Below are 72,089 nucleotides of genomic sequence, written 5' to 3' on the forward strand. Positions count from 1 at the left end.
AAACATTAGAGCAAGAGTAATGGGAAATTAAATGTCTATCCACAACAGTGGAGAGGCTTTAATTTTGTCGGGGTCCTTTGAGATATCTTTCAATGAAATCTTATCAGTGGCTATCTGATTAGTTTACAACTGAGACCTAACCCCAGTTTATTCCCAAGGTCCTAATCCCTTCGTATTTTCCCTTACCTTGGGTGGCAGATAGCAGAAGAAAGCAACATTCTATCCTGCCAGAAAGCAGGAAGAAACCCTGGCTGGATGAGCCCCTAGCTAAGAAATACAAAGCTCATCCAGCTATTTCCTCAGTGAAACTGCCAGAATCACACTCTCATCTTAGTTCCTGGTTCCCATCAAGCCTTCCTTATTGCTTCATGAGTGCTGGGGTTTCTATTCCTCACCACCACCCATAAATGAGAATTTTCTTTCAGATCCCAAGTCTTAAGGGTATTACTCTCAGCTAGCTTTCACATAGGAATAATTTGCTTTCCTAATCTGTTCTAAGGTGTTATCAGTTTTATATGTTAACTTTTCCAAGAATATTTGTATTTTACAGAGTATGCCCAGAAACCTGCTGTCTTAACGCAAATCCTAAGAAATTCTAAGAGGTGAATTTTGGCCATGAAACAGGAGCTGATTTGGGTTATCTTTACAGAAGATATTTCTTCATTCCTAAATCAATCAACTTAAGAGGGAGGCCAATCTAAACTAGACTTCTACTCCTGGAATGCAGCTTTATGGGTTGGAAAGTTTAAACATCCTATAAATATATAAATAAAGATAAAATAATATGCTTTTATATCTTACTAGAGATACATTTTAAAAGACAATAACAATATAAGAAAAATAGTCTGTAGCTTTATTATGGTAGAGTGTAAATCAATGTAAGGTGAATTTATTTTTATTATGCTAATTGCCTAGAATCCATAGTTGAAGCCAAGAAACAGTCTGTTTTTCATTTGCTAACTGACAAAATTTGACGAATAAAAGTTTGGTTGTAGATCAGAAGGGAGTTAGAAATAAAATAGCAATGACTATTATAAGATACTTTTGGGGGGATGTTTGCCATGACTATTACTTAATAACATGTGCTATTTTCTTAATTTGTAAGAAAAGCCTATTTCTGAACTGAAAAAAAATGGTTGTAAGCTTATTATTAAAATTGTCCTTACATACATTTCCTAATATAGTCATGCAGACTCATAAGCATCTCACAGTAGTGTTTTACCATCAAGTATTAGAACTTTTTGGACTGGACTGTGGCTTTGTTTCTGAGAAATGTTCTCTTTTTCTTGATGTTTATGGTATCAGGTAGACTAAAGTAGTTTTAGAGGACTGACACCTGAAGGTCATGAAAGGGAAAGACAAGAACTGACCTCCTTAGAGTGGAGTTTTTATCACCAGTTTCTCCTTTTCATCTACTTGGCAGAATCCTTTGACTTCTAGAGTACAAATGTGGGAAAATTAGCTATCTTAAAACTCCTTTGAGGCTTCATGGATGGTTTCGCCAAAATTTTACTTAGCATTCTAGGCACTCATTCTAAGCTCTAATGGGAGAAAAACAGTTCTCTTTCTTTCAGAATGTCTCCTGAAATCTGTGTAGCCTCTATAAAAGAAGACATAAAAGGCAAGGTGTTGAAATGTATGCACTATGGATAATAAATGAGGGCCGATGACAGCATAAGAAGGCACACATTTTCTGATGAGAAATCTCTGCTTTTCAGAGGAATGGTTTCTGTGTATGCATGCACACACATGCATTTGAAATTCCAGAAAGGAAGCCGAACATCTGGTCACTTCATTCTAGTATTTCTTAATTTATAAGGATATGAAAATTTGAACATCCCATATCAGAAAGTCGTCATTCTGTGATAAGTTTCTCGTTTTCTTGGACTGAATGGTTTTCTTGTGAATATGACATGGAATTATTATTATATAAGTTTCATTTGTGACTCAAAAAAACATACCTCTGAAGTGAATATGTAGTCCATTTATGACATTCAGCCTGGCATCTGGCTCACAAAATCCATTGCTGTTGTTGCCACTTAGTTCAAGATTCTGTGAACTATGTATGTTTCACATGACCTACAAAGAAGCTTTTCTGAAAATAACAAATATAAAGTTTGAAGAGTTTTCAGGATCTTTACTAACCTTTTGGTTTTAATATTCCAACATATCTTCCTTGAGTTAACATTGGCCTACTTGTTCTTTTTTGAATAGAGAGAAGTTTATATGCTAAACTGCATTAGAAGTATGATATAAATGAAGACTCCTCCATCACTGTACAAATATCTTAATTAGTTACTTTGCTGTGCATGTTTTACTCATGTTCAGGCAGTATATGGAGAGAAGAAAGTGTACTGAGAGTAAGGAGACTAATTCATAGATATTAACCAATACATTTCATATCGCAAATCTGTTTGATCAGCTACAATTCAAAATGATAGAACTGCTGACAAATCCATTCCCTTGCAGTTCTAAATTTTAAAATCTATCCGAAGCATTTAATTCAAGATAATAAATACTGAAAAAAATTAGACAATATGGAAAGCATATAGAAGCTATTAAAGGAAACACTTTAAATTCTACCATATATAAGAAAGCATAGTCAATATTTTATAAATGTTATTCTAGACTTCGCTTTATAATTGAACACATAACTTTATATACATAGGAGTATACTATCCATATTAGCTCTTTCTCCCAATACTAGAAAAAAATACCTGAGACTAGGTGATTTATAAAGAAAAGAGATTTAATTGGCTCATGGTTCTTCAGGTTGTACAGGAAGTACAGTGGCTTCTGCTTCTGGGGAGTCCTCAGGGAACTTCCAAGCATGACAGAAGACAAAGCAGGAGCAGGCATCTTAGAAGGTAGGAGCAGGACGGAGAGAGAAGGGGGAAGGTGCCACACACTTTTAAACACCAGACTTTGTGAGAACTCACTATAGAGTACCACATAGAGGATGGTGCTAAACCATTCATGAGAACTCCACCCCCATGATCCAGTCACCTCCCACCAGGCCCCACCTCCAATATTGGGGATTACAATTGAACGTTAAGATTTGACTGGAGACACAGATCCAGACCACATCACTATATGGTAAATGTTCTTCTCAAACCTTCTTTTTTATTGTATATATTTAAGATGTACAGCATGATATTTTGATACACATACAATAAAATTTCTCAAGCTTTCTTTTCCTACTTAAAATAAGTCAAAAATAACTTTCCATATTAGTGAATCTACATGTACAATATCTTTTTTAAAAAGATACAGATAATTCTAATGTATAGATGTACTAAGATTACTTAACAATTCCACTTGCTAGATAATTAGATTCTTCTCAGTTTTCCTTCTCATAAACCCCATCGTGATGAATTTTTTGTGCTCCTGCTTTTCCACATATGTGCATGATTTATTGTTCCCTTGGAATAAATACCAAAAGAGAGATCACTGGGCCAAAGTATATGTATACTTTTAATATATATTGCCAAATGCCCACCACGAGATTTAGTAAATTAACTTTCCCACAAGCAATGTAGGAGAGTGTGATTTTTTTCAGCTTTACCAACAATCAGTATTTTATTGAGAATTGAGAACCTGTCATTCAAAAGGTGTTAATTCATTGTTGTTTTTTATTTGCACTTTCCTTATTATTAGTAAAGATGAACATCTCCTCAAATGTTTTGATCTATCATTTTCCTCACTTCTTAATTGCCTACTTTTATGCTTGGCCCACTTTTTTTTCTTTTGGGATTTTGGTCTTTATTCACACTGATTTACAAATCAGATATTAGTTTTTGATAAATCTATTACAAATATTTCCCCCAAGTCTTTTGTCTTTCAACATTGTTTATAGAGTGTTTTTGTTTATTATTGCTTGGGTTTTTTATTTGTTTGTTTGTTTGGATGCAAAAAAAAAAAAAAGAAAGAAAAAGGGCCAGGTCCATAACATCCCATGTAAACAATCTATTGTGAATAGATTTGATGTCCTATATTAAGATGATAATAGAGTGATTTGCTTGAAGCACCTTCCTTGCAATCTATACTCCTTGGGAATATGGTAGTGATATGTTGAATGTCAAGGATTTAGAATTTGGGAATTAAATTGAGTTCCTAGTCATGTGAGATGCTCAAAGTCAGGAGAAAAAATTCTCCTGAAATAGGCATGGCTCACTTCACAGATTTGCCTGAAAAATGTTCACTGTTTGGTTTTTATCATCTATGATTTAGTTCTCATCCAAAAAGTTCGGATTGGATAGCATTCAATGCTTTAAAAAAATGAATACAAAGGGATGAGAGGTTAGTAGATCTTTATTATTTACATTTGCAAGTAACCATCTGGTAAAAATTTTGGTCCTTAGAAACAAATTATTTACTCCCTTAAACAATATAAACAAGCTAGTTAAGCTTCTGTAAACTAGGTGTTAGAGATCCTTCTCACATTTTTAAATAATAGAGTTTTTCAAAAGTTATTTCATTTAACATATACCTAAATACCTATGCTATATGAGAGCAGCAGAGTGTAGCAGAAATAGAATTGAATTGATATCTGGCTCATACTTCCAATTTTTTCCAATGACATGCTGTAATTTTGGAAAAAGGCCAGAATTTTTGTATTGGTCAATCTGTTTACTTGTAAAAATTCTTCTTCTTCTTTTATACACTGAAGACCTTGCCATTTGGTGCCATTCAGATTATTCTAAAGTCCTTTGGGGATTTCTAAGAGCCAAATAATTGTAATGTTATTTGACCAGAAGGAAGATACCTTATAAGCAGCTAGGTTTATATAGATGATTTTATGGAAGGAGTATTTCCATCGTTCTCAATTCAGCTGCAACAGACTTAGATTCTTTCCCAGCCTTCAGTACTTTCTTGCCTGCTCCTTTTTTCAGCTGATGAGCTCACCTTGTTCTTAAAAATATCAGGACTATCCCTGATTGATTCTCATATTCATCTTACCCTATTTTCTTCTACTTCTACAGACATCTCTCCAAATTTTCCATCTCAGTCGACTCTCAGAAGTGCTAGCTTTACCCTTGATCATTTGATGGATCATTTTACCCCTTACTTGTTCTTTTCTTCTCCATTCCGTTTCTTTCTCCTTTAGTTTCAGTGATGTGCATCTCCTACTTTGACAAAAGGCTTTACTTGACCTTAGTACCATTCTCCCTTCCAGTCAACTTCTATCTGCTTTATTTTTGTGGCAGACCTCTACCTACGTTGCCTCCCCATCATCACCCCTGTCATTACCTCTGCAGCATGGTTTTCAACCCACTCACTTAAGTTTTTCAAAAAATCAATGTCTTTTTTGTCAGTTATTATGACAAATGCAGTCTGCTTGACCATTGACCATTTTGTAGGTTTGTTTTTGTTTTTGTTTGAGATGGAGCCTCACTCTGTCACCCAGGTTGGCGCACAGTGGCACGATCTTGGCTCACTGCAGCCTCCGCCTCCCAGGTTCAAGCGATTCTCCTACCTCAGCCTCCTGAGTAGCTGGGATTACAGGCCTGCACCATCAATGCCCTGCTAACTTTTGTATTTTTAGTAGAGGTGGGGTTTCACCATGTTGGACAGGCTGGTCTAGAACTCCTGGCCTCAAGTGATCCACTTGCCTTAGCCTCCCGAAGTGCTGGAATCACAGGCATGAGCCACTGCGCCTGGCCATTTCGTAGTTTTTGACACTTTTCATTCTAATTCCTTCTTGAAACTCTCTAGTTCTTTGTCCCTAGTGAAATAACTCTGCTAGTTATTTTTCATCTACTTACTCATGCCCTTTCCTTTATGGGTTGATTTTTAATTATTTCTCTGTTTCTTTCTAAATATTCTGTCAGTTATCTTACAGAATTATAAAAGAACCTGAGTTCGAAACCAGACATAACATTAATTTTTGGTGTTACTATGGGAAAGTAACTGTGTAGCATGAGAATGAGACAATGAAGATTAAAAGAGAATCTGTGTAAAGGCATCCAGCACAGTACCTGGTCAGAGCTAATACCAACTGGTATAAGTGATCCATGTTTGATCTTCTCCTTGACATCTTTATTTTTGATAATTCTGGCTAAAAACCTTTTCTTCTTTTCTAGCCACCTATAGTTTAGGAAAGCATATACCACCCAATTTAATATTTAATAATATACCATCTTTTACCAGTAGCTGATGTTTTATGTTAGCTGTGTCTTTCTAACTACAAAGCAGGGATCATCCCTAACAATTCCACTGTGTGTCATTCAGTGTTCAACAGACAATAGATATTATTGAATTAACTAATCTAACACTTTCACCTTGCTCTGCTCCAGACTTCTAACGAGTGGTCCAAGAAATTATGAATATTGAAAGGAATTTAATATCACTTTCCTTGTCGTCTCTCTGGCTTCCTTGGACTTCCATAAATATGATTCTACTTTAAAATAAAGATCTTAAGCATTGGTGCTAATTTATTAAAAATTTCCCTTATTCTCTGAATTTTTGGGGTCGGGTTATATACCCCATATTTTTCACTGTTTCAACAAATTCTTTTAGAGTACAATAAAATGTCATATACTAACATAATGATAACTAAAAGAAGGATTCTTTCCTTGAAGAGTTCACAGTTTAAGTAGAGTAGACAAATATGCATGCAATTCTATTAGAGTGTGGTAAATAATACCACATGAGAAAAGACTGAGTATTATAAATATATTGCCCCCGCCTCCAAAGAAAACCCTTAAATCATTCTTTGGTAGTAGTGGGTGATGTGAAAGTGCTTTCAGAGAAAATAATTTCTAAGATAAAAATCTGATGATTCATTTCAGAAAATAAAAATACAATTACAATTATTTATAAAATTGCCTTTAAAAGAGATGTACATCATTTTCTTTTAAGTTAATTTTTAATGTCTTCACTCTCCTGCTTCCTCCTTTAAAAAAAAAAATACTCCCATATTCTGGACCTGTGATGTTGTAAACTAGGTTTCTAGTTATGAGATTTAGTAAAGAATAATAATTTTAGCAATCAAATATACAAAATATTTTAAAAAGTAAATGGTCAAGTAAAATTAACTTCCTCTTACTCATAGAAAGTGGACAAAAATTTTCAACCTCGATATTAGAAGCTAAGAAACTCAATTTTAAAAATGGCATATAATGTACAGAAAAATATCAGAATGAAAATTTCAGTGATGCATTATTACAACTGACATTCAAAGACTGTCAGATCTAAAGTTATGCATATGTACTCATGATTAATGTGAGGCAGAGGAAATATTTTATGACTGGGAAAAGGTCACACCAAAGGGCATTTATCCTTTTTGGCTTCGTTGTATTTAGAAAGGCTTATGGTTACTTTCTTCACAAATGAGTTTATTCAAAGCGAAGATAACATCTCTACCTCTAAGGGTATAAGGAAGAGAATAAAGACTTTTTCTTGGGGAAAAAAATTGTTGTATATTTCTCGTTAGTAACAGAGTGTCTCCCAAAGGGAAAAGAACCAAATCAATGAATTTGTGTTATGCCCAATTTTCTGTTTAGAGAGAAAAGAAAATATTCTCTTGCATTTCCCTACTTACTCTATAATAAAATTACAGCAAATAGAAAAGAGAATCCAGCTTATCAAAAATCTCCATTGGGAAACCATAGGCTCCCAGTTTACATACTATTTGTAATTAGCTTTAGGGTCTCTCACCTAATTCTTTCCTTTGAATTAATTAAAGTGTGTTTGAATGTGACAGACATTTCAAAATTCCCTGTAATCTTGCAGGAAGAGAGCTTTTTTTCGTTCTTCTTTCCCTCCATAGCTATAGAAGCTCCAAGCTCTGAAGATATTACCACAATGCTGCAAGGTTGTTTACCTTCACTCCTTCACAAAAGATAATCCAACAAATTACATTAATTATAAACCAATATGTTCCGTTCAATTCCCATATGAGCCAAACCTGGGGATGAGCATCTGCTCTTATTTTCTGAGCTTGGTTTTGAGGACAAGATTCACAACAATGCTCAATCCATAATTAACAGAAAAATTAAAGATGCAACATCCCGACATCCTGCTTTGTGAAGCAGTATGCTTAAAAATATACATGCCTACTCCTGGCAGGCTTTTTTCTCCCCAACTCAGAAATAGTTTATTGTTACCCCTGGCATGTTTTTGTTTGTTTAAAATATTTACATGTATGCTGTACTTAAACATGCAAATATTTTCTACAAAAAGAATGAATAATAATTTGCCATTGTGATTTTTAAAAAATTGGGGTTTCGTCTTTCCATAGATAATTTCCTCTCTTTCTTTTCTCTTAAAAATCACATTTAATGTTTACTAAACATATTGTTTCATGGTATGGGAAATGGAAATGGACAAAATTTGTTTAGAATACTTGGTTTTCTTTTTTCCTGCTTGGTCCATAAAAAAAAAAATAGTAAATTATGCCAGATACCCATATACAACTACATATATATTTAGCACATACATTTTTTATTCTATTCATGGAAATCCCAGTTAAACAGTTGGTGGTAAACAAATATTTAAAATATCTGCATTATAGATACCTAATTCATATATAGCGTCCATATGTGATTGAATATAAATAGGCACACTGTTTGAGTACACCCACACACCACACACAAAGTGAGTGGAGAGCAGGGCAGCGAATGAGCTTCTCTTTTCCTTCAGATGTATAGTACCTTAGTATAATGTGAACATAAGCATTCTTTACATAATTGCTCTGAGATCCTAAGAAGAAAGGAGCCATAAAATGAGCATAATTCTACGTACCTCTGAAGTGGTATTTTATCTTTACTGCATATTCAATCAAGAAGGAAAAATTATTCTGCTTTTATTGAACTTCCCTTGCCTCGAATTATTCTCAACACCAACTACGTGCACTTAAAAAATCTTACCATATACTGAAATGGACTTTTATCATAGAATTCATATTGTTGGAGAGAGGCGAATATGGTACAAGATTCTTGGTTCTTTCGGTGACTGGAGGTCCAGGTGACCCTTATGATGGTCCCATGGGATGCTGTGTCACAGAACACTAGCCTGGAGTCCGGATGCTAAGAACCACTGGCCTGATTTCTATGGAGAGAGAAAGTTTGTCAGTGGGTGGACAGGGAGGGCAGCTGACTCTGGCTTCATATTCACAAGAGACCTGCAATTTGTATGTTGACATTCTCTCCAAAAGAAGTTTTACATAAAATTATGAACAACATTGAAAGACAGACGTAATACTTAAGATGCTTCTAACTACAAACAAGAAAAATCCCAACTAAGGTGTTTCTTAAGTTTTTAGAAGTTATTGTTTTATTTAACAAAATGGTCACAAGCTGGCAGCCTAAGTCATCGAGGACAGACCCAGGATTTCCGATGTTTTCACTCTGATATCATTAATGCTTGGATTTTTTATCAGTATTGTCACTTCCACAGCTCCAGACATCGTATCTTCACACAGCATCTTCCAAAGTAGGAAGAGCCAGAAGGGGAGAAAAATCTTCACCTCCTTTAAGGCCCTCTAGGAAGGAAAATATTTCCCAGGAGCCCCTGTTAATTTCCCTTAAGGTCTTTTTGGCCAGAATTGGATCCCATGACGAAGAACATAATACTATTAGGTTAGTGCAAAAGTAATTGCTGTTTTGGATCGTGAATTTAAAATCATTGCAACTAGGCTCAAACACATCCTTAATACCAAAATAGAAGCCATTACAATCAATACATTTTTGCCAACAAGAAATAAGTTTTATTCCTGTAGTGTAAAAATCCATGCTTTGGGATTTGATGAACTATTAGAAAACATTTTCTGCATCCTGTTGGTTGTGGAACCGTTTTCCCTGCAATAAATTGTCAAGATGCTTGAAGAAGTGGTAGTCACTTGGTGAAGGGTCAGGTGAACGTGACAGATGAGGCAAAACTTTGTAGCCCAATTTAGTCAACTATTGAAGCATTTGTTGTGCAATGTGTGGTTGAGAGTTGTTATGGAGAATTGGGGCCTTTCTGTTGACCAGTGCCGGCTGTGGGCATTGCAGTTTTTGGTGCATCTCATCAAATTGCTGAGCATACTTCTCAGATGTAATGATTTTACTGGGATTCAGAAAGCTGTAGCGGATCACACTTGCTGCAGACTACCAAACAGTGACCATGACCTTTTTTGGTGCAAGTTTTGCTTTGGGAAGTGCCTTGGAGTTTCCTCTCAGTCCAACCACTGAGCTGGTCATCACCAGTTGTTGTATAAAATCCACTTATCATTGCATGGCACAATGCGATTAAGAAATCGTTCATTGTTGTTGCACAGACTTAAGACAACACTTCAAAAAGACACTTTTTTAATTTTTGGTCAGCTCCTGAGACATCCACTTATCCATCTATTTCACCTTTCCAATTTGCTTCAAATGTCAAATGACTCTAGAATGGCCAACGCTGAGTTCTTTGGCAACTTCTTGTGTAGTTCTGAAAGGCTCAGCTCAGATGATTACTCTCAATTGGTTGTTGTCCATTTCTGGTGGCCAGCCACTAGGCTCCTCATTTTCAAGGCTATTGTCTCCTTTGCAAAACTTCTTAAACCACCACTGCACTGTACGTTCATTAACAGTTCCTGGGCCAAATACATTGTTGATGTTGCGGGTTGTCTCTGCTGCTTTACGACCCATTTGATCTCGAATAAGAAAATCACTCGAATTTGCTTTTTGTCTTAACGTTATTTCCATAGTATAAAATAAATATAAAATAAACAGTAAGTAATAAGTCAATAACAACAGCAACAGCAACAAAAAACCCAGAAAGCAGTAAATGTACATTAAAATAATATGTAATGGGCCAGGTGCAGTGACTCATGCCTGTAATCCCAGCACTTTGGGAGGCCGAGGAGGGCAGATCACAATGTCAAGAGAGCAAGACCATCCTGGCCAACATGGTGAAACCCCATCTCTATATAAAATACAAAAATTAGTTGGGCATGGTGGTACATGCCTGAGGTCCAGATACTTAGGAGGCTGAGGAAGGAGAATCTCTTGAACCTGGGAAGCAAATGTTGCAGTGAGCCGAGAGTGTACCACTGCACTCCAGCCTGGTGACAGAGCAAAACTCTATCTCAAAAAATAAATAAATAAAAATAATACATAATATTTCCACATTTATTTAAGAATGTATTCCAATATCAAATGGCAAATTTAACAAGGCAAAAACTGCAATTACTTTTGCACTAACCTAGTATGATTAGACTAGGTCAATAATAATTTATTTTCATCATTTTCTAAGACTAGAAACATTGTTGCCCATGAGAATATTGCTGTTGCATAGATAAATAAGAATTTGCTTGCCATCGTATGTCTGTTATACAGCATTGCACATGTGACCTTTACCAGGCTATATCATCTGGAGTGTACTGTAATATAAACACACAAACAGGTACACACACAGATACATATATTATACATATATTTCTATACTTATAATGCCACAAAATTATATATATGTATATATTCCTATACTTTATAATGCCACATTTTTTTGCATTGGGCATTCTCTACAGTATTAATAATGTTTATTGGTTACATAAAAACAGTTTTAAAATATTACATAATGTTTGTCAATATGTTTTGGAATTTCTTCTTATACATTTTTTAGAAGTATGGAATGGCATAGGCCTCTCTCAACCTCTACAAGATACTGGTGGTAGAATTTGCCAGCTGTGTGTTTATAAACATTTGTTCTTAAAATCTCTATACCTCATTTTTTCCATGGATAAAACTGGAATAAAATTCCTGGGCTGCCTAATTGGATCCTGCTCCATGGGAAGGATCCAATGATCCAGAGCATGAATTACATAAGACTGCCTTGGGAACAGCATCCTCTATTAATCTGCATTTTATCCTTTTAGTGTTTCATACTGAGCTGCAGTGCAAAGATGGATGGGGAAGCTTGCTGTGAGTCCCAGGCCACAGTGCTGGTTAGCACGGGAGTTTCCAGTGAAGGAGCTGGAGGCTGACTGGTTCCACTTGCCCTCCTTCCCTGCCCGTCAACCACAACATGCCTCCAAAGGCAGAAAGTCTAACCACTGGCCCAATTATCTTCTGGGGTATTTTGGCCCCATCAGGAAACACTTTCCAAACACCACATTATTCAGGGTATTATTGTACAACACTTGTAAGCATTGAGTTGTCCCCATAGAGTTTAACATAACATTTGGAAAGACTCAGAAATTAAGGCTTTGTAAATCCCAAGTTTCTGAGGTTTATCTACTCTATCCCCTATTCAATGAGCTTCCAAAAATGCTAGGAAAATCCCTTTTGGTATTTCCACTGACACCAGTAAACAAGCTTCTTGCACCCCTTTTGGTCTAGATGTTTTCACACACAGAATATGACTGGGTTCAAACCTCTGATGCGATTTTGGACATGTTACATTTAGTTGAGGGCTCCGCATCTCCTTTCTTCAGTTTACAATATTATCAATTGCTGTCTCTGGCCTGAGTGTTCTTCAAAGGGTAGACACATAGTTAAGAAGTTCAAAACTAGATGAGGAGACAAAACCCACAGGTATAATGTATATCAGAAAATTATTTTTACAGTAATTATCATACTATAATTCTGGTGTTTTTTTGTTCCTGTTTTTTTTTTTTTTTTTTTTTTTTTTTTTTGTATCTTCACAAGTCCTTGTAAATTATTTAAGAATAAGGATGTGTCTTTTGTTTCTCTTTTAGTCTCTACTGACTTGTATGGTACCTAATATGTCGCAGTTGCTCAATACATATTTACTGAATATGTAAGATTACTAAGATATAAACAAAGAATTAAGTAAAACCAAATGTGTAAGACACTGGGCAGGTTTATGTGAGTAATTCATGAAGGATTTCTGGAAGGATATGGAAGGTGAGGAGAATTTGGAATCAGATTTGGATGCATGTGGGTAAAAATAAGAGTGGGGTAGAAATGAGGGAGTGGAAAGAGCTATGCGGCAGCATTTTAAGAAATAGAAATGACATTTGGAAAGACCCAGAAATGAGAAGTATTATCTGAAAAATACCATCAAGCCTACATTGAAGAGAAAGGTTTTTTCCCCTAATACTATAACCTTATTTCCCACCTTTTATTTTTGCTGTGTTAAAGGAGAGGCAACTAATACGTGCTTATAGCTTATTTACATGTGTATAGTGTAAAAAGGATTCTCTCCTTAGATCTGTAAGGGGGATTATGCAAAGGTATGGAGACTTAGAAATTAGGAGCCTCAATAATTCTCCCTTCATTAAGAGACAATTTGAAGTTTTGGTGTAGGTTATTTGGCAGAGAAGAGATTGTGAGAGATCCTAAAAGCCAAATAATTTTCCCCCCTAAAACTTCTTCCTAGAGAAATGGATTTCCGCTGTATCTCACGGGTTTCTTGGCATTTTATTAGGAATGCATTATCCCAGTCATAGTTTCAGACACTACAACTTCTGCTAAAATTATCTGCTTAGAGAACTATATTCTATTGGGGCTTTATTATACCCTTGTTCTTAAAAATCCCTGGAAAGCCAGTAGACAATCCAGTGAGTCAAAGTTCTTGTACTGCATGCCCTTTTCCAATTCACCTGATATTAAGATGATAAGCAGAAAACCTGACTGTAGTTTCAGTCAAGTAATAGGAAGGAAGAGGCTCCATCTTTGTTCCCATTTTGGGATAATTATCTTCTGGACAACAGCAGGACCGGATCAGGAGGGGAGGGTAAGATGGGAAAATCCTAAAAAACTTCTGATTGGTTCTCGTGACATCAATAAGTCATTACTATGGACGTAGCAGTTAAAAGCCACCTTTTCCTATGAGGTAGCTTTTCTTTTTCTTTTTCTTCTGTTTTATTTTTCTTTTCTTTCAACACCTTCCCTATGTCCATTTAAACAGTAAAGAAATAGGAAAGTTCATTTCACGGCCAAATGTTTTAGTGTGATTTTGGAAAGTGTTCACTAAATCTTAGATTAAACAAGCTGAATCTTTCTTATTTTATTTTTTTATTTTTAGTCTTGTTCCTGTCTGCCCATAGCTTTATTTTTTAAATTTTAATTTTCGTAGGTACATAATAGGTGTGTATATTTATGGGGTACATGAGATATTTTGATACAGGCATGCAATTCATAATAATCACGTGAAAAAAAGGGGTATTCATCCCCTCAAGCATTTATTCTTTGTGTTACAAACAATCCAATTATACTCTTTTAGTTATTCTAAATGCACAATTAAATTATTTTGACTATAGTCACCCTGTTGTGCTAGCAAATATAAGGTCTTAATAATTTTTTTCTATTTTCTTGTACCCCTTAACCGTCCCCATCTTCCCTTTCCAACCCTCCCACTACCCTTCCCAGCTTCTGGTAACCATCTGTCTACTCTCTATCTCCATGAGTTCAATTTCAGTTTGATTTTTAGATCCTACAAATAAATGAGAACTGTGATGTTTGTCTCTCTATGCCTGGCCTATTTCACCTAACATAATGACCTTCAGTTCTATCCATGTTATTGCAAATGACAGAATCTCATTCTTTTTTATGGCTAACTAGTTATCCATTGTTTATAAGTATCACATTTTCCTTGTCTATTCATCTGTTGATGGACACTTAGGTTGCTTCCAAACCTTGGCTATTATGAACAGTGTTGCAACAAACATGAGAGTGTAGATACCTGTTAGATACTCTGATTTCCTTTCTTTTGGGTATATACCAGCCATGGGATTGCTGGATCATATGATAGTTCGTTTTTTCATTTTTTGAGGAACCTATAAACTTCTCCATACTGATTGTTCTAATTTACATTCCCACCAACAGTATATGAGGGTTCCTTTTTCTCCACAGCCTTATCTGCATTTGTTATTGTCTGCATTTTGGATATAAGCCATTTTAACTGGGGTGAAATGATGTCTCATAGTAGTTTTGATTTGCATTTCTCTGATCATCAGTGATGTTAAGCACCTTTTCATATGCCTGTTTGCCATATGTATGTCTTCAAATTGAGAAATGTCTCTTCAAATCTTTTGCCCATTTAAAAAAATTAGATTAGTAGATTTTTTTCCTATAGAGTTGTTTGAGCTCCTTATATATCCTGATTACTAATCCTTTGTCAGATGGGTAGTTTGAAGATATTTTCTCCTATTCTATGGTTGTTACTTTATTTTGTTGATTATTTTCTTTGCTGTACAGAAGTATTTTTTAACTTCATGTGATAGCATTTGTCCATTTTTTGCTTTGATTGCCTTTGTTTGTGGGGTGTTACTCAAGAGACTTTTCCCCAGACCACTGTCCTGGAGTTTCCCCAATATTTTCTTGTGGTAGTTTTATAGTTTGAAGTGTAATATTTAAGTCTTTAGTTCATTTTGGTTTGATTTTTAAATATAATGAGAGGGGGCTAGTTTTATTCCTCTTTACATGGATATTCAGTTTTTCTAGCACCACTTTTTAAAGAGATTGTCTTTTCCCCAGTGTATGTCTTAGCATTTTTATAAAAAGTTCACTATAAGTGTGTAGATTTGTTTTTGGGTTCTCTATTCTATTCCATTGGTTTATGTGTCTATTTTTGTGCCAGTGCCATGCTATTTTTGGTTATTATAACTCTGTAGTATAATTTGAAATCAGGTAATGTGGTTCCTCTAGTTTTGTTGTTTTTACTCAGGATAGCTTTGGCTATTCTGTGTCTTTTGTAGTTCCATATAAATTTTAGGATTGTTTTTTCTATTTTGTAAAGATTGATATATTTATAGGGATTATATTGAATTTGTAGATTGTTTTCGGTAGTATGCACATTTTAACAATATTGATTCTTCCAATCCATAAACATGGAATAGCTTTCCATTTATTTTGTATCCTCTTCAATTTCATTTATCAGTGTTTTTTTTATTTTCGTTGTAGAAATCTTTGGTTAATTCCTAGGTATTTAATTTTGTTTATGGCTATTGTAAATGGAACTACGTTTCAATTTCTTTTTTGAATTGTTTACTGTTGCTACTGATTTTTGTATGTTAATTTTGTATCCTGCAACTTTACTGAATTTATTTATCAGCTCTAACAGTTTTTTGGTGGAGTCTTTAGGTTTTTTCAAATATAAGATCATATCATGTGCAAACAAGGATAATTTGACTTCTTCCTTTCCAATTTGGATACCCTTTATTTCTTTCTCTTGTCTAATTGCTCTAGCTAGGACTTCCTGTACTATGTTGAATAATAATTGTCAAAGCAGGCATCCTTTTCATGTTCCAGATCTTAGAGGAAAGGCTTTCAGGTTTTCCCCATTCAGTGTGATACTAGTTGTGGGTCTGTCATATATGGCTTTTATTATGTTGAGGTGTGTTCCTTCTCTATTCCCAGTTTTTTGAGGACTTTGATCATGAAGGTGTGTTGAATTTTATCAAATGCTTTTCAGCATCAATTGAAATAATCATAAAGTTTTGCCTTTTATTCTGTTGATATAATGTATCACATTGATTGATTTGTATATGAGGAACCATACTTGCATATTTATGATAAATCCCACTTGGTCATAATGAATGATATTTTTAATATATTCAAGAAGCTGAATAGTTCTACAGACACCACACCCAATCACTTATAAAAGGCTCTTTAAAGTTGTTAAGTGTCTCATTTAACAAATGAGCTAACAATGAACTAACCATGTTAACAACTTTAAATCTGGAGGAGGAATGAAGGGGAATGTAAAGATGCCCCACTGAGTGAAAATGTCCAGTCAAAAAATAGGTGGATAATTTCTTTACAAACAATACTTTGTCTCAGAGCATCAAACATACAATTCAATATTTAAAGAACTCTGATTTCATCCACATTTATAGGACTCTGCTTGGGTAATATATTTATAACTTTATATAGATTTTTTTGCATGGGGCCATTTACATTAATCAAATAGGAAAGTTTCCTTCCACACAGAGACTCAACTAAAAGGAGGAACCTGGGACTGCCATGGCAGAAGCATACATTTTACCTTGCAAAATTGTGGGCATATTACTAGAGCAGGGTTTCATAATCTGAGAACTACAAAGATCATAAAAAAATTGTTCTCAAACTTTGTGGCCTCAAGACCACTAAATGCACTTAAAAATAAAGACTCAGAGCTTTTCTGGGCCATCAATATAGATATTTTCTGTATTTGAAATTGAAATGAAGATATTTTTAAAAAATCATTAATTTATTTAAAATCAAATTAATAAACCCATTCTATATTTATATAAATAGCATTTTCATTTAAAAGTTATATTTTTTCAAAGCATGAAAAAAACAGAAGAATGGTATTGTTTCACATTTTTGCCTATCTCTTTATTTCTTTATCCAGTTTAAGAAAAGTCAACTGGTTTCTCATATCTGCTTCTGTATTCAAAATGTTGCAATATATGGTTTTGGTTGAAGACAACATGGCCTCATACAGTTATGTAGTTGTGAAATAAAGGAGTATTTGACTAGCCTTTTCAGATAATTGTGAATATTCTGTTTTCGTAGTACAGCAAAACTGGACAAATAGTAGTTTTATTAAAGATAGTTGCAATATGTGATTTAACCATTGTGAATGAACCATTTGAATTCTGTTACGTTAAAACCCATTGGCTTATCTCATTTGCTTTTTTCTTTCTTAGTGGTATCTCATCGTACTTTTAATTTCTATTTTCTTTTTTTAAAAATAATTTCAACAATATTTCAAGCTCAGGGTTACATGTGTAGGCTTTTTACAAAGGTATATTGCATGATTCTGAGGTTTGGGGTATGATGGATCCTGTCTCCTAGGTGCTGAACATAGTACTCAATAGTTAGTTTTTCAACTTTTTACTCTCTGCTTCTCTCCCAACTCTAGTAGTCCCCAGTGTCCTTTATGTCTGTGAATTCCAAATGTTTAATTCCAACTTATATGTGAGAACATGTGATATTTGGTTTTCTGTTTCCATTTTAATTTGCTTAGCACAATGACCTTCAGCTGCGTCCATGTTGCTACAAAGGACATTTCTTTCTTTTTTATGGATACATAGTATTTAATAGTATATATGTACCACATTTTCTTTATCCAGTTCACCATTGATGGGCACTTAGATTGATTCTATGTTTTTGGTATTGTGAATAGTACTATAAGGAACATATACATGCATGTGTTTTTTTGATAGAATGATTTATTTTCTTTTGGATATATACCTAGTAATGGGATTGCTGGGTTGAATGGTAGTTCTGTTTTAAGTTCTTTGAGAAATCTCTAAACCATTTTTCTTTTCTTTTCTTTTTTATATTATACTTTAAGTTCGTGCAGGTTTGTTACATAGGTATACATGTGCCATGGCGGTTTGCTGCACCCATTAACCCATTAGGTTTTAAGCACTGGATGCATTAGGTATTTGTCCTAATAGTATCCTCACTCTTGCCTCCTAGGCCCTGACAGGCCCTTATGTGTGATGGTCCCCTCCCTATGTCCATGTGTTCTCATTTTCTAAACTACTTTTCGCAGTGGCTGAACTAATTTACATTCCCACCAACAGTGTATAAGTTGTCCCTTTTCTCCGTGGCCTTACTAGCATCTCTTGTTTTTTGACCTTTTAGTAACAGCCATTCTGACTTGTGTGAAATGTCATTTCATTGTGATTTTGATTTACATTTCTCTGATCATTAGCCACATAGAGTATTTTCTCATATGTTAGCCACTTGTATGTCTTCTTTTGATAACTGTTTGTTCATGTCTTTTGCTCATTTTTAATGGGGTTATTTGTTTTTGCTTGTTCATTTGTTTAAGTTCCTTATAGCTGCTGAATATCAGACCTTTGTCAGATGCATAATTTGTGAACATTTTCTCCCATTCTATAGGTTGTCTGTTTACTCTATTGATATTATCTGTAAGTTGCTTTTTCTGTGCAGAAGTTCTTTAGTTTAATTAGGTCCCACTTGTCAATTTTTTTATTGCAGTTGCTTTTAAGGACTTAGTCATAAATTCTTTACCAAAGCCAATGTCCAGAATGGCATTTCCTAGGTTTTCTTCTATAATTCTTATTGAGGTCTTACGTTAAAATCTTTAATCCATCTTGGGTTGATTTTTGTATCAACTCAAGGTAGAAATCCAGTTTCATTTTTCTACATATTGCTAGCCAGCTATCTCAGCACCTTTTATTGAATAGGAAGTCCTTTCCCCATTGCTTTGTTGACTTTGTAAAAGATCAGAGGGCTGTAAGTGTGTGGTTTTATTTCTGAGTTCTCCATTCTGTTCCATTGGTCTATGGGTTTGTTTTTGTACTAGTACCACACTGTTTTGGTTATTGTAGCCTTGTAGTATGGTTTTAAGTCAGGTAATGTGATGCATTGGGCTTATTTTATATGGGCATTAATCCCATTCAAAAAGGTTCCACTTTAATGAACCAATCATCCCCCAAAGGTCTCACCTCCTAATGCCATCACCTTGGGGATTAGGAATCCAACATATTGATTGTGAGAGGACATAAACATCCAGGCAATAGCAATAGCAACTCTGAAAGAGATCTGGAGAAAAATTATAGTTCTAATTCTTGCTAGTTTTGATACAAATTTTACTATATTTACTAGACATTCTTAGTATTATGTATGTGTTTGGGGCAGAGGGGTTATAACAATTTTTAGGTTCTTTTGGAAGATTGGTTATTTTCCATTCTTATTTTATTATTTATTTGGTTTCATAAAGATGAGTGGAATAAAAATATCTTGATTCTGAAATCATTTATTGAACATTCTCAATGTCTTCATATTTATCATCTTTGTCAGTTTTTATTGTGTAAAAGTTAAAAATATATGTACATATTTAACTTATTTATTCTTAATTATGACTTCTAGTTTGTCAACAATCATGCAATTATATCTCTATTTATGGTTAAGGTAAATGTACTATGCCAGTGTGGCAAATTGAAACATATAAAGATTTAGATCTGCTTCAAATTCCAAAACTTTCATTAACTTGCTTTTTTTAACCTTTATTTTAAGTTCAGGGGTACATGTACAAGTTCATTATATAGACAAGCTCAATGGTCATACAATTACATCTTTAATTTGTCAATAGTCATGCAATTATATGTCTATTTTTAGTTAAGGTAAATGTACTATGCCAGTGTGGCATATTGAAACATATAAAGATTAAGATCAGCTTCAAATTCCAAAACTTCCATTAACTTGCTTTGTTTCTTTTTTTAACATTTATTAAGTTCAAGGGTACATGTACAAGTTTGTTACATAGGTAAACTCATGTCATGAAGGTTTGCTGTACAGATTATTTTGTCACCCAGGTAGTACACATGAGTGATTTTTCCTGATCCTCTCCCCTCTACTATCTTCCATCTTCCAGTAGGCCCCAGTACCTGTTGTTCCCCTCTATGTGTCCATGTGTTTCCATCATTTAGCTCCTACTTATAAGTGAAAACAGGCAGTATTTGGTTTTCTGTTCCTGTGTTAGTTTGCTAAGAATAATAGCCTCCAGCTCCATCTATGTTACTGCAAAGGACACAATCTCATTTTCTTTTATGACTGCATAGTATTCTATGGTGTATATCTACCACATTTTTTAAATCCAATCTACCACTAATGGGCATTTAGGTTGATTTCATGTCTTTGTTATTGTGAATAATGTTGTGATGAACATACGTGTGCATGTGTCTTTATAACAGAATGATTTATACTCCTTTGGGTATATACTCAGTAATGAGATTGCTGGGTTGAATGGTAGTTCTGATCTTAGGTTTTTGAGGAATTGCCACACCATTCACTAATGGTTGAACTAATTTACACTCCCATCAACAATGTATAAGCATTCCATTTTTTCCACAGCCTCACTAGCATTATTGTTGTTATTATTTTTACATTTTATTAATAGCCGTTCTGACTGGTATTAGATGGTATCTCATTGTGGTTTTGATTTGCATTTCTCTAATGATCAGTGATGTTGAGCTTTTCTTCATTTGCTTCTTGGCTGCATGTATGTCTTCTTTTGAAAATTGTTGGTTCATATCCTTTGCCCACATTTTAATGTGGTTGTTTTGTTTGTTTTCTGGGAAATTTGTTTAAGTTCCAAATAGATGCTAGATAGTAGGCCTTTGTCAGATGCATAGGTTGCAAAAATTTTCTCCCATTCTATGGGTTGCCTGTCTACTCTATTGATAGTTTATTTTGCTGTGCAGAAGCTATTTAGTTTAATTAGATCTTATTTGTCAATTTTTGTTTTTGTCGCAATTGCTTTTGGGGTCTTCGTCATAAAATCTTTCCCAGTTTCTATGTCCACAATGGCATTGCCTAGGAATGTCTTTAATTCATCTTGAGTTAATTTTTGTGTTTGATATAAGGAAAGGATCCAGTTTCATTCTTCTGCATATGGCTAGCCAATTATTCCAGCACTGTTTAGTAAATGGGGAATCCTTTCCTTGTTGCTTGTTTTTGTCAGCTTTATCAAAGATCAGATGGTTGTAGGTGTGCATCCTTATTTCTGGACTCTCTATTGTGTTACATTTGTCTATGTATCTGTTCTTATACCAGTACCATGCTGTTTTAGTTACTGTAGCCCTGTAGTATAGTTTGAAGTCAAGTAGTGTAAGGGCTCCAGCTTTGTAATTTTGCTTAGGATTGCCTTGGCTCTTTGGGCTTTTTTTTTTTGGTTCCATATTGATTTCAAAATACATTTTTTCTAGTTCTGACTCACTTGCATTGAATGGATCTTTACCCATACATGGTTTTATCTCACTATGCACTGGCCATTTGGAAAATACTGGTTTACAGAGTTATACAGATCTTCCAAATGTTGCCATATACAACATATTTTTAAAATAATATTTGTTAATATCATCTTTGCTCAAATAAAAAAATGTCTTAGGGAAGCTCTCAGACTCACAGTGGTATTTGTGTTTTCTAAAGTTATTTTACCTTTGGGAACAAATACTTTTAGGTTTTTTTTTCCCTTGAAGTTACAGTCTCTTTATTTGTGAGAAAATCTCTACCAAATACACAAACTGTCATCTGAACAACATTAGTTTGTTGGTCAGTCATTTTATCAAGTAAATAGTGTTCTAATGACAGAGAAATGATAAGTTCAGCTCACAGCTTAACTACCAGTACCTTTCCTCAAGACGATCTTATACTTCAGGACGTAGCAGAAGCATTACATATAAACTTCCTGTTCCACATACAGAATGTCACTCAAGGTTTGACATCCAATAAAGTTAACAGTTTTATTGTATCATCAAAGAGTTTCTTAAGTGAAACTGATTTTTTGATTTGTATATCTTATTTTTATTGTAAATTCATGGCATTGAAGAATACTATGATTAATAGACGATACAGTGAATACAATGTTCATTTGCTCCTACTGCCTTGATTCATGCTAAGGGGCCAGTGGTTTTATCCATTATTACTTTTGTATTATAAGTGCAAATGTCAACACAAAGATAAAGGGAAATATTGTGTAAGCATAATTATGAAAATAGGTTCAGCCTCCTGTATGTCTGAAATGAGGCTTGGGAACCCATAAGAGTACACAGACCACAATTCAAGATCCTCTGCTCTTGAACACCAGTGAATAGATGTAAGGTTTATCACTGGATGTGTATATGTGTGTATACTTTTCTCTTAGGGCAATGTCCAGAGCCTTCATTCTATTTTTTAGAAATGTCATACAGCCCAAAACAATTTAAGAAGTGTTGGATATTGAGGTGCAGCCAAGCAGTAGGTTGGGTGCCTTGCTATTTTTCAAATGAAGAAATGTGGCTTTAAAAAGTTTAGCCATTTGACCAAAGTTACACAGCCTGGACAAAGAAGAATCAGGGCACCATTCCATTTTTTTGGCCTTAAAGTTTATGTTCTCAACCCCTATGCCAAGCCTTAGGATAAGTCATCATGAAAAATGGTACAGAAATACAAGAATAATGAGATGCAATGAGTCTTATTATTATTGTATTTCTGTACTAAGGAGGCTTCAAGAAAATTGCAATATAGAACGCAAGATGAGGCATATAAAGATATTTAAAACAAAAATAACGTGAAAAGGATCATTAGCCTAGAGTACATTGGGGGTTTACAGACAAGGACGCCCGAACAAATTTCAGAGACAAAGAAAGATGTGATGACCTTGGAAGAAAGATGGCCTTCAGAGTGATCTAATGGGTTTTATGGAATAGGGGAGATTGTTACAGGTAGAAGCCATGTCATAAACAAAGGCAGAAAACCAGGAAATTGTGGTTCGGAAACCATGGGTAATCTAGTTCAGCTGGAGAGACTGGGAATCATATACAAGTGAATTTAGTAAAGTGTATTGAAATCAGTGAGCTATATGCTGAGTTGAAGAATTATAAAAGACAGGATTCCATAGAGCCATTGAAAGATTTTTGAATAGGGTTTGAAATTATTGTGCTCTTTTGCCTTGCTGCATTCTTGGGAAACTATTATTCATTGAGCAGTGTTTATTTAATGCCAGGACACTTTAAATGTAAAGAGTTTATAAAAGATTGTTTATTATTGTTGTTAAGAAAAAGTGACCAAAACAATAATTTTCTTTCTCTGGTATAAAGATATATGAATAATATTTAAAGTGTGGCTTTCCATTGGTCCTTGAAAAATATATTCACTTGCACAGACATTTTCTGCTTATCATTGGATCTATAATGGAATAATTATTAATATTTCTCAAAATGGTTTTTATTCATGCAATTTGCTCAATACCGAGGATGTGACCTGATACAACTAAAAAAATCAAAAAGGGCATCAACCAAGTGTTCCCATTAGTCTGCTTGAACTTGTACTTGAACTATTAAAAAATATTTAGATCCCTTTGGGAAGAAGAAAGGAAGTCTCAGTGCAAACCATAATGCAGAAAACAGTGAAATAGTTAATGAAAACAGGAATCCTACATTCCTACTCTGAAGAAAGACCTCCATAACTACAGGACTTCCTGGGTGTCTGCTGCTGGATGGAGGCTCTGAGTCTGTTACTACCACATTGAGGGTTGGAAGAGTTGTTTGTTTGCTTTCTTTTGGGGCCTATACAGGGCCATTAGCTGTGCAAATAATTTCTACTTCAGTTGAAAGAGGCTTATAAATATACAACTCTCTTGTAAATTCCAGGCTGTAAAGATCCACATAAATGACACCTTTCTCCTGTAAATCAGTATTCCACTGGCTAAGTACCACTGCCACCACTACCAGCACCACCATCACTGCCACTGCCATTACTGGTGGCCACATATTGTGCACTAAGTACTATTTCTGTGCCAAACACTTTACAGGCAATCCTCTAAGGTTCATATATTTCCTTCATTTTATACACATAAAAATTGAGGATTAGAAGAGTTAAAAAAATTATTAAAGGTACAAAGCTAGTGAAGAGACAATCTGTCCCTAAACCCCTTTGCCTAGCTAATGCCTACTTATCCAGAAGCCTCCATTTTTTTTATGTTTTTAAATTTTGTTTTCATAAGTTATTGGCGTACAGGTGGCATTTGATTACATAAGTTCTTTAGTGGTGATTTGTGAGATCTTGGTGTACCAAGCAGAATACACTGCACTGTATTTTTTGTCTTTTATCCCTCGCTCTTCTCCCACTCTTTCCCCCCAAGTCCCCAAAGTTCATTGTATCATTGTCATGCCTTTGCATCCTCATAGCTTAGCTCCCACATATCAGTGAGTACGTATGATGTTTGCTTTTCCATTCCTGAGTTACTTCAGTTGGAATAATATTCTCCAATCTTATCAAGGTCATTGCAAATGGTGTTAATTCATTCCTTTTTATGTCTGAGTAGTATTCCATCATACATATATATAGATAGATAGATACGTATATATACACACACACATATACATATATACATATATACATATGTATGTACATATGTATATATGTGTGTGTATATATACATATATGTACATATATACATATATAGAGAGATATATACATATAAAGAGATGTATATATAGAGATATATATCTATATATGTATCTATATGTGTATATATATCTATATATTTATATATATGTGTGTGTATATATATGTATATATTTATACTGTGTTTTGATTCTTTGATTATGGCCATTCTTGCAGAAGTAAGGTGGTATCACACTGTGGTTTTGATTTGTATTTCCTTGATCATTAGTGATGTTGAGCATTTTTTCATGTTTGTTGGCCATTTGTATATCTTCTTTTGAGAATTGTCTATTCATGTTAGCCCACTTTTTGATGATGAGATTGTTTTTTTCTTACTGGTTTGTTTGAGTTTGTTGTATATTCTGGATATTAGTCCTTTGTCAGATGTATAGATTGTGAAGATTTTCTCCCACTCTGTGGGTTGCCTGTTTATTCTACTGACTGTTCCTTTTGCTTTGCAAAAGCTCTTTACTTTAATTAGGTCCCAGCTATTTATCTTTGTTTTTATTGCATTCGCTTTTGGGTTTTTTGGTCATGAAATTCTTGCCTAAGCCAATCTCTAGAAGGGTTGTTCAAATATTATCTTCTAGAATTTTTATAGTTTCAAGTCTTAGGTTTAAGTCCTTACTTTATATTGAGCTGTTTTTTGTATAAGATGAGAGATGAGGATCCAGTTTCATTCTTCTACATGTGACTAGTCAATTATTCCAGGACCATTTGTTGAAAAGGCTGTCCTTTCTCCACTTTATGTTTTTTGCTTGAAGCACCTCAATTTAAATATCATTGTTTCAGAAGTCTTGCCTGACTCCATAGATCTGATTAAATTATCTTGTTATAAATTCTCATAGCTCATTTTTAGTGCTAATCTCATATTACACTTATAATTTAATGTCTATCTTTGCTGCTAGACTCAAAGTTCAATTAGGGCAGGGACAGTGTCTATCTAGCCTACTTCAGTATTTCTTCAGTTAAAATAATGAAGTGATTTAGCCTAAACTATTTACAGTACTCATGCTATTGGGATGCTCCTGTCAGAATGATGTTGCTATCTGCAAAGATAAATTCAGACACTATTACCATTAATGTCTCATCCCTCTTATTTCTGAAACCAAGGATATGGCATGTAGAGCAGGTATGTTTTAATGAATCAGAAGAGGAAATCACTGTCTCCAGAGCTCTGATCTTGGATGAGCATCAGATCTGTGGACCCCAATCAATAGAGATACATAATAAAAGTAATGAGCATCCAAGGTCAAGCATCCCAAAACATAGCAAGAAAAGTAGTGATAAGACAGCAACACATGTGTTTTTCCAATTATATTTATCTTTCCCCAGATCTTTGCTCATATTTCTACCTCAATAGATAAAGCTAAGACTGGCATGACCAGTGGACAGAGAAGAAATTTGAAGATTTTGTGCCTAAATCTGTCTAAGAACAGGAAACTCTCATTTTCCCTTCTTGTTAGCAAGATAACTGGAACACAGTCTTTATTCATACATATTTGTTTCCTGAATGATTAAAACTTCCTGGAACCAATTGAACGGCAAAAGTGTATTCCAAAAGTTTTTATGGGCATTGTGACTTAATTTAATTTCTTTAGATTTAATAAACTCTTATGAGCTTATGCCTTTTAGAAATTAGTGTACGCTACTGAACACAAAACAATACTTACTTCTAATGTGTAAAATAAAAACTAACTTTTTATATTCTTTTTGTTAAAAAATTGCTAGCTTTAAAAAAAAAAAGACACATGCAGAATTTATTTCATGACCCACTAATGGATTGTAAAACTTTCCCTTGTAAATTTAGTTTCAAGTACTCACATACACACACACACACACACACACACACACACACTTCTGTATATGATGGGTCATTATGTAAAATACATGTATTACCATGCTAGGTGAACACATTTGAAAGGTGCTCTTCTAAATCAGTGCGGAGTTCTGTTTCCCAGTTTTTTCTTGGAAACATCTGGTATGTCCTGTGCTGCAAACCATCTTAGCCAGGTCCCCAAGCCCTTCTGTAGCCTGGAGGCTGATCTCCCTTTTACAGAAATTACAGGATTTCTGTATTTATTATTAATGGGAAGTCTGTTTGCTAAGAGGCATCCAAAAAATTAGAAGATATTTTGTTTTTCTGGAAAAAATACTCAAGAGTGAAGAGCAGCAGAGGACTATTTAACTGATTTAGACAGCAATTTTTTTTTTAAAGCATGGCTCATAAACGTTATTATTCTGGTATTTCTCAAGTGTCATGGTGCAGAAGTTAATAAAGCTTCATTTTGTTAGCCAATTTCCCCTCTTCTTGTTCTTTTTAAAAAATTGTACATTCATAGCCATTAAAAATGAGCATGTAAGAGCATCTTTCTCAGCTGGGCCAAAAGACAACAACAAAATAGGTACTTCCATCATTTGGCACAACACCGTCAATATCCTTTCAGATCAGTTACATGGAGTAAAGAAACATGCAAAAGGAGATTATGCAAGTTGTTACAAAAGCATAATTTAGGCAATGCCAAGACGAGAATGTTAGTGAGGCTAGTTACAAGAGAATTGATTAGAACAGCATCCTGCAAACTGCTTCTAACAGATTATAACTGTTTATTTTTCTAGGGCCACATTTCAAACCCCAGACAATGAACAAACATTTTCTTTGATTTTTTGTTTAGCTTAGTTTTTATTTGTTTTGTTTGTTTGTTTGCTTCAATTTTGTAAAGCTTAGTCTTCTGAATTTTGACATTAACTTTGTTCCTCAAGAACAAAGTTTGAATTTGATTATTTTTCTGGATAGGGCGTATAATGGAACTATTATATAACTTTTCATTCACAGGTTTTTGCATGCTGGCTATGTCCAAAGTACAAAGAGATTTTCGATTTGAAGATGACCCTGACTTTAAGGAACATCTGAAGAAGGCAAATATGTGCCTAAGACCATCTGGCTGGTCATTATAATCACTGAGAAACTTTTACAAAATACAGAAAGCCAGATCCTCTTCAAAGAATGTGAATTTCTGAATAGAGCTCAGGCGGCATTATTAGAAGTTTTCCCTATGATTTTAATCTCCAGCTCTGGACTATTGAGGCACATTGGGAAATGGCATGTGAAAACAGTAGAACAAGATTTGAGGGCACAGTATGGGCCTTCGAGAACTCTCTCTGTCCCTCACTAGCTTACTGATGATTCTGGGTGGTTTATTTGAAAATGCTTAGCTGTGGTATTCACATATGTAAAATCTACATGAAAATATATCTCAAAGAGTAGAATAAAGATTAAATTAGGCAATGAGTATGAAAATACTTTTAAAAATGTAATGAGCTCTATATATGTTATCATTGCAATAACTAACTTTTTAAAAATTTTATTGTTGAAGAATGGTAAGCAAAGAACTGAAGGAAGGCAGACATAGCTGGTGGAAGACATGTGTTGCCCTTTTATGACCACCTTTCTTGTTGTATTTTATGGTCTCTGACACTAGATGCCCAGTTACCTCATTAAGAATTCCCATGAACATGTTACACGGAGACTAGCACTTTGGGTTCTATCTTAAAAGCAATGAAAACTCATGGAAATGATTTTAAGATAGAGAGTTATATGGTCAGAGCTGTATGTTGGAAGCATCACTCTGGAAGCGTTACATAGACTGAAGTGTGAAAGTGTGAGACAAGACTGGAGGGAAAAAGACTAGTTAGGAAGTTGCAGTAGTAATCTAGACAAGCTTGCATTGACAGGTTATATTACTTTTACAGAATAATAGATTGAGGAGACCATTAGATACTTCTGGCCTGGATGACTACATAGGGGATTATACCATCCATCCAGGTAGAGAATAAGGAGAAGGAATATATTTGGTTCAGTAGTGGTTGGAGATGGGGGAAATGAACACATTAAATGAATTTTTGATGGGGTTGAGTTGGAGATGCCAAGTGGTAATTGCCAAGAGCAAGTGGATTTATGATTCTAGTGTCCAGGGAAGAGTTCTAAGCTGAAATGTAGATTTGGGAGTCATTAGTAAAAGGATGGAAGTTCAAGCTGTGAAAGTAAATGAAATTACCTAGAGAGAGCATGAAGAGAAGAAGGTAGAGAACATAACCATTGTGAAGAGAGATATAAAGGAAGAGCCCTCAAGAGACTAGGTAGAAATGATTGGAGGAGTAGGAGGAAACCTCTGAGAGACAAGTGTCACCTAGAGCAAGGGAAGGGAGAGTTTCTGTCAGGATAAACTGGTTTCACATGCTGCAAAGATGTAAATTGAAATAAGGACCAATAACCTCTCATTGGATCTAACAACTAGAAAGTTATCAGAAACCATGGAAATAGTGCTTTTAGTGTAGTAATAATGGGAGTAGATACAATATTGAGTTGAAGTCAATAGTGAATATGAGACAGGAAAATAGAGGCAATGAATGCAAACTGCTTTTCTCAAATATTAGCTCTGTAAAGAAGGAAAATCTAAAATGATTGCTAGAGGAGACTTCAGGTCAGGAAAGGGTTGATTTTTTTAGAAGATGGATAGTAAGAAAGTAGATGTAAGGAGTTGCCCTTTTTAAAAAATTATACTGAAAAGATGGAGGGCAATGGGTGAGTAGCTTAAAGAAGTAATGAGATGCAACATCTGAATATGTTTTAAAAGAAAAAAGTAACAAAAGTGATTAAATATGGAGGGCTACTGAAGGGCATGTAAGCAAACTTATAGCGATATATTGGATATATTCATGTGTAAGAGCAAGTAGGAGAAGTTGAGATTAAGAGCATATGAAAACAAAGAATGATAAAAGGGTCAGAACTTAAGGAATACTTTATATAAAAGTAGAGGCAAAGAGGTTATCTATACTATACCTCATTGAAACAAAGCTGTACAGTTTTCATACTTTAATGCTGCTGAAGTTGAAATATACAATGTCAAAAGAAATTTGCTAAGCCCAAGCATGAAAAGTTAACTTTGATATTTGTGTTGTTATATGTTATGTGGAAACTTAGCTATGTGTAGAAAGTATCTGTCTCTTCGGTTGTTATATGAATTATTTGCATTAGTAGCTCCATATAAGGTTGAATTAAGTTTGAATCTCTAGTAATTACTTAAAGCGTCTTTTAAAAGGTTATAGTTTGCAATATCTACATGAACAGCCAAATAGAGGGTTCCCTGACATATATCAGGCAGTAAAAATGACCAAATATCTTAAAATAGATCAAAGTAGGTTGAAATTTAGGAGAAACTAATGTGAACAATTACTAAACTTGTGGGAATACTACTTTGGTTCCTAATATCAGTGGGTCAATGACATCTAGTTGGTGCTCAAGAGAACATTTTAAAACCTAGTTAGTTAAATTAAATGTGACTACAAGTTTAATGAAATAGAAAATACATATGTAACACCAGTATTCTTTTATGTCTTGAAATTATTTGGTCAATCTTGCAGATTGTACTGAGGTTAAGATAATGAGCACAATTTTGAAAAATAAGTCTGTCACTGTGCTAAAGTGTATGCCTATTGAAAACCACAATGAATTTAGAAAGATCTTTAGATTCTGTGTGAAGATGGCTCAGATCTACTCAAACTTTGTTTACCTTGAGGAACTCAAGGCTGTGTGACTAATAGTTTCATGTTCATGAATGCTATTGTAGTTTAGTATACATTTTATGTAGTGACTCAACCTATCCCCTTAAACTATTATTGTATCTTTTAGTACATATTTTTTGTCCCAGTTCGATAATAACTAATAAAATGAATGAGCTTTAATTTAACATATACCTATAATAAACTCAAGAAAATGTCACGTAGACTAGGCATGGTGGCTCATGTCTGTAATCCCAGCACTGTGGGAGGCCAAGGCGGGGAGATCACCTGAGGTCAGGAGTTGAAGATGAGCCTGGCCAACATGGTGAAAGCTCGACTCTACTAAAAATACAAAAATTAGCTGGACATGGTGTGTGCCTGTAGTACCAGCTACTTGGGAGGCTGAGGCAGGATAATCACTTGAATTCGGGAGGCGGAGGTTGCAGTGAGCTGAGATGGCGCCACTGCATTCCAGCCTGGGTGACAGAGCAAGACTCAATCTCAAAGAAAACAAAAAGAAAAGAAAATGTCAGGTAGTGAGTGAATTGTGATTAGAAATATTTCTGCTACTTTCTCAGTTTTAGAAATCACTCCTTCTCCCAGACCCTCCCTCAACCAGCCTAGTACTAACTCACAACCTACCAGCTTTTCAATGGGCCCTCCCCTTCCTGCTGGTTCTCCATCTCTAAACTTATCAAAATTTTCGTGTCCTGTGTTCTGTTTCTTTGTGCCCTACTGTCTGTAGCATGAATGGATAATACTTTTTTTAAACTTTTTATTACTTACTCTGTTTTTAAATCCCACTAAAAAACAGTCATAGTGGAAATTTCAGGCACCGAGGTGCAAGAGCCTAATATTAAAAGCCATTAGTTATTTGTCCACTATAAAATGATAGGGGTAGAACTCAGTTGATGTCGATGGAGAAAGAGAGAAAGAGAGAGACATTTGAGGAGGAGGTTTTATGTGCAAATAGGTATGATAATCTTGAAATCTAATAGTAGAGAGTGAATTCAGCTTTTGTGAATATCTACAGAGCATATAGCTCGGTTAATTTGTTTATTTTCTACCAAGAGTTAAGATCTGTTTTTATTTTTATACTTTGGGGCATGAAAATATAGAGAAGAAAAAAAATCCAGTATTCAAAAAAAATTTTTTCATATACACATATATACATATGTATACACATATACATATATACAAATATGCATATTATATATGCTTGTGAGAATCCAGAAATACTCCCTTGGCCTGAAGATAGATGCTGGCAGCTTAAAGAAAGAATCATATCTCCATAGATGGTGTACTGGAAGAAATCTTCTTACTAAGGAGTGGTAGAAGCCAAGTGTCCCAGCACTTCATGCTCTTGCCATCCTGACCACTAAGTTGGGACAAAGAGCATCTTCCTGGGAGTCCCAAGGATGCTAACCCAACGCAGCAGAGAGATTTACAGTGGGTAATTCCCTGTTGTAGCATCCTGCCCTATTCTGCTTTCTCAGAACATGTCCAGAGTGCATACAGTGCTTTAAATATGAAACAATAGTAGTTTGAAAAACCTGGAAAGCAACAAGAACCAATAGGCTAGAATTCCAATATGTAAAACAAATTTCAAAAGAGCCAGAAATGTCAGCTGGTTCTTGAATTAAGAAGGCAAATCAGTGTGAAACGTTCACAATGGTTCTAACTAAAAGTCTTGAGGTTGACATTATAGTCTCTGCTCTGTTGTAAAGCAGCTAGTTAATGTCCCTCAGCCTGCGGTTTTTTCACCTCAAAAAAAAAAAAAAAGATATTTGACAGTGTTAAACACCAAAATCAGTTTCCTATAGTACAATTTATGGTAGAACATTGGACTATGTAACTTTGGAAGTTACAAAACCATTTTTCTTGCCACTCTTCTGTATTTGCTCTGATAGATTCTGATTTGTCCTTGTTTCAGGATCTGCTTATATGCCAAGCAATTTATGTCAAGTTATGGTTTGGCTTCTGTCTGTCCAAGTTGTCTCTGAAACTTTTTTCCTTCAAAGTTGAATATATTAGGTCCTTCTAATGCACTTAAAATAATAAACAGCATGGTTAGAAAAAAATATTGATTGCATCTGGAATCCTTGTATTAGAATTCTAATAACTAGAATTTTCATAACTAGAGCCTTACTGGAATTTGTACATGTGTAGAAGAGCATAATAAATTTGGAATTTACTGATGATTTTACTTTATTTGGTTTGCAAAATGCATCCTTAAGTGAGCCTGGAGCCTCATTTAATGTGGGATCCTGTTCTAAGTGAATGGAAAAAGTAAGGGAAAAATTAAATAAAAGAACAATATAATCAGCTGAAACCAAAATAGATGGGAATTGGGATTGAGACTGTGAGGATAAAGAGGGGGTGAGCAACAGAGTGAGGGTAAATAAGCACCAAAAGCATTTACTAGCCCACATTATTTATTTATTTTTTCCTAGCCAATCTGCCTTTCTGTGGGGTCATGGGTAGTAAAAGAAATAAAACCAGTAGGTCCTGCTTCCCAAGCAGTAATTCAAAAGTGGCACAATCAGTTAATATTAGGCAGCTGTGGTTGGCACAGAGCATAATAATAATTTAGTGAGCTGGAAGGGGCCTTAGAAAGGGAGTCGTGCCCAAGATAAACCTAGACAAGCAACCGGTGACTAACAAAACTTTCGCCCATGGTTTCTGATTTAGATCCAGCCTCATTTTCACCACACTTCTCAACAGAGAAAGAAAATAAATCTAACTAATTTGCAAAAGAAATAACTCAAAACAAACAATAAAACTTATAAACAAGGGAAACAGCTCTAAAGTAAAAGTCAGTGAGATAAAATGGGTTATTTAACTGAATTCTTTCCTAGGCTCAGCTTTATTGCTAGTGGAATTGGAACTGATCCTTATCATTCTCCTCACCAAACTCTCAAAAGAAAATCATATCGTTTTGAACATCCTTGCTTTTGATCCAGAACAAGTTGAGCCTTTCTTTCTTCTGGCTGTTTCACATTTTATATTTCACAGTACAGTCTCTCTAAAAGTAATGGACCCAGACCATCCTTCTCTCCATGAGAAACTTCCAGGCCAGAAACTTTCCTGTAATATCACACAATGCTGGTATCAGGATGAGCAAACAAGGCTTAAGTGAATTATCAATGTCTTTCGAAGAGGACTGTATTAGCTAATCCGGATTACATTATAAAACCTGATTCCTCAGACTCTTAGCTTCCTCACTCAAATCGGATTGCATTTTGAGGGATAGGAGCTATACTCACATTCATTGTTGTACTCCTTAAAAGGCTCTATGATGAGATTTAAAGATTTGTCTCACATTTTGAAATGGACTAACTAGTTTTCCATTTAAAATAATGCATATTTTTCCTATCAGAAACAGAATCTATCATATCATATACTCCTTAGGTATCAATTCAGCCTTCAAAATCTGGGATATCCTATCTATCTATCTTCCATCCATCCATCCATCCATTTTGAATGAAGTGATAACCATAGGAAGATATGACACTATTTTTAATTATAAACTTTAGAGTTACTTTTTCCTTGTAGCTAAGGAAAGCATCCAACTTTGTGTGTGTTGACTAGTTTCTAATGGACCAAATTGTTCTTAAAGCAATCCCTTAGATGCTCAACGAAGTGCTAGAGGCTGCTAAAAATGATTTCCAATTTCCAAAAAAAAAATTCTTTGCATTCAGATTTAGATAGAAACATCTTGAGTGGGATTTTCTTCGCCTTGGACCAGGCTTGAGGCGAAGAAAATAATTATGCTCTTTTTTGTTCACAATTCTGAAGCTAATGGTATACTTTTTGCAGCTTGTGGGCAAGTCTGATTTCATGTTAGAATGTTTCAAATTTTATAATAGGGTCCACTAACTATCCTCTTTTTCCATGGAGCTAAACTGTTATATTCCACAGAATTATATTGAAACTGGAATCTATGAGTCACATTTGAATTCAGCTCTTTAAAATACATGGTAACCCTTTTATTTTTTTAAATCCATCTTCTCATAAAACAGCCCTGGTTAGCCACTTTAATGAGCAATTTTGTCCCTACTTTTATTTCTTGATGAACTTTTCCCCTCTGGCTGAATCCTAGTCTCATAGTTTATTTTCATTGCTATAGTGACATGGGTCAGGGACAGCTCTGTAAAATTAATCATCACATTAGACCAAGCTTCAGCAAGAATTCTTTTTTGGAGGAAAAGGAAGTCCCATAATCCCACTTGGATACCCTCCTCTGGTGTTTTGTTTTCTTTTGTTTTCACCCTAAAGATTAGCTTCCATAAGTCAATGGGACACAGCAAGTTTGGGACAGAGTATAAAATAGAGTGACATTCTAACAAGCCAAAAGCGTAAGATATGTGCTTTCTTTCATGTTTATATAATGGTTAGTTAAAATGTATTGTAAATTATTGCTGCATTAGGTTGCTATGTATTTTAAAGGAAAGGATTCAAGTTAGTTATGACATGTATAACTTCTTAAGTAAATTTATGCAATGAATCAAGATGCTGATTCAAAGGATTAATGGTGGTAAGCATGTCGGTTGACCACTTAGCTTCTCTTAACCATAGCTGAATCACAAATTTCAGCAGACATGACTCAAATAATCATACTTCAGAAATTTGGACTTGAGACAGTTGTCTTTGCAGAACACTTATCAACTCTGTCCCCAAGTGCTAAGGCATTAATTCTTACTGAAAAAAATTTTTTTAGATACTTTTGAAGTGAGCTTTAAGAGAATGAGAAAATCTGTTGGCTAAAAATCAAACTTGAGTGTTCAATAGTAAATTATTAAGTTAGGTGTCAGTAGCCAGTGGATTAAACACATCCGCTTTTTGGGGGAAAAGTAATTTGGGCAGTTAAAAAACAACATTTTCCCTACGCTCCCTCTCCCTGCCTTCATTCAATTCCTATTAGTTTCATTCCTTGATTGGTTACTTTGTTCATATGCTATAGTATCTTATAATATTTTATTATTGTTTTGCTAGAGACCATTGATGGAGTTATTTCCTTCTTCCATTCCATAATTCAGACTCTTAATAGGAGCCTCTTTTCTCCTCCCAACCTCTGCTTCTGGTGACACTGTTTTGTTCTCTCTATGTATTGAACATTTTCAAAAAGATTCTGCATGTAAGTGAGGTCATGCAAATTTTTTGTGTGTGTCTGGCTTATTTCACTTAGCGTAATGTCCTCCAGGTCATCCATGTTGTAGCAAATGTCAAGATCTCATTCTTTTTTAAGGCTGAATAATACTCCAATGTATGCATATATATGCATACATTACATATATATGAACTGATAATGAAATTGTTGTATATATGTGATATATAGTCCAATGTATGCACATTGAAAGAATTAATTTTACAGTAAACACCCATATACCTACCTACTACATGCAATTAATGACAGTTATACTGGCTTTATCACATCTTCATTCTTTATTAATTTTTCTGTTCATTCAGTATTTCATCTTAATTTTTATGCATTTCGAATTGAATTTCAGACATCAGCTCAGTTCCTCCTAAATATTTCAATACACATATGATTAACAAGGGCTCAATATTTGTCAGTCTTTGCCCTTAAACTCCCAGTTGAATCCACTGTTCTATTTTTTCCTCCCTTGATAATCATTTTCAGTTCTAGAATCTTATATAGTTGGAATCATATAAAATGTGTTCATTTGTGTAAATTTTTCTTAACACAGCATAATATTTTTGAGATTCATCCATGTTGTTGCATGTGGTACTACTTTGCTCTTTTTTGCTGCTGAGTGATATTCCATTCTATGAATATACCACAGTTTACCCATTCTCCTATTGAGGAACAACTGAGCTGTTTCCAATTTTGGGCTACTATAAATAAAGCTAAAGCTGCTGTGAGTATTCTTGTACAAATTTTTTTGTTGTTGTTAACGTTTTAATTTATCTAAGGTAAATGCTTGGGAGTTAAATTACTGCTTGTAGGGTGTGTATACATTTAGTTTTAGATTTATTTTTTCAGAATAGTTGCTGACATTGTTACCTATAATGCATGGATATCATGATGCTCTACATCCTCACCATATTTGTGGGTGTCAGTTTCTGATTTAAGCCATTCTAGTGCAGTGTATTGGTGCTTCCATGTGGTTTAGAGTACAGTTCCCTGGTTATTAATGATGTATAGCAGTTTTTAAAGGGCTTATGGGCCATTTTATATCTGTTTAAATGTTTTGGTTATTTATTACTGGGTAGTTTATCTCTTTATTTTTGTTTTGTAGTAGTTCTTTATTTTTCCTAGATATTATTCCTTTGTCAGATATATATTTTGTGAATCTTTCCTCATGCTTTGTGGATTGACTGCTACTTTTATTGATGGTTGACGGTGTCTTATAATGAGTGGGAGAGTTTTTAAGTTTGATAAAATCTAAAGTATTAGTTATTTCTCTTATAGATATTGATTTTTGCTACCTAAGAAATCTTCACCTACCCACAAGCCCTGGATATCTACTCTTAAATTTTTCTTTAAAAGCTGTACTGTTTTAGATTGTATGTTAAATCTGTGTTTCGTCTCAAACGTGTTTGTATGTATGGTGTAAGATAGAACCTGAGGTGGTTCCCCCCCCCCCCCTTATCAGTAACCAGTTATTTCAACACCATGTGCTAAAAATACATTTCTTTCTCTTTTGGACTGCTTTGGTGCCTTTGTCAAAAAGCAAATAAAACTGCGGATGTATTTCTGGGCTCTTTCTTCTGTTCCATTTGTCTTTTTGTCTATCCTTATGGCAGAGCCACACTGTCTTGATTACTGTAGCTTTATAGCAGGCCTTGGAATCAGGTGGTGTAAATCCTCCAACTATGTTCTTTTTTGTCAAGATTGCTTTAAATATTTTAAGTGCTTTGAATTTCATGTAAATTTTAGAACCGGTTTAATTTTTTAAACAAGGTCTATGAGATTATAAATCGTCTGCATTGAATCTATTGATCAATTTTGAGATAATTGACATTTTAAAAGCTTTTTATTTTGGAATATTTTAATGTTATAGGAAATTCACAAAAATATGACAGAATTCCCACATACGTTTTAACCCAGCTTCTCCTAATACAAACATCTTACATCACTGTATTACAATTATTAAGTCTGGGAAATTAGCATTGATATAATACTTTAAAATAAACTCTATCTTAATAATATTAATCTGCTAATCCAGGAACATGGTACATATCTCCATTTATTTGTGTTGTTTTTAGATTCCATTGGTAATATTTTATAATTTTTAGAGAAGTTCTTAAATATCTCTTGTTAAATTTATTTCTAACTATTTTATATTTTTAACATTATTATAAATGTTTATTGTTTATTTCATTCTTCAGTTGTTTGCTGCTAACATATACAAATACAATTGGATTTCTTTTTTAATTTTTGTGACAAGGTCTTACTCTGTTGCCCAGGCTGGAGTGCAATGGCACAATTATGGCTCACTGTGGCCTTGACCTCCTGGTCTCAAACCATCCTCCCATCTCAGTCTCCTGAGTAGCTAGAACTACAGGTGCAGGCTACCATGCCCTGTTAATATTTTAATTATTTTGTAGAGATGGGATCTCTTTATGTCGCCCAGGCTGGTCTTGAACTCCTGAGCTCAAATGATCCTCCTGCCTTGGCCTCCTGAAGTGTTGGGATTATAGGGGTGAGCCACCATATCTGGCCTGATTTCTTTTTTTTTTTTTTTTGAGATGGCCTAGTTTTTTTTGTTGTTGTCCAGGCTGGAGTGCAATGATACGATCTTGGCTCACTGTAACCTCTGCTTCCCAGGTACAAGCGATTCTCCTGTCTCAGCCTCCCAAGTAGCTCAAATTACAGGCATGTGCCACCAAAGCCTGATTTTCTACATAAACAATAATATTATCTGAAAATGCAAACAGATATATTTATTTGTTGCCTATCCTTGACTTATTTCTAATGTTTTTTTTTTTTGCCATTAAGTATGAGGCCAGCTACAGTTTTTTTGTAGGTATACTTTACAGGTTGAGGAAGATTTCTTTTATTCATGGTTTTCATTGACTTTTTTTTAAATGAATGGATGTTGATTTTTGTCAAATGCTTTTCTGCATGTTCTGAAATGATCATATGGCCTGTCTGTTTTGTTCTGTTGATATGATTTTCACGTATTAAAACAACTTGAAACTTCTAGGACAAAGCCTACTTGATTGTGATAAATTAACCTTTTTATATATTACTAAATTTAATTTGATATTTTGTTAAGCATTGTTGGAACTATGTTTTGAGGGATATTATTCCGTAAATTTATTTATTTGCAGTGTCTTCATTAAGTTTTTATGTCGTTTTCCTCATAAAATAATTTCTTTTTCTTAAATGGAAAGAATTCACTGTTGACATCAGCTAATCTTATCATTTTCTTTGTAGGATTAGAAATATATATAATGAATTCAATGTCTTTAATATATACAGGGCTAATTTCTTATTTCTTTCTTGGTAAGTTGAATTTTTCAAGTAATTTATACTTTTCACGTAAGTTATCAGATACGTTGCCATAAACATGTTTCTCCAATTCTGGGCGGACGTATTACATAAAGGATTTGTGAGGAGGTAATAGGGGAAGCAGGCAAAATAGCTCTCCTCCAGACCACCTATGAGGCCAGTTTCCTGTATCTGGCATTCTTGCTACTTGAGTTTGCTAGAACAAATTATCATAGGCTATCTTTTCCTACCCTGTATAGTCTTTCCTGCGCAGAACATTCTTCTACTCTGCTTCCAGATAAAGGTCAGCAAAGGTAGGCAAATCTTAAGGATTTTGACCAGAGAACTCTCAGCTCTGTGGAGAATATGTCATTTATGGTGTCCCATCTGCTTTTTCTGTGAGGCTACTATTTTATTTAGCAGTTTTTAGATTTATTTTCTCATTTGTCTTTATGATATATCTAGGTCATTACTGATGATTGTTTTCTTATCTTCTCTTTAACTAGAGAAAGTACATAGTAAAATCTTATAATTTTTTAATTTATTAACTTCATGGAAGGTGGGACTACCTTTCTAGAAATCATATTCTGGGAATGCTATTATTTACTAAACTTTGTCTTTTCCCTTCTCCTTTCTCCTTCTCAACCACTTCTTTCTCTATCCTGAATGTTCCTGGAGATGCGTAAGTAGGACTATGTGTGTGTGTGTGTTTAATTGGAAATATGCTGTGGCACATATTACTACTGTTGACTATATCCAGTTCTTCTCCACTTCTGAGCATATGGATAGATTGTATTTCGCCATTTCTTTCAAGTTAGATAGGGCTATATGCATTAATTCGACCGGTAAAATGTTAGCAGAAATGACGTGTGCCACTTCTGGGTGGAAGCATTTAATTGCAGGTGCTCAGTACCCATTCTCTTCTCCTGCTACAGCAATTGAGGGAGCATGTGTTGATTACAGGTTCACTTCTCACATTTGCTATTTTTGTTGTTGGAATGCTACTGATAGATTGTTTGACATTATGTTTTCTTTATTTTCAGTAGGTTTGTGTTGTGAAGTGAGGTCACGTGAGCAGTGTCAACATGCCATCTTACCCCAGATGCCCCAATATTAGCATCTTAAAAACTCCAACTGTTTCAATTTTAAAAATTGAAGAAAAGTTAATTTATATTCACTAGGAAATATTTCATTTTCCTGGCACTGCTACAAACGGTAGCTCATCCCCTCTCTGCTATCCAGCCTAACACAACAAAACAATTTTCACTCAACACTAAACTCATTTACATACAGCTAAAACAAGGAATAAAGGAGTAAGAACATGTTTGGGGAAGGAGAGAATAAATTTATTTTGAATTTACCTAGTTTGAGGTGCTGTAGAACATTAGCATAAAAGTATGGGTTTATATCTTAGGAAAGAGAAGATAGCTTAAAGCGCAGATTAAAGAATCATGAACATAAATATGGCAGCTGAAACATGAGAAAAAATGCTTTAGCTAAAATTTATAATGCAAGAGGAAAATAAAGAAAAGCAAAGAATAAGCCTCTGGAACTTACACTTACAAGTATCTATGGAAGGGAAGGAATCAGCCAAGAAGCTGCAAAACGAGGAGGTGGACCGAGAGAGAATAGAAAAAAATGATGGAGTTTTTCAATGGAGGTTTTATCAATGGAGGGAATAGGTTTAATTAGAATGAGGACAAAAACTGTGCCAAAAGATTTGACTATTAATTTGTAATCATGGTAACAACTATTTTGGGATGATTAAGGTAGAACCCAGAGTCTAACTCTTTATATTACTTCAAAAGCATGTGCAAATTATAATCTGAAATTTTTATAGATATCTATAAAGGATCTTTCACTTTGGCCAGGAACTAGCATTTTGAAGATTCTACATCTGCAATGATCATATAGTTCCAAAACATCTATCCTCCAGTTAAATGTCTTCTATGTTCCAGGCTGTGCTTCAGGCTCTAGGGTTGCAGCAGTAAGTGGAATAAAGGCCCTGTGCTCATGGCGCTCATCTTAGTCAAAGATTGAAAGATGAAAAATAATCTAGTGTTGGTGATATAGTGGGAAGCATAGCTGCCTTCCAAAGATGAAGAATAATCTAAATTACATCATTTTGAAATACTCAAAGGGAAACATTATTCCTAAAAGCATACAATATAAAGAAGAAACATCGTAAAAGCTGTCAAAGCACGTTCATACATGCATTTAAAAAATCAACTAGGTGATTTTTCAGATGTAAATATTTCTTTTGAAAGCTTATAGTTTTTTTTTTTAATTTTTAAGTTGGTTATTGATTTTATTTTATTTTTAAATTTTATGTTCTGGGGTATATGTGCAGGATGTGCAGGTTTGTTACACAGGTAAACATGTTCCATGGTGGTTTCCAGCACTTATCAACCCATCACCTAGGTATTAATCCCAGCTCGCATTAGCTATTTTTTTCTAATGCTCTCACCCTGCCACCCTCCCCCCAACAGGCCCCAGTGTATGTTGTTCCCCTCCCTGCATCTATATCTTCTCACTGTTCAGCTCCCACTTATAAATGAGAACATGTGGTGTTCAGTTTTCTGTTCCTGCATTAGTTTGCTGAGGATAATGGCTTACAGCTTCATCCATGTCCCTGCAAAGGACATAATCTTGCTCCTTTCTATGGCTGTGTAGTATTCCAAGGTATATGTGTACCACATTTTCTTTGTCCAGTCTATCATTGATGGGTATTTGGATTGATTTTGTATCTTTGCTATTGTGAGTAGTGCTGCAATGAACATACACGTGCATGTATTTTTATAATCCCATTACTGAGTCAAATGGTATTTCTTTTATAATCCCAGCAATCCTGTTACTGAGTCAAATGGTATTTCTGGTTGTAAATCTTTGAAGAATCACCACACTGTCTTTCACAATGGTTGAACTAATTTATATTCCTATCAACAGTATAAAAGCATTTCTATTTCTGCACAAGGTCACAGTATCTGTTATTTTTTGGCTTTTAAGTAAGGGCCATTCTGACTGGTATGAGACAGTAGTAGTTTAGATTTACATTTACATTTCTTTAATGATCAGTGATGTTGAACCTTTTTTTCATATGATTATTGGCCATATGTATGTCTTCTTTTGAGAAGTGTCTGTTTATACCCTTGATCACTTTTTAATGGGGTTGTTTGTTTTGTTCTTGTAAATTTGTTTAAGTTCCTTATAGATGCTGGATATTAGACCTTTGTCAGATGCATTGTTTGCAAAAATTTTCTCCCATTCTGTAGGTTGTCTGTTTACTCTGTTGATGGTTTCTTTTGCTGTGCAGAAGCCCTTTAGCTTAATTGGATTTCATTAGTCAATTCTTGCCTCTTTTGCAATTGCTTTTGGCATTTTTGTTACAAAATCTTTGCCTATGCTCATGTTCTGAATGGTATTTCCTAAGTTGTCTTCCAGGATTTTTATAGTTTTGGGTTTTACATTTAAGTCATTAATCCATCCTGAATTATTTTTTGTATATGGTGCAAGGAAGCCAGTTCTCCCAGCATCATCTATTGAATAGGGAATCCCTTCCCCATTGCTTGTTTTGGTCATGTTGTTGAAGATCAGATGGTTGCAGATGTGCAGATTTATTTCAGAGGTTTTTATTCTGTTCCATTGGTTTATATGCCTGTTTTTGTACCAGTACCATGCTGGTTTGGTTACTGTAGTTTTGTAGAATGGTTTGAAGTCAGATAACGTGATGCCTCCAGATTTGTTCTTTTTGTTTAGAATTGTCCTTGCTATATGACCTCTTTTTTGGTTACATATGAATTTTACAATAGTTTTTTTTTCTAATTCTGTGAAGAATGTCAATGGTAGTTTAATGGTAATAGCATTGAATCTATAAATTGCTTTGGGCAGTATGGTTATTTTCATGATATTAATTCTTCATATCCATGAGCACGGAATGTTTTTCCATGTTTGTGTCCTCTCTGATTTCCTTGAGCAGTTGGAAAACACACTTCAGGAGAGCTTATAGTTTTAACTTTTATTTCCTATCTAGTTATTAGGTGAAATCAATGCTTTTCTAATGATGTTAGATTCACACACAAAACAGATCGATTAGCTGGCTTCATTTGAAACTGTTCTGGCTACCAATATACCACCACTGTAAAACAAATAAACAAACAAAACAAAACAAAAAATAGAACCTTAGAGGAGAAAACCACAAAGACAAAATTCAGTACTGATTGTCAAGGTAGTACTATGCTTCCATTTCAGTGATGTCCAGTAAATTTCCAAGGTAATGTCTCCTTAACCAGTTGAGCTGTAGAGAAGAAGTTAAAGTCATTTTCACAGAGATCAACTGTTGACCTACACTTAATATGTTTCAGTTATCCCCTATTCATTTGCAATTGTCATATTTAGGTAGTCTTCAGTTATTCACTTTCTTATTTTACATCATCACAAAGAATGACATCTAAATACATCACTATGGAAACAATTATTCTTATCAAAAATATATTTGTTGCTAGGTCACTTGTGCCATTTAGGAAGAATTTGAAAAAAATATTAAGTCAACATATTTGCCACTACATGGACTCAATGTATTTACCACTGCGTGGACACTTTATGGACAATCACGCTGAAACAAAGAATTTGATCATTGGTAATAAACATTGTATGACAAAGCACAACTTTTGGAAAATATGTGTAAAAAACATTTACTGCTGATTCTCAAGACATATTTCACATCATGACTGCTTTTTATTTGTTTGAAACATTAGCAGTGCACTGCATAGAGTAAATGTACATCACGCAGTTGAATCTGTAGATCTCATATCCTACATGTGTCAACTTGGATATCAGCCTCTCCTTTTTGTGCTATTCCATTCTAGTAATAAATAATAGTTTAGGCAGATATCAGGGAGGAAATTGTTGCCACCTAGAATAATTCTGCGCACTGCTTTTAGGAAATAAATGTAAAATACCTTTAAAATGTATTTCTGAATATATATTTTTACCTGTTGCCACTGACTCAGATCATGGAATTAGTGAGAGCAGTGCACATTTCTAAATTCAATTTCAAATTGACCCGAAATTAATGGGCATCTACTTAGCAGAACTATGGTCAGTATATATGGTTCAGAGATGAGTAACCAAAAGCCTTCACTAAATATATTTATAGCTTAAGAGTGAGATCAATTAAATGTAAGATATTCACCATCTGAAAGCAAGTCTAGATTTTTAAAAATACAACATGACAAATATATTTGAAAGTAAACAGAGTAGGCCCTTTACATGTGCAACGGCTACAGGCTGAGACTTTCAAACATTGTAAATTTACGAATACCACTAGAACACCAACTTTATTAGAAACAGTTCAGCTAGTTTGCCCTGCTCCTGGATTTTTATTTGATTGACTATGCATAGTCAAGGAATTATTGTTGTACACCTCAATGTCCTGGAGTTTTTATGATAGAATAAATATAACAATTTCAAAGCTTGCTGTGCTGCCACCCCAGTGCCCAGGGCTACCTGAAATCCCACCCATGCTTCTCATTCTTGGCTATGAATGTTCTGAAAGCTATTTTTTTTTTTTTTTTTGCATTATAGGTCAGTTTCATCTGCTTTCAAGACATTTCCCTTACTGTAATATTTCTTATCTGTGAATTTTTAGTTTTCAATGAAAATACTTATATAGCAATTGGGGCAGCTGATGCTGCCCCTTTTTAAAACTCCATATTTATGCAAAAAAAGCCAAAATTCTTAAACTTTGAAGTTTATCAACCTGCTCTTACTTGTAGCAAAGGTTAATTTGTAAACCATTGACTTCATCTCATATTGTTTCAATTTACTGGTGTCTTTAAAAAAAAAATCACATGTCCATATAGAATTCTAATCATTCTGTGCATATACTTACACCACAATCAACTGAAGTTTGAACCAAATTGTGATTAAATTAAGTAAGAGTATTTAATAAGATGTTTGTACTGATTAAAGCAGATTCCCCGTTCAATTTTTCTTTCGTGGACACATTCTCCACAGTTGTCATGGCATTCAACAATCTGTCCTCTGAAGAGTTTATAAGTTCAGTGGTCACTCTAAAATAAAAACTAAAACAAACAAAAAACCACTTTGCTTTCCCTTTACTTCTGTCTCTGGCACTAAAACTTGATTTAGAGAATCAGGCAACTTTTTTTCAAAGGAAGTTATTTTTATCAGTTCTTGACAATTTCTACCATACTTGATACCAGAGGAGAGAAACAAGACCACCTTCAGATGCAGAGAATAGGTAGCTGACTAGGCTCACTCCTGCATATCAATCTATGAAGCACGTATTATTTAAGGCAAAGCAAATCATCATCTGAGAGTTGGGTTGGTTCTATGATTGTTAAACAAAAACATGTATTAACATTTTAACCTGCTATAGCCTCATTATTTCTACATATCTTTGATATTACTAAGAAATTTTTCTACCAACTACCTTATCCATGTGAAATTTAAAAAGTATATATGAGGACAATTACCATGAGATTACAATGTGAAATAAAAATATCATCTTTGAGGCAGGGAATAGTACATGCTCACTATTGAAGTTTTCTAATAAACACCATTTGAATAGAGCAGTTATCCAGATCAAGCAAAGTGGGGCTAGTGTTGTCAAAATTGACTTTCAGGTGTACGTAATTATTTCTTTCTCCATTACAATGTTTATACAAACAGTATCTTAGCAAAAATACCTCCTTAAAGTTGTAAATAAAACACAAAGTGTAGCATTATATTGTAAAAGAGGCTTCAAAGAAATATGTAAGTTAGATGTTTCTGAAGACACCACATTCACAAAAGTTTTTAGTAGCAAAGTTTTCTAATAAACACCATTTGAGTAGAACAATTATCCATGGGGGCTTCAGAGCCCAGGGGTTCTGATGAGTGTTTGTAGGAACACCCTAGACATGTACTCTCTGAGGACCTTTTGGTCTTGGGAAGTCGCAATTATATTGTTACTCTTTATTTTCAATTATCTCTTTTTCATATTTCTTACACCTCAAAATGCAATCATTAAAGGATAAAACTTCAGATGGGAAGTTATAGTTATAATAAAAGTAATAGCTATCATTTACTTATTATGTAGTATACCTACAATGGCAAGCACCAAGTTAATAAGCATATTTAAACCTACCAGCAACTCCTGGAACACAGAGTAAAGAGTATCATTATAATAGGTGAGAAATCTGAGGCTTGAACTCATGAAATAACTTGCCAAAGTCACGCAGGAGCTCAACTCTTCTACTGTCACAGTGAAAGTTCTGAAATACTATGCTTGCTTTTAATGCTACGATGGCCAGTTATTATGCATGAAAACAAATACAACTCTCCTATGCAGAACTAAACAAAATATTCTTTTTCTCTCTTCCTATTCTTGCTCCAGCTTTAAGATGTATCTGTGTGTCTCTGTGTATGTGTGTGTGTGCGTGTGTAAAACCCTACTATAATATTTTACTTTATTTATTTATATTCCAATGTAATTTAGCTGACTGTCCAGGCTACTCTATTTTAAAAAACATAACCAAATTACAGGGTACAAATTTAAATCCTCATGTTAATAAAGCAACTTATTTGGCTATTTAAAAGAATAACATAAAATATTATTTTGAATAATAGCACAATAAAACATTACCATTTTGTATTATTTTTAATGGCATTTAAAATATGGTAGTGCTATGTGACTATTGCCTATTGTGTCCATTGCACATAATTATTATAATGTGATTAGGTTTTTCTTTTAATGGTTGTTTATATCCTTAATTTTCTACACACTGTACAAATCTCATTTTTATAAGGTTAATTAGAATTACTCTGTCTAGGAGGCCAGCATTCTTGTTATTTAGGATTTTTAATCAGATTATGGTGGGCACTTCACATTATGCCTTTGAAATAATAGACAGTCCTGTATATTTTCCACTGCCATATTTTGAGCCTTAAGCTTACAAGTAATGCTTAAGAAATAATCAAATAGTCAGGTACCATATTCCAGATTAATTCAGCAACTATTATATGACTCAAATGTTTCTCCAGTTGTTTATTACATGGAAAACATATTTTAAAATCATAGCTGGGTATACTGAAAGACAACAGACCAAAAGTTCAGTGATAAGATATGCCTTTGTATTATTTTATAAAAACAAATACTTTTAAGTGATATTGAAACAACTTTGTATACATACAAAAACATTGATACAACTCTCTTTGAAAATTTCAGCATTGTAGAAATGATTTCAGTAGTACACTTACGCTTTAGAATTTGTATCTTCACTGGAACAGGTGGCCTCTTTTATAGGTTACTAAAATAGTCATATAAATGGTTTCCTAACCTGTGAGCGATACTCTCTACAATAATGCCACATTGTACAACCAGATTAATCTTCCTAAATCAGATCCCCATTCATGTCACTTTTCTCCTGCTCAGTACACTCAACAATTCCTGATTTCCTTCCAGATGAAAGGCAGATTTCTCAACCTGGGATTCTAATAATGGCATGGCCACAACCTATCTTTCTTGCTTTGTTTTTTATCACTTTCCTACCCAAATCCACACTGAGCAATTTGCTGATTAATTCCAATACTTGCATCTTCTTTACTTCTGCTTATGCTGCTCCTTTACCTACTGGCAGGATTAAAAACCCTATTAACTCTTATTTTCATGTTGAGTTAAATAGATTATATAGCCTATGCAAGAGGCCAGCCAAAGGGCCAGATAATGAATGTTTTAGGCTTTGTGGGCTACATACTGCATGTCACAAACACCTGACTCTGTTGCAGTGTAAAAGCAGCCACAGATAGTACCTAAATGGATGTGGCTGCTGCTATTCTAACAAAACTTGACTTAGGGACATTGAAATTTGAATTTCAGATAATTTTCTTATCACAAAATAGCATTCTTTTTATTTTCCTTAATCATTTAAAAATGCAAAAATCATTTTTAGCTCACAGGCCATTATAAGAACAAGCAGTGAGTCATATTTGGCCCACACATTCTACTTTACTGGCCCCTGGTCAATACACTGGAATACCATGGAGCCATGATAAGGAAAACATACGTGGTAGGGTCAAGGGAGTAAGGGAAGTTAAATCCTAAACTTCTTACATGATGGGAATTCAATAAATAATGTCTAAAATAGAATTTTTAAAAAGTTGAATAATTTAGTGGGAAAAAAACACCCAAAACCAACAAAAAAAGTGGGGGAGAGAGAGAGAGAGAGAGAAACAAAGATTCCATTACTCTTTCAGAAGAAATAACTTTCTCTGAAGCTTTCAGCAAACCTCTCCTTGTGTCTCATTGATCATAAATGGGTCATCTGTCCATTTCTAAACTAATTACTGGCAAGGTGATTACTGTTAGACCAGCCAGACCCTTCTTTGGAATGGAGGCTGGGGCAGCTTCCTATGAGGCATTTTGCCTGTGTAGAGACGAAGTGGTTACCTGAACAAATTTGAAGTTCTATTAGGGAGACCTGGGTCCTGGAAATGGTTAAGCAAGGTACAGTTCAGTGTTTGTTACAGATGGACAATAGGAATGCTACTTCAGAATATTTTCAGATCACGAAATCTTGTTTCCAGGTCAACTCTGTATTTTTATTATTGATTGTGATTTTTGGAAACAGATCTGCAAAATAAGTCATTAGGATGTTAATATATTACGATGTGCCTTCCGTGATTATTGGCTGATTCACAGCCATCTGGTCAGGCAAGAGATACATTATACAAAGCAAGAAAGGAGAAGAATTAGATGAAGGAATAAAAATATTATATTAAGTAAGACATATAAATTTAAAAATAGACTCCGAAGAGTTATATCAATTTTGGGGAGGGATGGTACTAAAAAGTCTGTTATTTTATTTATTTATAGTATGATAAATAATGCTTTTCAGTAAGGATATAGATCTTTAATAACTATTTAAATCACTTATTTCCCAGAAGCCTTGACCCTTCTGCAACGATCATGTGAGTTTTATGGTTTGATAGGCCAAGCTACTACCTTATAAGCATTAGCCTTTTCTCAATTCTTTTTTCAATCTTTTTTATTTAGTGTCTGGACCAATATCACTTTATTTAGTGAGAATTTAAAAGAAGGATAACTCCTCCTTGCTTAAAACTACCTTTAGAATGCCAAAGCCTTAAAAACATTAAATTAAAAATATAAACTCCATACACTTGAACAATCCAAGAGCTATCATACTACATTATTATTGTGCTGATTATTTCCTCTAAATCATTTAAGTTCTTGAATTTTCTACTGTAGACATTATCTCTTGATCTCTCACTATGGGAGAAGTGTGCTGTTAAGGAATTAGCACCCTCTCTTCTCTGCACCCACCACACATGAACTCCCTCTGGTCTCCCCACACCATTCTCCCAATACAGTTATACTATAATTTTGATTAGATAAATATTCAGTATTTACATTATTGTGACATATAAACTCAATTTAGAGCTGAGTGATGTGATATATATAGCAAAGTTTAGAAAAGAACTACAGATATTTTTGTGTTAGAGTATGAGTAGAACTGGTATTCTATTTCCATAGGCTCATCTCTCCCTGCCTGAAGGATTTTTACCTTTAAATTGTGTAATTCTTTAAAAAGTGTCCTTTACTTTTTAACAAAAATTAAAGCTTTGCATGCCTTCTGGCTTTGTTTGCTACCTGCCTTTCCTAAGTTCCTGATGGGGCCTCCCCATGTTTCCAACTGTCCTCACATTTGTAAATAGCTTCTTTTTCATTTATTATTTGATAGATAAGGTCTAAAAGTTTTCTATTGGGTGCATTTTTACACACTGGATACGATTGTGTTATGTTTCTCTGTGTTCAAAGTGGCCAAATATGATCCTGCTTTGAGCTTGACAGAATCCATGTAAAACATGCTCAGGCCTTGTTCTTTTGTTCTTTTCCTATGTAGATCTTATGGCCACTTTACAAGCACTTTCGAAATGCTGCTTGTTTGAACAATGAATTAAATGCAATTAAGTTAGGGTCCCATGTAAGGCTAAGTCTAATATGACCATAGCCGTGCATGTGAGCATTGTGCTGGGTGGAAAAACAGAAATACTGTGATTAGGACTTGAATAAGACAGTTCATTAGACCTGCAGAAGCCACATCAGGGTAACTCTACCACAAATAATAATTGTACATATCCAGGGAATGTACAAGGGACACAACCACTTAGTATTTACTGTATAAGTAGCTCCTGAACTACAGATACTAATATGCTGCAAAGAGTCCGTATTCCTGTTGTAAAAGATAAAGGATTAAAGACTTTTTTACCTCTCTACCTGTATCAGTCTGAGACTGGTTTATAACACTCCAAATTACCTACCGTAACTGCTTTTTGCTATGTTTAATTAATTATAATTTCCTAAGGCTATTAGGATGTTATAATAGATGTGTAAATGCTTTGGAAAGTAGAAAGTGCTCAACAAATGTTACGTGTTATTAGTAATTTAACAAGTTTTTCTAATAAAAAGAGCATGTATACCACAGAACTGGCAACTAGAAGATTCATTTTTTTTTTTTCATTTTGGAACTTCATCTAGCCTGCATAAACAAAAACAAATTATCACTTTTCTTTGTCTCCATACCAGTTAGAACCATGAAAACTCACCTATCCATCTACTTCATCTGCTAATATTCTGGTTTTGTATCCTGAGTTAAAATGTGAGATCATTTTCCCCCAATTTAATTTTTTTGACAGTGAATATTTATACTAAATTTAAATTAAGTGTAAAAGAGCAGATTGATAAGAACACCAAAAACCTTGTAGATCAACCAATAACACCAGCTGTCCAAATTATTCTACAGCATTGCAAAGGTTCCTCTAAACTGCATATTTATTGCTGGATACATTCCATCCATATGACGTACAAATTTGAGATTTATACTTTTAAACATAATAAGATGGAGTTCTGCCATGCCTACTGGGTGATAAGTAAATGCATACACAACCAATTTGGTTTAAATCTCAGTCCATAATATTTTTGCATTAATCTTAGGCCATATGACTTTTTTTCAAGATCAAATACTTATAATTGTAGAATGTACAATTTCTTTGCTATACACTTTCTTCTTAAGGTTTCATAAAACTTCAAGGGGCCTCAATAGCCTGAGAAATGTGACATTTTCACTTCTATTTTATGCACTTATAGAATCCTGATAAAACAAAGGCAGTTATTTACATCGTGGCTCTAGGTAATGCTTGATTGCCACAAATGAGTCAATATTTAAAATGTATCTTTTACTATCCTTTTTATAGCCAAATATTTTGTAAATAAATAAGTTATTACTGAAGCATGCAAGTAGCCTCATGTACATTGATAATACTTTGAATAAGGGAAATCTCATTAATTCAAATAAAATGGAAAATACTGGGCAGAATTGGTAAACAAAAGTCAAATAATATTTTAAACAAATGTAGTTTTATTTCTTTCAGATGCACATAGTAGCTGAATTAGGCTAGAAAAAAAGTAGCATGATTTTTGCTTTCATCAATAGACAAGACTATTTAAATAGTAAATATATTTTCACTATGTAAACGAGTACTTCTCAAGTGCTGAGAGGTAATCTGTTTGTTTGTTCCTCAAAACAACTCTCTACATAGGCTCTCTTTATATTACCTAAGAAGAAAGAGTAAGGAAGGTAATGTTAACCTCAATGATGAACGGCCCCTAGTTCCAATCCTAAGAGCTTTAAGAGTTAACATTAACGAGGTTTTACTGTTCTAATAGCTCAGTGACACATGAGTATAGAGAATTTTACCTTTGTATTTTTTTACATTATTAGTATTATTGCTGGAGAACATACACGTTTTTCTCTCGATTCTTTTTTTTCAAGGATAAGCCTGTCTGATTGTCAGTGATTCTTAGGAATTTAGCTACAAAGTAAGGTTTTATCAATACACTAGAACCTTTCTATACACAGATTGTCAGTGCTATCCTATATTTATAAGTTTAAAATATACCCTTTTGTGGAATTTGCTCATCAGTAATATTTGCTAAGTTGCTGTTTCTTCTGACTGTGACTTTGCCTTCAGCTTGTTTTTATTTCTAAAAAGTGGTCCACAAAGTGGGATGCCCAGAATACAAGGTGTAAATAATATAATCCTTTTCAGAAGGAAAATAATAGAATTGCTCTTTATCTACAGTTTTTTTCTAATCCTTTAAGTTTTTCTCTCTTTGTATACAATTTTAACATTAAATATCACATATTTACATGGTACTATATCTTTATAATTTATAAATATGTAAGTTGAAGTACTTTGAGGGTAACTATTTAAATATTTTGCATAGACATTAAGGATGATTGATCCAAGGGTTCTTTCAGACATTCAAACTTTCCCATTACTTCACTTTTTTATGTCTTTTTTATGTTATTTTCTTCCCCAAAATACAGTAAAACATTTGCTACTCAGGTACACAAATGTCATTTGCCATTGTTTATTGGCCTAATATGCTACTTACTTTAGCAAAAAAAAAAAAATTGTTAAAATTTTGTTTATGATAATAAGGTGTCATGATCTCTTTGTGGCCTAAACAGTTTTTTTCTTTTTTTAATCTTTCCTTAACACAGCATTGACTAATCTTCTTATCCATGACTTGAAGTTCATTTTTCAGGTTGTAAACCAGATTCTAATTTCACCTCTGAGTGCCATATGACCTGGTGGAAGTTGAAAGGCTACTATGATTTGTTCCTTTTATTGAGTCAGCTAGTCCCCAAGTCTTCCACCCACCCTCCTGCAATGAATATGCACTGTTAATATAGCTGTAGACAATACTTGGTGTATATTATGGTTATTGTTGTTCCTGTTGATGTCATTTTTATTGCTATAGACTTTTGACTTATAATAATAATCACAAAATGAACAGAAGCCAGAGCTGTGTAACTAGAGACTTTTTCTTTTTAACAGCTGTTGTAAACTCTGGTGTGTAATGTGTAAGGCTCAATTCTTTTCCCAAAATAACATGATAAAGCTTGCTAGAGACACAATTAGGCTGAAGAAAAGTTTTCCTCCATTTGTGGTTTATAATGTAATAACATTGTGTTTGTTGAAGGTGGGTAGGAGTAGAAGTGTTTATGAGTCTGCTGTGAAGTGTTGGAACTTAGTCTTTTTACCACCGTATGATCTGTTATAGCCTGGCACATAGTAGGCACTCAGTAAATAGTTAATGAATAAATGAATGAACAATAAATTAAAATCATTTAAACAAAATTTCATAATAGAACATTTCTAATCCTCTTTTGTATCATTCAAAATTGTACACTTTGAGTATCATTGGATCATGTGTGCTGAATTGAGTACTGGGAATAGAAGATGTCCATACTGGATGCTACGTAAAACAAGCAGTAATTTGCATATAATAATATATGTCTGGGAAGGATTTATTAAAACACAACTGATATAAAGGGGCTACATAAAATATAATTATAGCAAATTGATATAGAAGAGCTAAATAAATAAATATACTATAAGGTACATTTAAAATTCAGATTTGCAGTTGCTCAAATGTTGACTAATTGCCTAATATGTATTGAATGGTGCCAAAGATGATACCATTGACCCACTATCATGAAGACAAGGTAATTATATTTCTAGTCGTGGTGATGACCAACTTATATTGCTTTGACCTGCTTCCCTCTAAGACCAACCAATGACATATCCTTGTAGATGCCTTAATAGAATTAACTTTACTCTTTGCTATACTAAAACACAGAATATAGTTCATTTTTATCTCCAAAGATCAAAATGATCCTCTGGCTTCATTGGTGCTATTCTTTAATCAACTGAACTAATCAGCTTTAGGATCTATATTTGAACCAATAATACATGGATACTTTTTTAAATGGGACCTATAAGTTTATGATTTGCATAACTTTTTCCTTTTTTACATCCTGAAATCATCATAGTCATCCTTATCTTGATACAAGTAATTGAAGGTCAAGACTGTTACTGAAAGTTTTAAGGAGTTAGATTATCAGCACTTACTCACACCTTTACCCCTTATTTCTGACATTTTAATTATTATAAATAAAGTTTACTGGGCTTATTTAGATTATTGTTTTTCACTGGGGGCAGGACCCTGAAAAGAAGGCTAAGTTTCTGGGCATTATCTTTTGATAAATTTCTTTTGAGAAATTACATGGAGAAGAAAATCTGAAGACTAAAACATGACTCTTATCAAAGTTGGGTATTTCTGGTGCTTCTATTATTATTATTATTATTATTATTGTTTCTTGTTAGAAGCTCTGTGAGGTTTTATTATTATTGTTGTTGTTGTTATTGTAGAATTTAGTGACTTTAGGCTCAAAAGTGAGGGTTATCGTAAGCTTGATATAAAATGGGGTCTATTCAAAGAGGCACATCTCTACCATAAATTAAATAGATAGTACCTTTGGGAATTGCAGCATCTTACAATTGATAATTTATAATAGATTTTGATAAGGTTAACTGCTTTGTTCTAATAATAACTTTACATACAAAAATATATGTAGAGTGGAGAACAGAAATGAAATATCTTGAGAATGACCTTTCCTGGAGAAACATTATCATATCTGAGCACTCAAAAATTAGTGTCAGAATAATAGCTTTTAAAGAAAAATTTTCTGAATATGAAGTTCAATGATTATTTTGATATTTTCAGTCATATATATTACCTAAGTTGTTTTTATGTTATTAGGTTGCATACTACAGGGCTCGGATTCTATATTAAAGTATTTATACCAATATATAAACACTGACTTTTAAAAGTAAAAGACACACTTTATAAAAACTTAATTTTACTCTCTTCTGAAACTCACTTTCTAATTCTCTAAAGTAAAATATTTCACTTTACTTTGTATAAAGTAAACAAAAAATAAAATTTAAAATGCTCCTTTTGTATAAATAAGGACATATTTAGAATATAAAAGGATTGAAACACCTAAGTATAAACATGGGTTTGATATTTTTTACCAAATAAAATATAGATAAGTTGGTAGTTATTTTCATAGGGTCAAGTATCAAACATATTTATTTGAAAACTGCTTATAATATTACTTTGGATATATGAAGCAATAAACAACAAATAAAAATAGAATTAGATTCTTAGTGTGAATCTATTCTTAGAGGAAATGGGTATTTTCCCAGGATTTTTAGATGTTTATAATTTGGATGTCTCCCAATATTCATCCCTTTCCTATCCCTGGAACATCAGTCATTTTCCACATGGCACCTGGACCTGAAACGATGCTTCGAATTAATATATGTTAAAAATAAAAATTTAAAATTAAAAAAAGCTACCCAAATGCTTCTTACTTTGTAATAAGAGAGACAGAAAGAGAAAGATCCTTATGTATGATTTTTCTGTCTATATGATTTTTCTTAGTAATCTGACAGCCCTGCCAGAAAGCAATTAAAACCTTCATATTCATTGTAACTGGTGAGTTGCTCTTTTTGGTAATGTAGCTATGTGGCTTCTTACCCCTTTCTCTGATGATGATTGTGGTTTAACTTTTCCAAAGATGCTGCTGTTTAATAGTAAGACTAAAACATTTAAACATAAATTATATACTTTTATTTTCCAGTTTTAATGAAACATTTGGACAAGCAGAATTATTTATTCCCATTATCTTTGCTCTGTATTTTGTGAAGATCATTAATAATTTTTTCCACATGGACTTGCTCCTTTTATTTACTGGCTCAAAGGATTAGCCTATGCAATAAGATTTCATATGCTCTGATATGTAAAGCTCTTATACTTAATTTTCATATTCCTATTAAAAAGAAAAGGATGGGCATATTAAAATATGTTCATATTTCTTATTGAATCCAAGGTCTTCTGAGTTGAATCTTAGGGAAATGATCTTACAATACTAAGATCTTACAGATGAACTCTTAATAAAAATGTTGTGTTTAGTGAAGCCATTTTGAACATGTAGATGGTTAATATATTTAATGCTTTCCCTTTGAAGTTAGTAAAGCTAGCAATGCCTTTATAGATAATGATAAAACTGCTATTAAAAGTAATGCATATGCTTTTAGAATATGACAAATGTTAATACCAAAAGGAATCATTGACATTTATTGAGTGCTTGCCATTTGGCAAATTTTTATACATATATTATTTTACTTATTTTTCACAAGATTTCTTCAAAATTAATGTTAGTATCCTTGTCTTTACTTATGAGAAAACTGACAAGCAGTGAGGTTATGTAATTTTTCCCAAATCACATAGCTAGGAAACAGAAGGGCCAAAATTCAAACCTTGTATTGTTTTAATACATGGCTCACGCTCTTTCCATTCTACCACACTACCCCTGTATATATTTGATTTTAGAAATCATCTAGTTTGGGTCGGTACAGTGGCCTGCAATCCCCACACTTGAGGAGGCCAAGGTAGGTGGATCCTTTGAGCCCAGCGGTTCAAGGCCAGCCTGGGCGACCTGGTGAAACCCCATCTCTACCAAAAGTACAAAAATTATCCGCATGTTCCTCTAGTCCTAGCTACTCAGGAGGCTGTGGTGAGAGAATCACTTAAGCCTGGGAGTTTAAGGCTGCAGTGAGCCGAGACTGAACCACTGCACTCCAGCCTGGGCCACAGAGTGAGACTCTGTCTAAAAAAGAAAAGAAAAGAAAAGAAAAGAAAATCATCTAGTTTGAACCTTTCACTTTTTTACATGAAACTGAAGCATAGAGCACTATTACGACTTACCCAGGGGCTAGAACTACTCTGAGAGCATTTTCTACTTTGCTGCCACTGGATAATTTGAATCAAACTTCAGGGGCTGAGTAATTGAATGAATAAATGAACAGAGGACAAAGATGGGAGGCATACAATTGACAGAGCCCTAAAACAACAGTTAAGAAAGTGAGCTCTAGGCCTGTTCTGTCTTTTTTGACCCATGTGGCCTTGAACATCTTGTTTAACTATTTCTGGTTCAGATTCTCTATTTCTATAATGGGAGTCATAGTGAATTTCCTGCCTTAGATAATTTGTTGCAAAAATCAAATGCAGTAATATACTTTAAAATTACTTTGCAAATTGTAGAAAATTTTATAATGTAAATCATTTAAAATCCATGTGCATTTAAAGGTACATAGAGTTCAAAGCACACATACTAGGCAGTAAACTTTACAATGCAAGTCATTCAGGGAAATGATATGTGACACACCAATTAGTCTTCACTGGACTGAAAAACTGTGGCTAACTGCTGCACAAGTCAAGTCAAATTTGGTTACCAGATGACAGAAGGTAATGAAGGGACACTCTCTGGGTGGCTCAGGGCATCTCCAGAAGTTAAAATATCAGCCCTTGTTTGACAGCACTAGCTTCTGTCTAATATTATGAGTTTAAAATTCTAGTTTGAGAAGGGCAATACGAGTTCCCCAGGCTCATGCCAGTTTTTGTGCATTTGTGTAAACAGAAGAATGCAAAAGCTTCTTAGCAGTGCATCTAATGATTCTTAATGTAGATCTTCCAAAGAACAGTCAATTTATCTACTTTCTTTGGGCTTCCCATATACAATCTTATAAAATTCTAAAAACAGTAGACAATGGAATACACAGATATAGAGCAGGAAACGTTGGATGATTTGACCAAGAATAGCAAGTGGAACAGTTAAAGACTAACATTTAGGGAAGGACGAACAATTAAGGACTAACATATGACCTATTAACTTTCAGTTCAATGAATAATGCACTAAAATTTCTTTCAAGATACATGGAGAACTGGGAAGATAATGTTTTATGCAGTCCCCTGAAAATTACACTTGGGCTTTGAAGATAACATTCTGCCTTAGAATAACTCTTATTCCAAAGATTTACTTGTGAATTTATCTCATTTTTCTCTTCAAGGCAATCCTGGAAAGCAGTTAAGGCAGGTTGCACCATTATAATGCCAGGACACTGGGACTCACAGAGGTTGTGCTTTCTGTCTAATATTGTTGAGGCAGCAGACATTAAATCTTGGGGATCTTGACTCCTAACCACCATTCCAAGCTGCTTCTTTAAGAAGAGAATTTAAAGTTGACCTTCACATCTTTGACATGATGGTCCATAGTGATAAGCATAGTAACTCCTTTGTTCATAGAAAGCTAAAGATAAGATATTTTTAAAATAAAAACTAGATCAAAATGGTTTGCATCAGTCATTTTTTTTTTTTTTTTAAATCTCAGATTCAAACCACAACCCCTTTTAAATCCAAAGGAAAGTTTTAGTTTAAAGAGGAAAATTTTCAGGAAAAAGCCTAATTCTTCCCAGTTCAGATTTCAAACAGTTTCTCTTCTAACCTAGTGTATCTTTATGTCCCCTCTTGTCTAGCAGGATTGTAGGGAGTGCTGTTTTTGAAGTTCCATCAATCTATTAAACATTAGACAGAAGGTTTTAGGAAACAGGCCATGTGTATTGTGACGTACAGTCCTGGAAAGAAAAATGATCAATCTGTGTATTTGCCTTTTAACTAGTTGTAGACAAGTTGGCCACATCCTTGGCACATTAATGAATTCTGTCATGTCTCATCTCCACTGCTCTCTTATTATATGAATTCAGTTCTCCGTTTGGCAATAAAAATAAAGTCACTGATTTAAGTTTCTGCTTTCAAGCTAGAGCTCATGGTCTTTAATAATCAAGAGACTGGATCCATACAGAGAAGAAAAAGTTTTATAATGTGATTTGTAATGTGTAACTTGAACTAGATATTTAAAAGGAATTTTCTATAAGATTGTTCACAGAGACATATTCTTGCAAATGTTTTCTTTTAGATAGTACGTGATCCTACACCTTTATGAAACGACTTTTTCCTTCTAAAAAAAAGTCTTCTAGACATATGCAGGAATTTAGAATGTTATTGAAAATATAGAGGCTTTCATATATATTCATAAATAGGTTTCAATTACACTTATTAAAAGCTTGATCAATACCAAAACATGTGTGTGGTGCATTTGATTTTTCCCAATTTGCAGGGAAGTGATTGCAAATACAGCTTACAAGGCCCAACTATATTTCCCCCATAGTGTCTCTATTGAAGAGACCTTTCTAGAAAATAGGGCTACTTTCCTTAGCATCTGGTCTCTTTTATCTGGCACATTGATTCCTGGCTCCTTTTTATCTAGGACAGCCTATTTATAAATCAAATATAACCACTTAGATCTCTCAACTAGTAGCTCCCCTCCTGTATTTAAATTAGTCTTTAGGGTATGTTCAAGTTTTTCCTAATGACGTATGTTAAGAATTTCAAGGTCTTTTTTATTCATTGGATAATGTCAAAAGAACAAAGAGTAAATAGATCCTGAAAGGATAAAATTTATATTCTCTAGACATTATCTTGAAGTAGTAAATATGTCTATATTCTGAAATATATGTTTTAATTTTAACAAAATATATTTCTGTATTAAACAAAATATTCTGTTTTTCTCATTTGGGACTCTTTTTTATTACATTACTATAAACAATTAATAAGAGGAGCCCATCAGTAATCAATTTGACTGACTTCACATTTATTTTCCTGCACTATGAGTTGCAAAATATTGTTTCCTTAATGGTTTTGTTTCCATTGTCATTTTCTCAGTCTGGGACATTCTTTATTAATTTATTGATTTAAGAGCTATTTATTGGAATGCTACTCTATGTCATATAAGTACCGTCTTTGTTATAGCAGACAAAGATCTTACCCTCATGAAGTAGACGCTCTAGTGGAAGGTAGAGACAATAAAAAAGCAAGCAGTTAAAATGTACGGTCTTTTGTTGATACCAAGATGCACATTTTTTCCTATCTGATATGTATCTGAAAGCAGTATGCATTTTATAATTGATGACATCTGATAATCACTGGTGGCCTGGGGATAATGGTGATATGGATGTCACTGCCTGCTCCTGAATGAATAGCAAAAGTGCCAGCATCAAAAATTGCAGAATTTAGTGTCAGTGACCACAAATAAATTGTACACAATAGTGGAATTGTCTTTTAACTCTTAGAAATCAAAAAGTTCTGAGAAGGAGCTGAAAGGGGTGGGGAATAATGTTTAGCCCTGTCCTCTAAGGGGACTTTTGAGTCTGTGCTTCTCCTAACAACATCTTGGTGAAAGTTCTCATCCCATGGGAGGACATTTTCCCCTTTAAGATTGTTCTTTAACAGTGAGGGAGAAAACCAATAAATTAACATATTAATACATTACCCTATCATTCCTTTGGGCTAACAGTGCAAAGCAGGAATCCTTAGATCCTCACACTTAAAAACTACTCCAGGACATAGGTATTCTTCAAAGGGAAATTTACCTTTTCAAAACATATACAACAGTATTTTTATTGAGACTATACCAGAGCATTTAGACAAAAATTATAATTTAGTAAAAAGTATAAACACAAAATCTTCTTGTTGTATACATAAGAAACTTTCCCAAAAGATTTTACTTGTTTCCCATCTCCCATTGCTTTGGCTTACAGATTATTCTAAAACTTTGCAAGTTAAATTATATGATCACATGTTGGAGGATAAACCTATTTCCCTGCACCAATTTGCAGTCAATGCTATCGCTTACGTGTCTGTACAGTTCTGTGGCCCTCAAAAGTAATCTAACCAAAATCGTATTTTCATATGCACTGACTTAAGACAATATATTTAATTTATTTCTAAGTGAAGCCCCAAGTTATTTTTTTCCTATATGTCTTTATGATGAGACGCCTAACATGTTACCTTTATTTTTTGAAAATTCTCCTTTAAACTCTTTGGAGGACTGTAGCAGCAAGCAAGCTTTCTCCCTAGAGAAAACAAACTTTGCTACTCAAGTCACTGATGATGGCTTATTTATTTCAGTCCTGGTGTGTAATCTTATTGGCACTTAAATAATGATCCTGTCTCTGAATGTATGGTTTTCAAGTCTTCATTTTATGCATTAAACTCACAGCTGTTGTTTTATCCTTGACATTACCATTGATTTGGTAAGGAGAAATTTCAGTATTTTTTTAAATAAAACAAACAAAATTCCACTTTCAGTAAGTTCTGTAAGCTGTCTCAACTGCCCACCATGATGTTATCAAATGACAAAACCCAGAATCTCCTAGAAAGCAGAACTTACCTTATAAAAGTATAAAACAAAACAACACACACACACACACACACCAAGCTTTAGTAACCACTTAATTGAACATAATATAGAACCAGGATTATGCATTCCTTGACCTTTCATTATATTGTCAACCCTTGCATAAATGCCCTTGATAATTAAAGGACAGTAATGAGGAAATAAATATGCATTTGTAAGTTTTAAGAGCTTGCTCACCTGATTCTAGGACCAAGTATGCTTACATGAAAAAAATGAATAGATATCCTAAAATTCTGGCCTCCCCCATAGAATAGGATCATCATCACTGAGGAAATCTGACCAAGTGGAGGGGCCCAATTAAGTAATTTTTAGCAAAAACCTATGTTGACTCTACTTTTCTATACTGGTTCAGTTTTCACAAGTCTAAAGACTGAACATAAACCTCTCATTCTGTAAAACTCCTCTTTTAAATATTTTGTTTATTACGTGATAATGCAAGCCATTCTTTTGGTTTATTACATTCTTGAGGAGGCCACATGGTGTTTTGAAAAAGTGTGAATTTCAGAATCCATAAGACCTGGGTTCAAGTTCTGGCTACATTATTGACCAGTTATGTAACCTTTAAAAAGTACTTATTCCCTCGGTTTATATACTATAAAATGGGGTTAATGCCAAAGGAAGTACTAAATAATTTTTTTTTTACCTTTTCCTCTCAGTTTTTTTCCTAATTGGATAAAATGTTCAAACATCATAATCCCCATGAAAAATCAATTTTCCTCCCATCAATTGAAATAATTTGAGTAATGGAAACTTGTGCAATAAAACAATTAACAGAAAATTATGATGTAAGAGGAGTAAAATAAAATAAGCACATTTCAATTAAAGGAAAAAGAATTTGGAGGGACTTTCAAAACTGTAGCTTAGTATCAGTGCCCAGTCTTCTGACAGCTAGCAGCCCCTTAATCAGTTTTTCTCCAAATCCTATCTGAATACTTCTGAAGACACAGAAAAACTAAAGTTATATCAGCACCAAAAAATGAAGACTTATGGATATGCCTTTAAAATAACTTTGAAGGGATTTCCACTAACCTGAAGCCAACAATGCTGAACTGAGAAAAGCCAGGTGCTTATAAGCTTTTCATTACAATGTAATCTCTTCTAGCTTAAGAAGTGGAAGGAAAACATTTTCTTCTATTATGCTCTCTGCCTCCGATATGAGACATGAGATATATTGGCATATAATTGGAAATAGTCATAATCGGCTAATCAGCTGAGATCACATCAAGTACCGTATGACAAATCCACATGATGGAGCACTATATGGCTCTCAAAGTCATGTTGCTGATGAGGCAGGTGTGTTGGGTTGTTAGAAGCCTAGTCTCTAGAGTTATCCCTGGATTGTATCCTCTCCTCATTACTCGTTGAACCGGATGTTCGTTGTGTACTGTCCTCATTTGTAAATGCCTAAAAATTGGTATTTGATCTTCTCTTGGTAGAAGGTTAGATTCTGAGATGACCAGGGTACAGTTTTTCCACTGCTGACTTTCACGGTCAGCCTGCAACCCCCAAAGCCTACCGGGATGCAAAGGGAGAAGGGAAGCAAGTACCTCCAGGACATTGGCTGCCCTCCATAGTTAAATCTAGAAAGTTGGTGCAGGCACTCGAGATCCCAGATTGAACTGAACTTTAGGAACGTCATTGTATGTATGCAAACTGCATTGATTAAATATGCTGAAGAATGAGGCACTTTAGCAACACCAATCTTCATGTTTTTAAAGTGTTGGGAATTGAGTTCAAAACTGAGCAAATCAGCCAGCCCTCCGCAAGTAACCCGTACTTGAAGGGGATTCATTCAGCACCAGTAGAAAGCAGTGCCATGTAATCTGGAACTTTGTTTTATTTACTGCTTATTTTTTTATTGTCTAGAATAAAGCTTGGCGCATGAAAACTTCAGTGTTTGTTAAGTGAATGAATAAAGCAGGGAGAAATGGGAAAAGAGGAATGAAGGGTAGCTCATCTATTCTGACTGTTACTGAATCAAGTCTGTGTGCATCTGTCCTAATTTAAGGATAAATTTAAAAAAAAAATACAACAACAAGGGGGCTTTGAAAAATATTAGACCAAAAAAATCATTCAAAAGAAAAAATTACTTCCCAAATTATCTATTCTATTAATTAGAAGAAAAGTTTTGACACCATCAAATGTATACTATAAATCATAAGATAAGAACAAGAGAATTGGGGCAAAAGGGCAAGAGGAGATGAAAAGAAAATAGGAATAAACTCAGTTATAAGCTAACCTGACAAGAAATGTGGATGCGATGTGGAAAAATTAAAAAATAGAAATACTTTTATATTTTATATTTTTAAAAATATAAATATAAATGCCAAGTAAAAACTAGAACCCCATAATGTTGATAGTTGTTGATTCTGGATTATAGAATTGCTGAATATTTCATGTTCATATTTATACTTCACCTTTTTTTTTCTAAAATGAGAAGGCATTTATTTTAATATAAGAAAAAAGTCACTATGAGGAGGCTAAGGCAGGAGGATCGCTTGAGCCCAAAAGTTTGAGAACAGCCTAGGCAACCTGGCAAAAGCCCCTCTCTACAAAAAATAAAAAAAAAATTATCTAGGCATGGAGTCCCAGCTACTCAGGAGGGTGAGGTGGAAGGCTAGATTGAGCTGGGAGATTGAAGCTGCCTCCCAGGTGAGCTCTGATTGCACCAGTGAACTCCAGGATGGACAGCAAGGCCCTGTCTCCAAAAAAACAAACAAAGAAGATAAGAAAACATCATTAAATTTTGTATATTAAAAAAAGTATACCAATTCACATAAATAAGAGTGTACTGAGATGGGTTTATTATCAGAGATAAAAACAAGTATAATTTTCTTTTGGACTAAGCTTCACAAATTTTAATTATATTTCTTGACATAGTAACTTTCTAAGAATCTGTTTCTCTGGCTATGACCTTAGAATAAACAAAGATTTATGTACATGATTGGTCACTATAGCAATATTTCCAATAGTGAGTAATTTGAAACAGTATAATCAGCTAACAACTTGAGGCCAATTAAGTAACCTATGTTACATCCAGGTGATAGAACATTATATGTTACTGAAATCATGTTGCTGATGAGACAGTTGCATTTGGTTGTCAGGAGTCCAGTCTCTCCAGTTATTCCTGGGTTTGTGTCTCTTCTCCATTATTCTCTGATTCACTGGTGCACTGTCCTCATCTGCGAAAAGAGATTAAAAGCAAATTATGTCATACTTTTGTTTTAAATATTATATGATGCATAAAAAGTGCTTCTCACAGTGTGTCACAGATTAAGCCCTCCATAAATTTGAACAGTAACTATTTTTGAAATTACAGGAACTATTTATGATATAAAATTAAGTAAATAAAGTAAAATACATGAATGTGTGTGCATGTGCACGTGTGTGTGTGTGTGTGTGCACATAAAATGAGCCCGACAATATAATCTGCATATACCTTTACATGCACAAGTGCATATGCACACATCAGAATCTTGGTTTTTATTTTAGGCAGTAGAATTATGAGTCATTCTTCTTTGTAATTCTGCATATTTCCAAAATTGTCTATAAGAAACATATATTACTTTTAGCATTAAGAAGAACAAATTAATATATAAAAATTTCACGATATAGTAGTTTTTATATAAGACCTACCTGACGCATACTAAGCATTAAATGATTACTTGTACAATGAATAGGTAAATTAATGGACAAAAGCTAGTGGTTTCTATGTCCTTAAGTAACTCCTGATAATTCTCCCAAAGCATAACTTTCATCCAGAAAATTCTCTGCTCACAGAATTTCAAAGATTCACTTGAAGGCAAGAAATGAGTCCAGATTCTTCTGAGAATAGCATAGAATGTTCTATATGACCTGGTTGAAAACCACCTTTTCTTTTTTCTTCCAAGCATTTTACCTTTTCCCCCACATGCTATGGCCTAGCTAAACTACTCACCCCTTCCACACCCAGTGCACCTTTGTCACCTTGACTTGTTCTTCCTGTCACTCAGACTCCTCGACCATTTTATCAAGCTTTGAGGCCCAGGTTCAGGAGCTTTGCCCAGCAGAACAGAATTAATTCCATTCTTTGTTGTGTTCCCATAAAAATATTAACATATTTGTTTATTTTTAATACTGCTTGTCATATCTATCCTTAACATTTTTTGTTTAATTTTCTAATAAGTAAGAAAATATTTATTTTAGCTACGTTATTTCCTGTTTTCATTCCAAAGGAAAAAAAATTGTCTCCCCTTAACCTGTTAGAAAGGAGAACAAAATGTTTCCTCACTTTTTATGTATAATCTCTTCTTCAAAATATTTTATTTTATTTCATAGAAACACATATGGTGAAAATTTTAGAAATACGAATGGGTACAGAATAGATATTTAAGTAAAACTCTGTCTCCCACAAACTCTTGTTCTCCAGCCCAAAAACAACGACTCTTACCAGGTTTTTGCATATCCTTCCAAAGCTATTCTATACTTATGAAAGAATAGACACATTTCTTTATTTTTAACATGTAGGTAACATACTATAATCACTCTGCTTACATTTTGCATTTTGGATTTAACATATTTGATAGATTGTTCCATATCAGTATGCTTGCGTTTTTGTGGTTGCATAGTATTTTATTATATGAATGTTCCAAAATATAGTTAGCCCAATGATTGTTAGTGATTATTTAGACTGTGTATGCTTCTTTGCAATTATAATGTGATAATAAATAAGCACATATATGCCATTTCACACATATGAAAATATATATGTAGGGTAAATTCCAAAATGACATATGCACTTTGAACTTCTTGAGAACTTCAGAATCAGCTTCTTTAGTTTCAAAATAGTTTTTCTATTTTAGAAATAGAGATATCAATTAAGTTATGGGTTCATTTAAGGATAATTGATATATGTACACTGTTACAGTTTTCTGAAGTAAAAATTATATGTGCCTTCTTTTTCATTTAAGTTCGCATTTTTTTCTTATAAATTGGCATATTTTAGGTTATATAATTGTTTTTGTTGTAATTAAAAATGTGGTTTTACTCTCACTATATTTCCTAATTGATTGCTTATTGTACAGATAAAAGTTGCTGATTTTCATGTATTAATTTTAGGCCCAATTACTTCATAACTCATATTTTCTAAGTTTTTTACATTTATTTGGTGAACAATTATATTATTTACAAGTTTTATACCACATTTTTTCTCACCTAATTTGTTGGCTAGTACCTCTAGGTTATGATTGAATAATAAAGGTATAGCAAGTGTAAATATTTATGACATTAATAAAGATGCTTTTAATATTCTCTATTAATGATCACCTTCATGCTGGCACTTAATATATATTATAAATATATATAATATATTAATATTTTATTATATTTTCCATGATATCTTTCCAGAGCTTTATCGAGTTGTAATTGATGTATAATAAATTACAGATATTTAGAGTATACAATTTTAAGTGCTAAAATAAGCAGCATATCTGTTAACCCCAAAAGTGTTTTACTTCTCTTTTTTATTTTTAAATCAACAGTAGTTACTGAATTAGAATGCAGTTTTACTGAGATATAATTCATATGCCAGGTAATTCATCAATATAAAGGGTACTATTCAATTTTTTTAGTATATATCCAGAGTTGTCCAACCATCACCATAACCAGTTTTAGACCATCACCCCAAAAAGAAACCTACACACGTAGCAGACATCTACTTTCTTCGTCTCCCTCCAGCCTTAGGCAACAATGTATTTACTCTATTACTCCATACATTTGTCCATTTTGGACATTTTGTATACATGAAATTATACAATATACAGTTCTTTGTAACTGGAATATTTCATTTATCATAACTCTTTCAAGGTTCATCATGTTGTGGCATGTATTGATATTTCATTTTTTTGCAGCTGAATAATATTCAATTGTATGCTGGTACTGCATTTTGTTTATCCATTTATTAACTGATGGACACCTGAATTGTTCTTACCTTTTGGCTATTGTGACTAATGCTGCTATAAACATTTGTGCACAAGTTTTTTTTTTAATTAGGCAAATGACTTTATTAGGCAAGTATGTGCATTGGACAGTTTCTTCACAGCAAGAGACTATTCAGAGACTATAACGTGAGGGTTACTACTCAGAAGGGTAGGAGGGCAAGGGAACTCCTGGGAAAAGCAGAATTGTAAAGGAAAGTGTATCTAGCTCATATCCCTTAGCAGCAAACAGGATCAAAGAGGTCTGAAAGGCATAGGAGCTTGGGATCTTTATAACACAGGCGATTATTTATGACTAGCAGACAATGAATGCAGTTTCATGGGGTATGAAAAGCAGGCACTCTCTAAATGGCAACAATCTGCTTAGTTGAACTATGCTTGAAACTATTGAGCGTGAAAATATTTGAATTTGGTCCAGGTGGGCTATTGTGTGCACAAGTTTTTAAGTGGATATCTGTTTTCATTTATCTTAAGCACATACCTAGGAGTGGACACTAGGTTGTAAGATACTTCTGTATTTTACCATCTGAGGAACTGCCAGACTGTGTTTCAAAGTAGCTGAACCTTTTTCCATTCCCATGGGCAGTATATGAGGTTTCTGACTTCTCCGTATCCTTGCCAACATTTCTTTTTCTCTGAAATTTTTGATTCTAGTAATCCTAGTCAGTGTGGTATCTCTGATTTGCATTTCCCTTGTGGCTAATGATCTTGAGTGTGTTTTTCTTTGTTTATTGGATATTTGTGTATTAACTTTGGAAAAACATCTATTAGATTTTTGCCCCATTTTATAATTAGTTTATTTTTCCTTTTATTATTGAGTTGTTAGAGCTTTTTTTTTTTTTTAAATTATACTTTAATTTATGGGGTACATGTGCAGAACATGCAGGTTTGTTACGTGGGTATATATGTGCCATGGTGGTTTGCTGCACCTGTCAGCCCCACATCTACATTGGGTATTTGTCCTAATGTTATCCCTCCCCTTGCCCTCCAAGCCCCTGATAGGCCCCAGTGTGCAATGTTCCCCTCCCTGTGCCCATATGTTCTCAGAATTTATATTCTAGATACAAGTTCCTTATCAGATTTATGATTTGCAAATATTTTCTCCCATTCTTCGGGGTTTGTTTTCACTTCCTTGATGATGTCTTTTGAAACACAAAAGTTTTAAATTTTGATGTAGCCCAGTTTATCTATCTTTTATTTTGTTGCTTATGCTTTTAGTGTATATCTGCACAATCATGAACTCAACAACAATTCAAAACTGAGCAAAGAACTTTGAGTATCTCCAGGGAAGATATACAAATGGCCAATAACCACTTAAGATCCTCAACATTATTAGTTATTAGGTCAATGCAAATTAAACTGCAATGTGATATCACTCCATACTGATTAGGAAAGCTGTCATTTTTTAAAAAATCAGAAAAAAAGCAAATCTTAGCAAGAAAGTAGATAAATTGGAATCTTGTGCACAGCTGGTAGGAATGTAAAATGGTGCAGCCACTGTGGAAGACACTTTGGCAGTTTCTCGAAAGGTTAAACATAGAACTCCCATATGACCAAACAATGCCACTTTTATCCAAAGCGAGACTTCAACAGATATTTGAGCAAGGTCTTCCACAGATATTTGTACACAAATGCTCATAACAAGGGTATTTGCAATACCCTAAAGAGGGAAACAATCCAAATGTCCATCAACAGATGAATAAACAAAATATAGTAAAAACGTATTAATGGAATATTATTCAGCCATAGAATAGAATGGAATATTCATATATGTTACAATGTGAATGGACATTGAAAACATTATGCTTAGTGAAATAATCCAGACACAGAAAACAAATATCGCTTTGCTCCACTTATTAGGTACCTAGAATAGGAAAATTTGTAGAGACAGAAAGTAGAATAGAGCTTACCAGTGGCTGGGGGCTGAAGAGAGTTATTGTTTAATGAGTACACAGTTTTTGCTGGGGATAATGAAAACATTTTGTCTATATAAGATAGTGGTGGTGGTTATACAACATTATAATGTATTTAATGCCACCAAGTTGTACTTTACGAATAGTTGAAATGATAAAATGTTGTGTATGTTTTACTACAGCAAAAAAGAAACCATCATTCAATCCAAGGTCATGAGTATTTACCTCTGTTTTTTTTTTTTCTAAGAATATAGTTATAACTCCTACATTTAGGTATTTCATCTATTTTTAGTTAATTTTTGTACATATGATAAGATGTATGGGCGTAACATTGTTCTTTTGCCAGTGAATATCTGATTGTCCCCTAACCATTTGCTAAAAACTGTTCTTTCTTCCCATTTAATTGTCTTGATATCCTATCAAAAAGCAATTGGCCATAAATCTGAGCATTTTCTCACATTTCTGGACTTCTTGATTCTATTCCATTTATTTATAGGTCTGCTGTTATATTAGTACCACACTGTCTTCATGATTTTAGTTTTGTAGTAAGTTTTGAAATCAGAAAGTGTGAGTCTTCCAACTTTGTTATTCTTTTTCAAGATTGTTCTGGCTATTCTGGGTTTCTTGCAATTCCATATGAATTTTGGATCAGGTTATCAGTTTTTTTGAAAGGAAACCAACTGGGATTTTGAAAGGGATTAAGTTGAACCATGAAAATGGAATATCCTTCCATTTGTTTAGATCTTATTTATTTTTTAACTATGTTTTATAGGTTTCAAATTATACATTTTGAACTTTTATTACATTTATTTCAAATTGTTTTATATTCCTTTTGAGGCTATCATAAATGGAAATTCTTTCTTAATTTCTTTTTTTGGCAGTTCATTGAAAATGTATAGAAATGCAAACAATTTTCATATACTGCTCTTGTGACCCTATGAGTTTGCTGAATTCCTTTATTAGTTCTAATAGTTTTATAGTGAACTTTTAAGATTTTGTCTATATAAGATCATATCATCTTTGAATAGAGATAGTTTTACCTTTCTTTACAATCTGGATGCCTTTTATTTCATTTTCTTTTCCAAGACAACCAGACCTGTCCAAAATCTCTAGTAAAATGTTTATTAGAAGTGGTGGGACTGAACATTATTTTTTTGTTCCTGATTTTAATGGAAAGGTATCCATCTGTCACCATTAAGTATAATGTTAGCTGTGGGTTTTTCATGGATCTTCTTTATCAGGTTTAGGATATTCTCTTCTATTCCTAGCTTACTGAGTGTTTTCCACTATGATAGAATGTTGGATTTTGTCAAATGCATTTTCTTTTTTTATTTTAATTTTAAGTTCTGGGGTATATGTGCAGGATGTGCAGGTTTGTTTCATAGGTAAACATGTGCCATGGTGGTTTACTGCACTCATCAACCCATCACCTAGGTATTAACCCCAGCATACCTTAGCTGTTTTTCCTAATGCTCTCCCTCCCCCCACCTCACTCCCCAACAGGCTCCAGTGTGTATTGCTGTCCTCCCTGTGTCCAAGTGTTCTCACTGCTTAACTCCCATTTATGAGTGAGAACATGCAGTGTTTGGTTTTCTGTTCCTGCATTAGTTTGCTGAGGATAATGGCTTCCAGCTCCATCCCTGTCCCTGCAAAGGATACAATCTTGTTCCTTTTTATGGTTGCATAGTATTCCATGGTATATATGTACCACATTTTCTTTATCCAATCTATCATTGGTGGGCATTTGGGTTGGTTCCAAGTCTTTGCTATTGTGAACAGTGTCCCAATAAACATACATGTGTTGTGTCTTTATAGTAGACTTAAAATTATAGAATTATCATTAAAATTATAGAATTATAGAATTATATCTTAATATAGAATTATAGCTATATGATTATGTATGTATAATTCTATATAATTATAGAATTATGTCTTAAAATTATAAAATTATAGCAGTCTTAAAATTATAGAATTTAAGTCTTGAAGACTTAAATTCTATAATTTTATCATTGTCATTTTTTTTAAATACTTTTGTACATTCATGTGTTGCTTAACAATGAGGATACATTTTGAGGAAAGCTCATTAGGTGATTTCATCATTATGCCAACATCATTGAGTGAACTCACACAAACCTAGAGGTATAGCCTATGACACACCTGGCTTTATGATCTAACCTATTACACCAAGGCTACTAATCCTTACAGCGTGTTATTGTACTGAATACTGTAGGCAATTGTAACACAATGGTAAGTATTTGTTTATCTAAACATATCTAAACACAGAAAAAGTACAGTAAAGATACGGTATTATAATCTTATGGAACGATTCTTGTTATATGCGGTTTAGCATTGACCAAAACATTGTTATGTGGAGAATGATTGTATTATTTTATCAAACCTGTAACTCAATATTTAGGAGTCAAATTTGCAGTAAGGACATATCATTTAACCCTTGCTGGTTTTTAAAAGTAGCACTATCAAAAGTTTAAGAAGAGTGACCCATGGATTCAGACATTCACCAAAACTAGAAAAAAAGAGAAACAAAATTTTCAGAGCAGCCTGGACACCCTGGATCTGACAAAATTTGAGGCAAGCACAGAAAGGAAACTGGAATTTCACTCAAAGATCAGTGATAAAACTTAGTGAAATAATCTGGGCAAACAGGAAAACTAAACTAGGAAGGCTGGAAGATAATAATTAGCCTTGAGGGTGTTCTGGTCTGGGTGGCACCTTGAGATACCTGAGTTGCAGATGTAAAACTTTTTGGTAAGTCAAATTCTGAATGAACAAGCAAGGAAAAATTGTGGACAGAAGCAACCAATGACAAGCAGTTGGCATCCCCTAACCCATGTTTAGCTTCTTAATTTTTAAATTAATTTTCAGCATATTATTTTATTAATTGAATTTTCTCAATCATACATCCTATTAATTATTGTTAAATTTTTTAGACTTTCAGTTAAATTGTATTTCAGTATTTCTTAATAATACTCGATATTAGCATGACTTCAAATCATGTTCTTAGCAAAACAAGAAAGAGCATGTGCTCATTTCCCTCCTTTCTTCTTGCCTACTCCACCCCACTTAAGCTGTCCAAACACTGAGTTAATATAGTCTAGGATTTTAATTATATGTTATTTTACCAGTTTTGTTATTGAAATGAATTTACTGAAATGTATTTAAATTGTACATCACTGTTTTCTTTGTTTCTGTACTCCAAAATTTCTTCTCCAATTTAGTTTTTATTGTGCTGTAGTATATTC

The 72,089-nt window shown here is 33.9% G+C and overlaps 1 pseudogene; it reads right to left on the reverse strand.

The window, feature by feature from the left end:
* Positions 1-9,416: 9,416 nt before the first annotated feature.
* On the reverse strand, positions 9,417-16,939 carry LOC135273578 (histone-lysine N-methyltransferase SETMAR-like; annotated as a pseudogene).
* Positions 16,940-72,089: the final 55,150 nt, after the last annotated feature.

Source organism: Aotus nancymaae, unplaced genomic scaffold (genome assembly GCF_030222135.1).
Source record: "Aotus nancymaae isolate 86718 unplaced genomic scaffold, 86718_ANA_hifiasm-v0.15.2.pri h1tg000008l, whole genome shotgun sequence".
Taxonomy (NCBI): Eukaryota; Metazoa; Chordata; class Mammalia; order Primates; family Aotidae; genus Aotus; species Aotus nancymaae.